The 72,089-nt window shown below is 38.1% G+C and overlaps 2 protein-coding genes across 2 annotated transcripts in view; both read left to right on the top strand.

The window, feature by feature from the left end:
* Nucleotides 1-20,915, top strand: part of LOC107584726 (protein-methionine sulfoxide oxidase MICAL2-like) — a 74,868-nt gene extending 53,953 nt beyond the window's left edge. Inside the window, exons 17-29 of the mRNA XM_016271440.1 lie at nt 8,523-8,771; nt 9,869-9,976; nt 12,403-12,477; nt 13,445-13,570; nt 13,663-13,740; nt 13,942-14,034; nt 14,461-14,576; nt 14,683-14,752; nt 15,498-15,587; nt 17,253-17,357; nt 18,041-18,221; nt 19,466-19,542; nt 19,631-20,915. Of these exons, the coding sequence (XP_016126926.1) occupies nt 8,523-8,771; nt 9,869-9,976; nt 12,403-12,477; nt 13,445-13,570; nt 13,663-13,740; nt 13,942-14,034; nt 14,461-14,576; nt 14,683-14,752; nt 15,498-15,587; nt 17,253-17,357; nt 18,041-18,221; nt 19,466-19,542; nt 19,631-19,996 (1,734 nt within the window). The 3' untranslated portion in view covers nt 19,997-20,915. The remainder of the gene's footprint in view (nt 1-8,522; nt 8,772-9,868; nt 9,977-12,402; nt 12,478-13,444; nt 13,571-13,662; nt 13,741-13,941; nt 14,035-14,460; nt 14,577-14,682; nt 14,753-15,497; nt 15,588-17,252; nt 17,358-18,040; nt 18,222-19,465; nt 19,543-19,630) is intronic.
* An 18,772-nt stretch (nt 20,916-39,687) lies between these two features.
* LOC107584750 (alpha-parvin-like) lies at nt 39,688-53,486 on the top strand. The gene is made up of 13 exons (XM_016271469.1): nt 39,688-39,977; nt 44,753-44,842; nt 44,939-45,009; nt 45,948-46,050; nt 46,136-46,276; nt 47,368-47,483; nt 47,848-47,906; nt 50,168-50,187; nt 50,631-50,692; nt 50,783-50,851; nt 50,937-51,038; nt 51,807-51,879; nt 53,350-53,486. The coding sequence occupies exons 1-13, from the start codon at nt 39,842-39,844 to the stop codon at nt 53,424-53,426; spliced, it is 1,119 nt and encodes a 372-aa protein (XP_016126955.1). The 5' UTR covers nt 39,688-39,841; the 3' UTR covers nt 53,427-53,486.
* Nucleotides 53,487-72,089: the final 18,603 nt, after the last annotated feature.

Raw genomic sequence — 72,089 nt, 5'->3', positions numbered from 1 at the left:
GTTTCTGTTTGGTGGACTTTCTTATTTTGTTGAAGTTTGGACATCACCTTCTAAAGCAAAATTTAACTTATTGTTCCTTAGAATGACAAAAAGACTGAAGACAATGACGCCATATACAAGAGAAGACGGAAAATTAGTTACTTAGAAGAGGTCAGTATTATAGTATATAATAACATACCAGTAAAAGCAAGTGAAACTAGAACTACTCTCTGATTGGTCCACTTCTCTTCCAGCCAATCAGATCCATCAATCAGAGTTCTTCTGCATCCAATGAGGTGCGGGAACTGAAAGAAAACAAGGTCAAGTTTATGGCCACTCAGCTTCTAGCAAAATTTGAAGACAGCACCGCAAGCTGCTCTATTCGCAGACAGGTAAATACTATTTTGTCTGAACTCACGGCTGAAGATTTACATTACATTTTCTTAAAGAAATAGTTCACCTGACAGTGAATATTCTGTCATTGTTTACTCTCTCTTATATCATCACATTTCCATTTTTTCTTCACTGGAACACAAAAAGAGCAATTTTGCAGAATGTTCTTGCTGCTCTTTTTCGTATCATAAAGGTGAAGGCTGTAGAGCTCCAATATACACTGTAAAAGCGCTCTATATGTTTTGTGCGCAAAACTCTCTGAAGCCATACAATAGATTTTTGTAACAGATTGAATTTTTTATTGTCATTCACTGAAAATCTCTGCTGGTGCTCTAAAGTATCTTTCACAAACATTGAAATATGATACGTCATGATGTGTTGTACAAGGTTTGACATCAAGATATGGATCTTGATGGTTTAAGGCATATTGGTTTCAAATAATATAAAAATAATTACAAAATTAAGGGGTTAACATTTCTTTTACATTTTGACTTTCTGAGTATTTCTGTGCTTAGTTAATCTCTTCTTTCTCTTTTCTTCCCTCTGTCCCTCTGACCCTGGCTTCCTTTTCTCTGAAACTGTTCCTGGTATAATGATTTCAGTCTGACTCTAATGATGAGAGGCCTCCAAGACCTCCATCGCTCGATATGACCGATAGCCCTCTCTTTAACATTATCAAGAAGAAAGTTCCACCACCCCCACCCCCTAAAAAACAGGTAGAACCTCCAAAGTCAGTGTACACCCACAAACAATACTTATAAAAAGTACCATTTATCACCTGGTATTAGCTTTCACATAATCTAAATAAATTATTTTTTGGTAATATTCATCTTTTTAAAACTCTACACTCTTTAAAATAAAGGTTCTTTATTGGCATCTGTGGTTCCATAAAGAACCTTTGAAGTTTTCCATTCAAGGTTCTTTATAGTCAAAAAAGGTTCTAAAGATTTTTTAAAAAAAATGTTCTTCAAAAGTGTTTTCTAAGAACTGTTCTTTAAAAAAGTTATTTAGTGAACGTCTCTGTTATGTGTGTAACCCTCGTTCCCTGAATCCAATGAACCAATCCACTTTGAGTGTAACTAAACGAGCCAATGGACATTGGCATGCGGAATTCGCATCTGGCTGCCACACCCTGCAGCGCGGGTATAAGAGGCAGCAGGTGCACCGCATTCATTCATGTTTTCGCTGAGGAGCCGAGCAGGTGACCCGGCAGCTCAGTGGTGGTACAGCAACTGTGGCAAACTGTGACACATGTAACCGAGCTCAGTGGTGGTACAGCAACTGTGGCAAACTGTGACACATGTAACCGAGACGTGTGGTGGTACAGCAACTGTGGCAAACTGTGACACATGTAACCGAGCTCAGTGGTGGTACAGCAACTGTGGCAAACTGTGTAGTCAAAAAAGGTTCTAAAGATTTTTAAAAAAAAATGTTCTTCAAAAGTGTTTTCTAAGAACTGTTCTTTAAAAAAAGTTATTTAGTGAACGTCTCTGTTATGTGTGTAACCCTCGTTCCCTGAACGAGGGAACGGAGACATCACGTCGGTGACCAAGGAATTGGGAATCTCGCCAGAGAGACCAATCCACTTTGAGTGTAACTAAACGAGCCAATGGACATTGGCATGCGGAATTCGCATCTGGCTGCCACACCCTGCAGCGCGGGTATAAGAGGCAGCAGGTGCACCGCATTCATTCATGTTTTCGCTGAGGAGCCGAGCAGGTGACCCGGCAGCTCAGTGGTGGTACAGCAACTGTGGCAAACTGTGACACATGTAACCGAGCTCAGTGGTGGTACAGCAACTGTGCCAAACTGTGACCCATGTAACCGAGACGTTCCCTTTCAGTCGGTCACTCTCGACATCACGTCGGTGACTGACGAATTGGGAATCCCTACCAATGCGCCACAGGTGCTGCCCCCTCCAGTGCCCTGTGTAGGCCTCCCGAACCTTCCTATAAGGCAGACGATAGGACCCGGGCTCTACACAGAGAAGGTCGACTACTGCTGTTCCTCGAGCAACCCAAACTGTAGGACTTGGATAACATTGGGAAAGCATGCCCTTCCTAATTGGAAGATGCACGCTGCGGAGTCACCTCCTCCCAGAGGGGGTTGAGTGACATTTACTCATGTGGAGTAAGCCAAAAGGGTCCTATCCCATGCAGCCTGAGCAGGCCGGGCACACCTTGTGCCTCATAGGCCAAGGTGATGGCATCCACTATCCAGTGGGCCATCCTCTGCTTGGAGACAGCTTTCCCCTTTTGCTGTCCTCCATAATCAACTATCAACGTACTGTCGCAGTGCGCGTACAGGACAGAGCAAAGCCAGGGCTGGGTCTGCCTCCTCCAGGGGCAGTGCTTGCAGGTTCACCACCTGGTCCCTGAAGGGAGTGGTAGGAACCTTGGGCACATAGCCGGGCCAGGGTCTCAGTGTTGCACTGAAGTCAGCTGGCCCAAACTCAAAGCACGATTCGTCGACCGAAAATGCCTGCAGGTCCCCCACCCTCTTGATCGAGGCCAATGCTGTCAGGAGTATGGTTTTCATGGAGAGAAACTTCAACTCAACTGACTCCAAAGGCTCGAAGGGAGCAGTTTGTAGGGCTCTTAGCACCAATGCTAAATCCCAAGAGGGTAAGGAGGGGCGGCTTGGATGATTTAACCTTCTGGCCCCCCTAAGGAACCTGATGACCAGGTTGTGATTCCCCACTGTCCTCCCCTCTATGGGGTCGTGGTGTGCGAAGATAGCAGCAACGTAAACCTTAAGGGTGGAGGGGGACAGCCTACGCTCCAACCCTTGCTGCAAGAATGAAAAGCACGGCTCTGATCGAACATTTCTGGGGGTCCTCTCGGTGAGAGGAACACCATTCGATGAACAGGTTCCACTTCAAAGCATAGGCCCGCCTTGTGGACGGTGCACGTGCTGAAGCGATAGTGAGTGCTACCTCCTGGGGTAGGTCACCTAGAACCTTCGCGTCCCATCGAGGGACCACACATGAAGTTTCCACAGGTCCGGATGTGGGTGCCCCATCTCTGAGAAAGCAGATCCTTCCTCAGAGGAATCGGCTGGGGTGGGGGGTTGGGCTATCGCAAGGAGCATGAGTTCCAGGAACCAGGTCCTGTTGGGCCAATATGGAGCCACTAACAAGACCTGCTCTTCATCCTCCCTGATCTTGCACAGCGTCTGTGTGAGTAGGCTCACTGGGGGGAACACATATTTGTGCAGGCCCCGGGGCCAGCTGTGTGCCAGTGCATCCGTGCCTCGGTTAGGGAGTAGAACCACTCGCACCAGTGGGCCATCCTCTGCTTGGAGACAGCTTTCCCCTTTTGCTGTCCTCCATAATCAACTATCAACGTACTGTCGCAGTGCGCGTACAGGACAGAGCAAAGCCAGGGCTGGGTCTGCCTCCTCCAGGGGCAGTGCTTGCAGGTTCACCACCTGGTCCCTGAAGGGAGTGGTAGGAACCTTGGGCACATAGCCGGGCCAGGGTCTCAGTGTTGCACTGAAGTCAGCTGGCCCAAACTCAAAGCACGATTCGTCGACCGAAAATGCCTGCAGGTCCCCCACCCTCTTGATCGAGGCCAATGCTGTCAGGAGTATGGTTTTCATGGAGAGAAACTTCAACTCAACTGACTCCAAAGGCTCGAAGGGAGCAGTTTGTAGGGCTCTTAGCACCAATGCTAAATCCCAAGAGGGCAAGGAGGGGCGGCTTGGATGATTTAACCTTCTGGCCCCCCTAAGGAACCTGACGACCAGGTTGTGATTCCCCACTGTCCTCCCCTCTATGGGGTCGTGGTGTGCGAAGATAGCAGCAACGTAAACCTTAAGGGTGGAGGGGGACAGCCTACGCTCCAACCCTTGCTGCAAGAATGAAAAGCACGGCTCTGATCGAACATTTCTGGGGGTCCTCTCGGTGAGAGGAACACCATTCGATGAACAGGTTCCACTTCAAAGCATAGGCCCGCCTTGTGGACGGTGCACGTGCTGAAGCGATAGTGAGTGCTACCTCCTGGGGTAGGTCACCTAGAACCTTCGCGTCCCATCGAGGGACCACACATGAAGTTTCCACAGGTCCGGATGTGGGTGCCCCATCTCTGAGAAAGCAGATCCTTCCTCAGAGGAATCGGCTGGGGTGGGGGGTTGGGCTATCGCAAGGAGCATGAGTTCCAGGAACCAGGTCCTGTTGGGCCAATATGGAGCCACTAACAAGACCTGCTCTTCATCCTCCCTGATCTTGCACAGCGTCTGTGTGAGTAGGCTCACTGGGGGGAACACATATTTGTGCAGGCCCCGGGGCCAGCTGTGTGCCAGTGCATCCGTGCCTCGGTTAGGGAGTAGAACCACTCGCAGCGGGTGGTTTCTGGAGATGCAAACAGGTCTACCTGAGCAACTCCAAACCGTCTCCAAATCAGCTGAACCGCCTGGGGGGTGGAGTCTCCATTCCCCTGGAAGTGCTGCTCGAGACAGCTCGTCGGCTGCCCGGTTGAACACTCCTGTGATGTGAATGGCACGAAGGGACCTCAGATGCTTCTGACTCCAGAGGAGGAGGTGGTGGGCGAGTTGCGACATGCGACGGGAGCGTAAACCACCTTGCTGGTTGATATATGCAATGGTCACAGTATTGTCCGTGCGGATCAGTACGTCCCTGCCCTGAAGGCACCCTCTGAGGCGGCTCAGGGCAAGGCGCACTGCCAGCAAATCGAGGCAATAGATATGCCAATGCAGTTGACCTAGCCAGCAGGACTGCGATTTCTGCCCGCAAGACAGGGGCATCGACAGCTTTTACTGATGTGAACCGGATGCCCCTGAACTTGGGGGGATGACGGGCGAATTGAATCGCATAGCTGAGTCTGATGGTCCGCAGGAGCCACCAAGACGGACTTTGGAGCGCTAACCAGGCTCAGAGAGACCGTGCCAGTGGAACCAGTGGGGCCACCAATGTACCCGCAGTGAGACTGTGTGGTGGAACACAGGGACCCGGCCCGGGGCCTGTAACGGCCACACCTGTGACGGCAGAGGGCGGGGTCTGGGTATGAAGTGTAACACTCACCTGATCCCTCCTCGTGAGAGGGAGAACGCAGGCCCCCGGCTTGAAGCCTATAACAGCCTGGCGTGTGACAGCATGAAGTGGGGTCTTGAGCATCACAGCACCAACCTGGTTCCACAAATGGGCAGAGGGAGTGCTCCTGGGCAACCCACTGCTGCCCGCTGGTGAAAGAGGAGGATGGAAGTGATCCTGTGATGCACAGTCCACCACTCTCCACCACTCTCCTCCTCTTGAGACCCAGAGACTGAGGAAACTTTTTCTGAAGTTTTGGGTACTGCTGGCTGCTGGGCCAGCGGCGGAACAAAAAAATAAAATGAAACGGAAGATTCTCCACCCGGCCCTCCTCTGGGAGAGGGAGTGGTGAGCAGTCGCCTCCATCTCCAGGTCACCAATCTCAGGGCCTCTTGCACTTGTCACCAGGTTTGTCACCACTCTCCTCCTCTTGAGACCCAGAGACTGAGGAAACTGCTCTTTTTCTGAAGTTTTGGGTACTGCTGGCTGCTGGGCCAGCGGCGGAACAAAAAAATAAAATGAAACAGAAGATTCTCCACCCGGCCCTCCTCTGGGAGAGGGAGTGGTGAGCAGTCGCCTCCATCTCCAGGTCACCAATCTCAGGGCCTCTTGCACTTGTCACCAGGTTTGGCGGGGGCCTGGAAGGACTGGGCGTCCTGCCTACTCCTGGCTCCACGATGCTGCCTGGTGGAAGGCTGCAGCTGCTGCGTGGGAGTGGGGGCGGATGCAGGGGGGCACCCTCGGCAACGAGCAGGCTGAGGGGCTGCGACCGGAGTGGAAGCAGCAGCATGTTTCCTCCGGCACATGATGTCCTTGATCGCCTCAGTCTGCTTCTGTGCCGCCGAGAACTGCTGGGCAAAGCTCTCGACCGCATCGCCGAAAAGGCCGGTCTGTGATACGGGAGCATTCAGGAATTGCATTCTTGACACAGCCAGAGATGGCGCTCCTGGATCATCAAGGTGTACACCACACGACCCAGAGAATGTGCGGTTAGCTTTATCGCTTGGAGCGCAAGGTCCGTCGCAGTATGCAGTTCATCTAGAACCGCCAGGTCATGACCACCCTCGTGCAGGTCCCTCACGGCTTTGGCCTGATGAACCTGCAACAACGCCATGGCGTGAAGGGCAGAGGCCGCCTCCCCACAAGCTCTGTAAGCACTGCCAGATAGACCTGACGAATACTTACAGGCCCGCGAGGGGAGACACGGATCACCCCGCAGAGTGGTAGCGGCCGTAGGACACAGTTGCATGGCCACCGACCGCAGGGAATGCCCGTGTACCCCAAAGTGGCCCCACCATCGAGGGTGGTGAGGGAGGAGGAGCTGCATGATTTGTTTCTGGCAGTAAAAGATGCCTTCCACGAACTTGTGAACTCCTCATGCACTTCCGGGAAGAATGGCACCGGAGGGGGGCGCTGAGAACCAGTGCGAGCCCCACCGACGAACCACTTATCCAGCCTCGAAGGACCGGGATGCAGTGAAGGATTCCACATGAGCCCGACATTCTCGGCGGCCCGGGAAAGCATAACCGTCATCTCTGGGTCTGACTCAGGCAACGCCACTCTCCCCGAAGGGGCCAACGCAGCCGAGTCGTCATCCCCGAAGAGAGAGAGCTCGCCCGCGTGAAGGGCAGAGGCCGCCTCCCCACAAGCTCTGTAAGCACTGCCAGATAGACCTGACGAATACTTACAGGCCCGCAAGGGGAGACACGGATCACCCCGCAGAGTGGTAGCGGCCGTAGGACACAGTTGCATGGCCACCGACCGCAGGGAATGCCCGTGTACCCCAAAGTGGCCCCACCATCGAGGGTGGTGAGGGAGGAGGAGCTGCATGATTTGTTTCTGGCAGTAAAAGGTGCCTTCCACGAACTTGTGAACTCCTCATGCACTTCCGGGAAGAATGGCACCGGAGGGGGGCGCTGAGAACCAGTGCGAGCCCCACCGACGAACCACTTATCCAGCCTCGAAGGACCGGGATGCAGTGAAGGATTCCACACGAGCCCGACATTCTCGGCGGCCCGGGAAAGCATAACCGTCATCTCTGGGTCTGACTCAGGCAACGCCACTCTCCCCGAAGGGGCCAACGCAGCCGAGTCGTCATCCCCGAAGAGAGAGAGCTCGCCCTCCGATGCAGCAATCGACATCTGGTCGTCAGGGGGAGCACCGAAGGATACGGGCGGTACACTCTGTCCTGCAGAGGGCCCAGTGTGCACCTCCGGCAGCTTCACCGGCCTTGGAGCGCTTGAGGGGTGAGGAACTTCCTTTGAAGAAGACGTCACCACAATCCTCAAATCACCTCTGACTCCACCAGAAGCAGCGACGCCCCGGGTGCCGGGACGAACACTGGATCGCTGCAGAGGTAGAGGGACCATCCACGAAAGCTTCCTCAGCGTGCTTAATGCCCAGACACATGAGGCAGCGATCGTGACCATTCTGAGGTGCCAGGTAACAACCACATCCAGAAACGCAGGGGTGATAAGACATCTTTAAAAAGACACGATCACCCATGTTGCTCTTTCAGAGATTGCTCTTTTAGTGCTGAATCATGCAGGGGAGCTGGCCATCGCACGCTGCTGGTGTGGCTGTCTCCATGAAGGATGATCTTTTTTCCCATGAGACTGTGACCACTCGCTTGCAATCACTCAAAGGAAGGGAGAGCAGTAGTGATGCACCACCACTCGGCTCCAAAGCGAAAAGATGAATGATTGCGTTGCGCCTGCTGCCTCTTATACCCGCGCTACGGGGTGTGGCAGCCAGATGCGAATTCTGCATGCCAATCTCCATTGGCTCGTTTAGTTACACTCAAAGTGGATTGGTCTCTCTGGCGAGATTCCTAATTCGTCATTCACCGACGTGACGTCGAGAGTGACCGACTGAAAGGAAACAAAAAATTGTTCTCCTATGGCATTCCTGCAAAACCTCGTTTTTGGAACATTTATTTTTAAGAGTGAAATTAATAATTTAGCATACAATAAATGTCAATAAATTTCACAGTGTGAATCTCTGGCTCTCTGTAGATTCACTACAAATTTTCCCCAAGTTTGTGTATTATCAGTATGACAACTCATATCCAGCGCTGCCCACATGTGCTGTGTGTTCACAGTTTCCGTCCACTGCCTGTGTACGACACTCTGAGGAGCCCTCGGCTCCTCTCTTCCCCTCGCTTCATTCCAGTCCTCTGAATCCACAGAGGAAACCACTTCAGCCGACTCACACACACACTCACACACAATCAGAGGCAGAGAACACAGCTGACTCAGACTCAGGAAATACAGCCACCTGCCACTCAGCAGTGCTGGCCATGAGAGCAATGCTCCAGCGCCTCCAGAGGGTGGAAGAGGAGATTAGCCAGGTGAACAACCACCATCTTCCTTCTGGTCTTGTATGTGTATTATAAGTAGGGCTCCTCAAGTTTTGAGATATGCTCAAATATGTATTTAACTACATCATTAAATTTATTGAATGCAAGTGGAACATTCTTTATAAAGGGTGCCGCATTTGTCCTTCATTAACATGGACATAAAAGCTAGTATTTTGTCTTTATTCTTTCTGTCAATATTTAGTAAACAAATATATTATTTAAAAAGTATTTTTCCCAGGATTAGTGTCAACCCTGTTATCATCATAATAATATCTTATTAAAGTAACATACTGTCCACAATTACATTATTGTACCTTAAAGTAGTAATTGTCCCTTTTTATCACTACATTTTGCTTGTCAGGAAACAGATCTTAAAATATCAACCCTGTTACCATGAGTTTTTTAGTCAAGAATTTATTATTAAAAACAGGATCATTAAATTCTATTTTTAATGTCAATAATAATATATGAATAGTAAAACCAGTCTACCCTGTAACTATTACATTTTCTAAAGGAATAGTAACATCCCAACCTATATTGGGTTTTTACTTTGCCTGAAATGGCGCAGTGCTATTTATTATTACTTAAAATATATTATTTTTCTAGACAGAATGTCTACAAGCTAACAGAAAGGCATTTAATTTCTCTTTTCAAAGTGGAAAATGCACCCATTTCATAGAATGTCCCATTTAATGCATTTACCTCTTTTGACATTAAAACTATTTCATTCTGTTCTGTCTTCTTTCTAAAGACTGAGCTATTAATAGCTGTTCAATAGAATATTTATTTATAAATAAATTCCAGATGAGATCTTTAGCAAAAATACATTCCTGAATTATGAAAAATAATGTTACTTATTGTTTGAGAATATGTATGTTTAGAGGCAATTTCAACCAATTTAAAATTAAAATAATCAAGTTAACAGCATTAAAAAGCATGACATTAATCGCAATTCTATTTACAAGTAATAAATGTCAAGCACATTAGTGGACAGGGATCTAACCACAGATTTTCCTGTTCACCACAGACTCAGTCTTTATTCTCTTCCACTTTTTTCTTGCTGTTTTCTTTCTACCGGCTTCACTCAGAGGAAAGCCCAGACTCAAAAGGCCAGGGAGTTTCATAAAAAAAGCATAAAGGAGAAGGCTGTGCATTTGTGCGCTCTGTTCTCTGGCGAGGCCTGCTCTCCACATCAGGTGACTATGTTACTGCGTGTGTTGGCTTTCCTCACTCAGCCGCTGTTGCATGCCCTGCGGTTTTGGCCTGTGATCACTGAGTGACTGAGCATCGTTTCATGCACCTGCAGTCTTTGCAGATATCATCACATACTGAGTAATTAATTCCCTGAACCCCCACTCAGCCATAATTGGTTAATAATCTGTCTAGCAGAACAGATGTGGGTCAGCTGAGGACATACTCCAGTGCTCGGTACATTCAAATGACCTGTTTTACTTGAAAAGAGTTAATAAAGTCAAAGAATGCCAGTGGACATCATAACATATTAGATGCTATTTGGTTGTTCTTTGAAGACATTTTTGGAATAAAGTTTTCTCTCAATTCTAAGAGGGCTGGTGACATTCACATGGCTCTCTTAGTCTTATAAAGGGGTCTTGGCTGCTCAGGGGTCCTGTAAGCGTTTAAATTGATCTCTCAGACTGGAAAAGCAGCTTCTTTGCTTTTTTACTGAGTCAGCTGAGGACATACTCCAGTGCTCGGTACATTCAAATGACCTGTTTTACTTGAAAAGAGTTAATAAAGTCAAAGAATGCCAGTGGACATCATAACATATTAGATACTATTTGGTTGTTCTTTGAAGACATTTTTGGAATAAAGTTTTTCTAAGAGGGCTGGTGACATTCACATGGCTCTCTTAGTCTTATAAAGGGGTCTTGGCTGCTCAGGGGTCCTGTAAGCGTTTAAATTGATCTCTCAGACTGGAAAAGCAGCTTCTTTGCTTTTTTACTGCACGCATAAGGAGAAACCATCAGTCCAGGTGTCCACAGATGATTCAAACATCCTCATTCTCTGTGCATTTATTATATTTCCTAGCAGTACGATGTGCTTCTGTGAGAAAATGCAGTGGGCGAAAAAAAACAAACAAGTTCATTAGATAACAAAAAAATCATCTATCTGCAAAAACTGATGCTAGTTCTTCTCTCAGTATGTGTAAATTGCTCTCTCTGGCTTCATACTGTAACACGCATGTTCTGGGTTTTGTCATCCATCATTAAAGTGCGGGCCAGACACTCCTCCTTGTAATTTCTATGAACCAGTTGAGTATATTTAGCTTTTGAAAACATTCCAAAGAGTGAGTAACATATGTTGAACAGTCCTTTAGAGCCTTCAAACAACTGCTAAATCTGAATGAATAATTTGAACATTTTCCACAAGGAACTTAAGTTACATAAATAACATCATTTATGTTGCAGGTTTCCTGATTTTGCACAAAGCAGTATATTTTTATATGTAGCCATAGGAAATAAAAAAACACAAATGAGGTCTCTTTCATATCTAAGTTGTGTCAGGCAGAAATAAGGGCAAATAAAGAGCAAATAGAGCAAGAATTAAAGGGATAGTTCAATCAATTACTGTCATCAGTTACCCTCATGTAGTTCCATAAGCCCTGTGAGACTTTTGTTCATCTTTGAAACACAAATGAACATACAGTACTAATATATTTTTTATGAAACCTGAGATATTTCTGTCCCTCCATTGAAATTCCATGCAACCAAAACTTTAATGCTTAAAAATTAATAAAGTAATTATACTCCATAATTCATCCATAGTTTAATCAAAGTTTTCTGAAAAGAAGCAATCACTTTATGATGAATGTTTGAGCTTCCTCAATGTGATTTGTTCTCATGTATCAATGAAGTGCTGTTGAGTATCAATTTACCATATTTGATGTGCTCTGTATAAAAAGCATTAAACATTTAATGGAATGGACTTTCAGTGGAGGGACAGAAAGTTTCAGAAGAGATCACAACATCTCAAACTTTGCTTAAAGCAAAGTCTGCAATTAAAATTCAATATTAAAAGACCTTAATATATACTCAAACATGTCTTATCAAATACTCTAAAACCACATTTTCTGCAGCTATCCATAATTCACTGCTCATCTCATTTATGTCTATTTTTGTGTTTATTTTTACCATGGATTTTCTGGAGAAACATCAGAGATAAAGTTCTTTACTATCAGTTAAACATAACTAAATCCTAAGAACTCAGGCCTCCTGAGATTTAAAAGAGCAACATTTGAGCAATACATTTTACTTTGAGTAATGAGTATCCTATAATCCAATTTTCTCAGTTCTGAATGTTCGTGCTATCTCTGTTCTGGACAGACTGACTCCTCTGCTGTCTAACCTTCCAATCCATCTCCACATTAACCCCACCACACCCAATCCCAGAATGCATTGCTGCTCCCTACAGTACGTCCTCCCATGTCCTCTCCTAATCTTGACTCCTGTCCTCTGACAGTGCCTGCCATTACTTACACATGCACTTCTTTCCATCTCTAATACCACTTAACACTCCTAATACTGCTTGCCCATTTAACAGCCTTTAATGAACCATCATCAATTCATGTCCTCCTCATGCTCTTTCCTCTGCTCCTAATAAGACGGATATACCTCAGACTGGGAAGCTAGACATGCAGCTTTGTGAAGAGAAGAGAGAATCAGTGCAAAGCTCAAAGGTGCTTTTTTTCTGAGACATTTACAAATATGATATAGATTTCATTAGTGCCTGTCCACTTTTTCAGCAGCATTGTTCCAGAAGTATTTCTACCATTCATTTTCCAATAAGGATTTTAAAGTCTTTGTTATAAGCCATGAACCAAGCCAACCAGCTACAAGGTGAATCACAACATCACAAACTTTTATTTGAAGTAAAAAAGAATTTGAAAATTAGCAAGATCTACTCCACAGAGTTCTTTTGGTGCAATTTGCTCACCACAGCTCTCTGATTGGTGGAATCTTCTGTACAGAATCATGGGTAATGTAGTTTTTCATCATGAATTCCACTGATAAACTTGATTATTTTAAAAATCAATTGAAATAATGCGAACAGATGGCTTGTCAGATGTACTGTCAATTAGCAACCTCAGAGCTCACAAATGGTCTGTATTTAAAGGTTTATAAGTAGTTAAAAATACATTTTCCTATAGAGAAAATGAATTAGTTTTTATTTCTGGAACCCGACTGTTGCACTTGATTAGCGTTACACAGAAAATTTAAGCAAAAGTCAATGTTATTTATTTTCATATGTGTTTCCACAGATATGTAGGCAAGACAGAATACAATAGCCAGTATTGCTATGTATAAAAAATATGCATAATATGCAGAGATATCAATAATAAAAAATAATAAAATTAAAATTAAAATAACAAAACAATAAAACGACAGAGCCATTGATTAGCTTAAAGTAACTTGTACAAGATCAAATTGTGTTGAGTGACACTGGGATCACAGATTTTTTTAAAAATTATTTATTATTTTAATCCAGTCAAATCAGATCCTCGGCACGTCTCTACCAAAGAAAATCAGCATTTTGAAAGCTCAGATAAAAGAATCTGATCATCACCTTGAAGGTCTTCTTCAACCCTTCCATTTTGCTATTAAACTTGCTCCAATTCTCTCTCTTCATGACTTGTGTCTGTGCAGCCTCATTCTTCATCTCTCCATTTCCTTCATTCCATCCCATTGACCACCCCTTCATGCCCTCTCCCACAATGCACTTCCTGTCCTCCTCCACTCATTTCATCCTATCCCTCTCTGCTGTTGCAGCAGGTAAGGGCACGTGCAAATTTTACACTCTGTCCCAGTCTGCTGAATCTAATTCTTACTTTTTCTCCTCTTCCACTGGCATCCATTTGGTTAAGGTGTCTAAAACCAAACCATTACATGTGAAGCACTTTATTAAGGAGATACAGGGAGAAACAGTGAGTTCTTCCCATCTGGTGAGTGTTCCCTCGTCGCTCAGCTAAGTTAGGAAATATAATTACAGTGGAGAGGGATTTAGCGTAAGTGTTTTGGCATCTGGCATGCTGGAGGTCACCGGCTTAGGCAATCTTCTAAATAATTGTAGGTTAGTTATCATTACTGTATACTCAGAGTGCGGCTTTATGACATATTGAATGGGATTTAATATGTGGTTGCAGTTAAGCAGTCGCAGAACGTCTCATTTTAGGCATCAGAGCGAAACCCAGATCCCCCAGTCAGAGGAAAACAGAAACTTTAACGTACCTGATAAGGTATCATGGCACCATCTAAACTTGCTGTTATGCGTTTTCTGTGACTAAACATATTTGGAAAGTGAAACCAACATGTTTGCATGTCATATAGACAGTGTTTCTGTTATTTCAAGGTATGAAAAAATATATTTTTCCACTGTATAGAGTTAAACACCTAATGAAATGATTACTTTTGAAAAAATAGGCAGTTTAAGATACTTAATTGGTGGTGTAAAGAAGTTGTTCCACACATAAGAGCATTCTAAAAAATTAATTAATCTCAAGTTCCAAATGTGTCTGTGGATATAGGGTATTTTCTTAGAGTGGTTAGAGCGTTTGAGCAATCTCCAGATTTAAATAGCAATTTAATGTTATTCTATGTAACATATAATCAAAATCTTTATTTCCCTGTTGTCTAATCTGTCTCTCCATCTCTGCTCTGAACAGACCAGTTCTTCCACTATCCATCCTCATCAATCTAACTCCATAACATTTCACCCCGTCCCAGAATGCACTGCTCCACTCCATCTTTCCTTTACATTCTGCTCTGCTTCCTCTTTAAGGTATAGCAGTGGTTTTAACTTTAACACTCTTCCTGCCTTTCAGAGTCATTTCTTGTTAACATACAGTATCATATATATCATCACTCTGCTCATGTCTCTTTTAAAGCAGTAAATTAAAGCCAGAAATACTTTATGGCATAAACATGCAAGAAGAAGCAAAGTGTAACTCAGAAATGGTGAGTGGTTGTCAAGAAAATTGTTTGATTCATTGATTGAAAGTGAAATATGCACCCACTAATTAAACTGCTTTTGTTTTTTAATCACCCTCACGTTGTTCCAAACCTGTCCATGGAAGAAATATCTCACTTGTCTCATAGTTGAATGCTACAGGGCTAGTTTGAATATGTGGATGTGCAAATGAGATTTGAGAGTTTCAATGACTTCTGATTTGGTCTGTAACTCACACAAAGCTATCGTATCAGCTTCAAAATATTTGAAATACACTGAAAAATCATTGGTGTAAGAATGACCTTAAAACAATATTCGCTTGCTAGTAAATGTCACAAATAATTACAAAGAAACAGCAAGTGATATATTGAATAAACATAAAATGTTGAATTTTGACATTTAAAATAGTATTTTCTTGTGAAACGTACTCCATTAATCTGTTTTAAATATTTTACAGTGTATGGTACAAGTCATATAGACAGCTTTTTATGGTATTTTGTGATTTTTTTTTTTTATAGTATAATTTTTTTTTTAGCTTGAAAGACCAAATAAAACAAGAATGCTTTTTTTTTTTTTTTTTTAAAGAAATTGCTTGGGAATTTCTCCTTTTGAGTTCCATGGAAAAATAAGTCATACAGGTTTGGAAGAATATGGGGATAAATACATTTTCATTTTTGGGTAAGCATTTCATTTAACTTAACCAAAGATGATCATAACATTTGCTGCAATAAACTCTCAAATCTACATTTTCAGTCTGCAACCAGCAGTAGCACAACATCCTTTACTGTAAGAAAACAAACAGATGTTCCTCAGTCAAATGGAGACTCATATGCTCCCAAACAGGTATATGACCATATCTGTGGAATGACTCTTATCCACAATCTCCCAGGACTCGCATGATGTGCAGTCTGTCTGGAATGAGTCTTCTGTGATATTGTTGGCATGTTGTAGGCAGGACTTGAGAGCACTGATCAGGGCGGCAGCTTTCGTTGATGGACTGTCTGTCTTCACATGGTTGGTTTTCTAATGAGAACGTGCCAGTCTCTCTCTCTCTCTCTCTCTCTCACACACACACTCACACTTGGCTGTAAGCATCCTTACATTCTAGCTAACCACAGGGAGAGAGAGAGCATTCCAAAAGTCCTCTCTTCCATTGCCAGATGCCTGAAACTCTAGCTCCACCCACTGAACAGTTCAAAGTGACTGGATCATTACATAATCGTCTGGACATAGGAGTTTTTCAAGTTTTACTCAATGCCTTTAGAAGTATCTCCAGAATGACCGACAACCCTTATTGTAAGCTAAAAAAGTGAGCTCTGTTCTAAAACCTAGTGAGATGCCTACATTCTATAAACGTACATGAAAAATATCTGACGCTTGCTACATTTCTGCAAAAGCATACCTGTACAGGCATTTCACTGCAGTTTCCAGCTGAAATTTACTTTAGAGGCAGTAAAAGACCAACAAACTGTGTTCCTTTTTATACAAATTATGATTACAGAGGCAGATTATTGATTAACACAATAATATTTTATAACTTTTATAATTTTGGTATACTTTTACCACAGTGCATGATTTATTAATTGCAACATTTTGACATAAGCAGCACATAAGCAGCTCCATATATATGGATTTTCTAACATAGTAAACTTGCTTGGTAGCTCACCTAGTACAGCATCACATTTACCATGCAGAGAGCTCAGGTACGAGTCCTGTCGAACATGAGTCACGACACTCAACAAAAGAGCTGAAAACCTTGTAGAAGGAAGCTAGCGCAGCATCAAAAAATGGGTTTTTACTTTTATTTTTCAAGACACTGCTATTTAATAAACCTGCATCAGCAATGGAGAAAAAAAGTGTTGTAGTGCCTCTAGTGGACGTATCTCCTGAACAGTGTAGCAAAACGTACCTGAAGCTACTTATTTCAGGTTTTGTAGAAATGTATCCAGAGTTATATATTTCTAATGAGCCTGAGTTACGTGAACGCCTGCCTTCTGAGTCGGCACATGTCACATATCAATGTTGCTAAGCTAACAACATGAAAAATAAGCAATCAAATACACATCACATAATTATTGTGCTACAAAATATTACAATTTATTTTTTTTAAACAATACTTTACAATATATTCATAAAGTACTGTATACATGTGTAATGCTTTTCAGAATTGCCATCTTTGTTAAGGATGAGTGCAGTGCTACCTTAAATTTTCCCTAAATCAAGGAGGGATGTTTGATACATCTTGCCTATCTTACACCATGTTCCTGTGATGCTTTAAGATGGTGCATATTTATTCAGCTCAGTGAGTTATGGAATAGAGCAATGCAGTCTGGTTCAAAAGAATCTATCGAATCAATCAAACTCGCTGTTTGACAGAAAGGTTTTCTGAATTCTTTTCTCTCAGATTTTCCCTAGCATGTCCTCTCATGCTCTGCCTTATATTGCTTTATCCTTCAGTTTCATTCTCTTTTCTCCACTTTCTGTCCCTGCTCTCCCATTGGCTGGTAGCGCATAGTGGGCAAAGTGTCTCTGATAGCGTCTGCTAGAGCTGACTCTCTGGTTACCCTCTATGAAAATGATCATAGGCCCCAGGCAAGCAGCTCTGACACTCCGGTAAGCCACAGATCAGCTGGTCAATTGTTTTTAATCTGAAAACAAATATGAATTAATCTAGGAATTTTATGAACTCATCCTGTGTAGTTCGGTGCATTTCATCATTTACTGACCTTAATGTTGTTACAAACCTGTATGACTATCTTACTTCCCTGAAAGACAGCAAAATGTCCAAGCTTCTTCTTCTTTAATCAAAAGCGTATTGGGATTGGGACTATCAAGCTCCAAAAAATGTTACCGTGGTTGCTCATGTAAATTGAGAAAATTAGATTAAATCTCTCATAGAGGTTTATATACTGTTCAGTAATGCTTTCAAAAAATGGTGAGGAACTATATGAAAAATGCAACACCATTTCAAATGACCTGCATTTTGCATGTTTAATTAAGTCATTATGGGACATCCATATTATCTCAAAAATAAATATGATTTAAAAATGTAGCATTTTTCATACAGTTTTGTATAAAAACTGAAATTGCTTGTGTGTTTTTACTTCTGAAATGACTTCTGGCTCATTTATAATAGTGAAAAGTCAAGCACACTGCATTGTGGGATACAGTACCCAGTACTGTTTGAATATATACTGCATAATTTTGGCAATTGCAGTAGATCATACAGATATTGCAGTAGGTTTCAGCATGCTTAATCGACACAATCTTGACCAGTTTTTTTTTCTTCCTTAAAGCCTTCCTTAAAAAGAGAATTTCCTCAGAGTCTGGGAGATGTGTGTCATGCGTGTAAGAAACGAGTGTTTGTAGTGGAGAGGCTCAGCGCGGAGGGATTCCACTTCCACAGGGAGTGTTTCCGCTGTCATACCTGCAGAGCTCCACTGCGCCAGGGAGGACATTCCTTCGATTCAGAGGAAGGTACTGTGAAAGGCCTGTAATGCATTCTCACTGTTTCTCATTTAATAGTTCACCTTAAAACGAGTGTTAAAGGCAGGGTATGTGATTTTTCAAAAACACTTTAGAAAACTTCATTTACTCGCCCTCATATTGCTCAAAACCGGAATGGAGAATGGCGGGAATGGAGCTGTCAAGCTCTAAAAAAAATCACCATGAAAGTAGTCCTACAGGTACTCCTATGACTATATCTAAGTGTTCTAAAACCATATGATAACTTTGTATAACCAACAGACCAAAATAAGCAGTTTTTAAATTGAAAATCTTTAAAATTTTTGTGTAAACTGCTGTATCCCATTAAAGGGATAGTTCACCAAATATGAAAATTCTGTCAGTAATTACTCACCCTCATGTTGTTCCAAATCTGTAAGACCTTCATCTTCGGAACACAAGTTAAGATATTTTTGATGATACCACAACGCAGGAGCACCTCGCGCATACATGGTACTGTTGTAAATTTGTGTCGAAGACTGACAGAGAAGAGAAGAAATTGTTGAATAAAGTCATTATTTTTGGGGGGGAGGGAGGCTTGCGCACAAAAGTATTGTCATAGCTTCATAAAATTAAGGTTGAACCCCTGATGTCACGTGGACTATTTTAACAATGTCTTGAACATGTCAGTTGCGTTGCTGTGTATGCAGGGTCAGAAAGCTCTCAGATTTCATCAAAAATATCTTAATTTGTGTTCTGAAGATGAACAAAGGTCTTACAGGTTTGGAACGACACGAGGGCGAGCAATTAATAACAGAATTTTCATTTTTGTGTGAACTGTCCCTTTAAATTTCAGGCTATTTCTTACAATGCAAAAAGAGGTCAGCTTTTTGTGATAGCGACCCAAGCGATCACAAGGAGAATCATACCAAGACTGACAGTAGTTTATATTTTTAGTTTTCATTACACGGCAAATATAATCATATACACATAAGATTACAGTTTGAAAGATGCAGGCATTGTTTCTAAATGTCCGAATTCAAGATGAGGTGTCAATTTAATAAACGCTGCTCACACTAAAGTCACTTTCAAACCAAGCAGCTTTCTGTTGGTTAAGATTCCAGATATAATCTGCATGGAGAACTTTTCCGTCCTCAAGCCAAACTCCAGAATGCTTGGATTCCTATTGAAATGACTTGAGTTCGCCCACAATATTTCACAGAGGAGCAGTAAATGTGACCACACCTTTATACTAATGCTTTCTTTTGCTCCTGTAGGAAAGTTGTACTGCAAACTCCACTTTGCTCAACGGAAACCCTTAGTCAAGAATGGGAGGACACCAATTCTACGCACGGTAAAAACTCCTTTATGCTTCATTTCTTTTTTTAATAATTCATCAGTAATTGTCTTACAGCACACCCATCTTAATATTGATTCTTCAGACGTGTAATGATGAATCCCATGACGGCTCCAGCTGGAGTCCAGAGGGACGTGAGCATCGTCTCCAGGATGAGTCTCCAGGTATCCTGTCCTCACTGAAGAGAAGCCTGCGCTGGCCGCTGCACGTGTGTGCTGTGCCTCGCCGTGTGTTTAACTGGCTGCATGGTAAAGCATGGGCCACAGGAGTCCACCTGCGGGATAATGCAGAGGATTACGCCTTCCTGTACGAACTTCTCAGTGTGAGTCTGCCTCTGCTCGCCGTTCTCCATGAACAGCTCGTCCAAATGTACGCAGAGGCCGAGCCGCTCAATCTACAGCCTCTACAGCGCTGGCTGGAAGAGCACATGGGCCACTGGGTCTTAATGTGAGAGAAACATTGCCAGGACCCTTTAAAAGGGTTAATATGAATGGAACGATCTGAAATGTCCTACGTTTTCAGAGAGTAGAAATGAAATGGCCTGGTTTGGTTGCGCACAAATTACCAAAGCCTTTCTCAGTTACGAAGGTTTGCGTAAAGAGAAAAAAGTGTCAAACACGGAGTGAACTTTAAGCACTTTAATGAGTGAGCTGCCTTCATATGCACGAGTAAGAGTGACGTTCTGCTTTTAGTTATTAATGAACGTTCTTTATTGAGACTGCAAGTTTACAAAACCTGACCGATCAAGCTGCAAACATGTCTGGTCTGCTCTGTTAACCGTTCACGAACATGGAAGTCACATTCTTCTCGCACGTTTACATTTCTTATGAAAAACATACAGCGCGGCTGTTAAAAGGAATGTTCCGGGTTCAACGCAAGCTAATCTATTGACAGCATCTGTGAAAATGTTGTCGACTATCACAGAAAATAACAGCATCTTATCCTTCATACTGTTAAAACAAACAAGAATTACAATGGAAGTCTGTGCATGGGACAAGGCATTCCAGAGGGTTTATCTGTTATCTGAGCTGTAACATTGTCAAACATGACATTTTTAGTGGTGTAACACACTAGTGACTATGTGTTGTCTTGTGGCTGGACTTTCAAAACAGTGTGAGCATTTTGTATTTTAACATTTAATCCTGTGTATTGTCTTGTCTCATTCCTCCAAATGCCTCATTCATTCAATCATTGTCCTGTATACTTCCATTGAAAGAGCATTACTGTAAATGTGATTTGAGCAGTTTTTTCAGTTATTTCCTTTGTTAACAGATGCTGTCCATAGAGTTCATCTTAAAGTTTAACTTTAAAGGTGCTGTATGTTGGATTGACACCGAGAGGTTGAACTAGGTATTGCAGTCCAAATTCAAAATATTGGAGTGAGTTTTTTTTCACCCGGCCCCTCCTCCTCAGACCTGACAAACACAGGTTGCCAGATTGACACCACCAAGACGACACCAACAGGAACGAGCGCGCTTGATGATGAATGAAATTAAATAGCTGTATTTTCCGTCAACTGGCTACCCGGGGTGCCGAAATACAATTGGGTAAACTGGCAGTGGGCGGGTTTCACAAACCAAAACAGAGACCGACATTCCGGCCCGGAACGCACATTTTCAAAAGAGAATAACTTACTGTAGCATTGTTTTTCAGATAAACAAGTATGTTAACTTAACATGTTTCTTAAATATCTGCAAACATATGATGGTATTTTTATGCTTTAGTGGAGTCAAAAGCTTACATACAGCACCTTTAAGCTATAAAGACTATGTTCTTACATGTGTGCTTTATATGTGACTAGGGATGCACAGATTTGGACACTTTAATGTTTCAGATCATCAAGCAAATTTAAATATTAGTAAAAGATAACACAAGTGAACACAACATGCCGTTTTTAAATTAAGGTTTTTATTATTATGGGAAAACAAAATCCCAAACTACATGGCCCTGTGTGAAAAAGTGGTTGCCCCCTAAACCTAATAACTGGTTGGGCCACCCTTAGCAGCAACAACTGCAATCAAGCGTTTGCGTTAACTTGCAATGAGTCTGTTACAGCGCTGTGGAGGAATTTTGGTCCATCCCTCTATGTAACAAAAGTTCTCAGGCTTATTTGTAGAGTTCTCATGAACAGTCCCAAATGCACATTCATTTAATCTGTTTACTCCTGTACACTCTAAAAAACAACCCAACCGCTGGGTCAAAACAAGCCAATAGCTGGGTTTGTCCCTTTTTAACCCAGCATTTTTTAGAGTGTAGTCTCAATCATACACCAGTTTTGTGTCACACTTACAAATCGTGACAGAAACACTACTTTGGCAGTCTTGTGAACGTCCTCTCATTTGATTCACTGGACTATTACTGCGGTTTCTTTTGATGTCATTTGCATCTGTGAGTGACTATGCATCATTTTTATAATCTCTAATAACAGCCTAATTATCAAATCCATAGTTTAAGGAAAGATGCCACGGGTGAATATGGTCCACTTGATTAATCACAGTACATTGACATCTTTTTTTGTATGAAGTTTTCTGAAATGCTGTTCAAATATGCAAATAATGCATTATCTAATTAATATGCACTAATTTGTACAAACATCCAAAGCATAAATCTGGACATTGATATTGAAGCCAGGTTCGAAATACTTTTTTCTCCCCATTTTAATTATTTTATTTTATTCAAGGTCAAGGTTTTTTACAGAGAAAAAAAAATCACCATGTTTTAGGATTAAAATGTTGTATACTGTAAAAAATTGTATATATTGTACCTCTCTGTAAAAACCTGAGAAATGATGAAATGCATGAGAAAAAAAATTATTTTAAGAAAAATGGTCTTTAAAGATATGTATTGTAATTAAAATTCACAAATGCAAATAGATGTGTAATTAAAAAATAAATAAATAAATAAACTTAAAAGTGTGTTTTGATGCTTTCAAGAAGTCAATGGTTTTACCTGTGGTGTCTTAATAATATGATATGGTCACTGGTCATGCATTCATATTTCTTTAAGATCATTATTAAATTCACATACTTTTTTAATATATTCACAGATCGCTTTCTTACTATGGTAAAAAATAATGTAAACATCACAATCCTGCATCCCTAAATCCAACTCCAGAGTGAACTCTAAAATTCTTTCCATTACCAGACTCAAGTGGGTGAGAGAAAAAAAAGCTTTCAAGACCTGTAAGTGCTGATAAGTGTTCAGAGTGACCCTTGACGAGACTTTCTTTCTGGCTGGACATTAGACAGATAGGGGTTTGAGGTCAAGGCCTACACACTGCATCACTTTCATGTGTGACAGTGTTCCTGCTTTCCAAAGCCTTCAGCACTGTGTAGTCTTCATCAGTGCATTATTATCTCACTCCATAGTTACAGTGTTGTGCTTCGGTGTGGATACTATCACAAAAAACACCAGTATGCTTCATATTTACATGAGTGCGTTTGTTCTTAAAAGGCAGAGCCAAAATACATTCTGACATCTGTTTTAATGTATTCAAACAACACTACACTTCACATCCCTGAAGCTTGTTAGTCACTAACTGCTGAAATATCACAGATTCGTATCCTGTTTAAGCAAATGCAAGTTTTCATTCAGTGATATCAAGATACACAAGGAAAGGTGGCTTGCATATTGCAAGTTCAGTTTAGTTTAATAATCTAATTAGATTATTCTGTTTAGAGTTTGGGATGATGGATCAGGGTATTTTCCATGGGTTATATTTGACTGATTTGCCAGGGAAGGAACAATATTTCCTGTTGTCATAAACACATGAATGAATAAATAAATGGATGAAAACATTCATACAGAAGCCTCATGAGCCATGAACGGGAGAGAGTAAATATGGCCTATTAACGCCCCCACATGGTTTAACAAGAGCAGAACAATTGCAGAGCCTAGAGTCACAGCATCTCAGACCGGAAGTTATGATGGGGATTTCTTTTTTATTTTAGTTTTTTACTACTGTCAGATTTTTTCTTTACATGAATGGCAGGACATTCACAATTGCAATCAAAATTAGCCCCCTTGACCTTCAAGACATTTTGCTGCCAAGAAAGTAGCACCTTTTATCGGACATGTTGTAAAACTGTTTGAAGTTTTTTGCTGTGTATTTTCCATTTGAAACATTTGTTGTTGCCTTATTTATGTTAAGCCATACTCTTGCAATAAAAGAAAGAGCAAAACCTCGTCATTTTTGCCTGTTTTTACATGCACATCTAGTCATTGTCTGTTACATACAGTACATGCATATGATATCCTTAAACACTTTTAAATAAGATTCATATTAGCGGTTGATCGATATGGGTATTTAATTCACTTAAAGTCCCCTTCAATACCACCTACTGTTTGGGTTTATCTGACAATTGTGAACTTTGAGTTCGCCTTGTTTTGATTTTTATTGGTGGAGCAGTCTGTAACTGGACTATTGTGTCTAAAACGTATGTTACTAAATATGAACTCTTTCTTTAACTTTTGTATAAGAGTAATCAAACTTGTGTTATCACCCATACAGTTTGAGATGGGCAATATTATAAATCTATTATCTGTGAGTGACTATGCATCATTTTTATAATCTCTAATAACAGCCTAATTATCAAATCCATAGTTTAAGGAAAGATGCCACGGGTGAATATGGTCCACTTGATTAATCACAGTACATTGACATCTTTTTTTGTATGAAGTTTTCTGAAATGCTGTTCAAATATGCAAATAATGCATTATCTAATTAATATGCACTAATTTGTACAAACATCCAAAGCATAAATCTGGACATTGATATTGAAGCCAGGTTCGAAATACTTTTTTCTCCCCATTTTAATTATTTTATTTTATTCAAGGTCAAGGTTTTTTACAGAGAAAAAAAAATCACCATGTTTTAGGATTAAAATGTTGTATACTGTAAAAAATTGTATATATTGTACCTCTCTGTAAAAACCTGAGAAATGATGCTCAATACCACCTACTGTTTGGGTTTAGCTGACAATTGTGAACTTTGAGTTCGCCTTGTTTTGATTTTTATTGGTGGAGCAGTCTGTAACTGGACTATTGTGTCTAAAACGTGTTACTAAATATGAACTCTTTCTTTAACTTTTGTATAAGAGTAATCAAACTTGTGTTATTAGGTTATCACCCATACAGTTTGAGATGGGCAATATTATAAATCTATTATCTGTGAGTGACTATGCATCATTTTTATAATCTCTAATAACAGCCTAATTATCAAATCCATAGTTTAAGGAAAGATGCCACGGGTGAATATGGTCCACTTGATTAATCACAGTACATTGACATCTTTTTTTGTATGAAGTTTTCTGAAATGCTGTTCAAATATGCAAATAATGCATTATCTAATTAATATGCACTAATTTGTACAAACATCCAAAGCATAAATCTGGACATTGATATTGAAGCCAGGTTCGAAATACTTTTTTCTCCCCATTTTAATTATTTTATTTTATTCAAGGTCAAGGTTTTTTACAGAGAAAAAAAAATCATTCAAGACATTTTGCTGCCAAGAACAAAAATTTATGAAAACAATTCAACAAAGGCATCAGTAAACTATTATAAAAAGTTTCTTAAAACACAGTTCAGATTCTGAGAATGTAAAGTTTATGACAAGTAAAGACAAAAAAACCTGAATTGGCTCTAGACATTCATGTACAAAATCATTCAACCCCTCAATTTTGTACATGCATTGGCTAAATGTACTGTAAGTGTAACTGCTCAAGCTAAGACATACATATAGGTGACTAATGGATACGATTAAAAAAATCAAATCCAACATTTGTAAATGATTATTCTGGGAGTGTAGGTCTATTCTGTTGCACATCATATTTTTATTACTTTTTTTTCTATTTCTGACTTTTGCGAACTTTACTTTAGTAGCTTGTAGTAGTAGCACTAGTAGTAGTAGTACACTCTAAAAAATGCTGGGTTAAATACAACCCAGTGCTGGGTAAAATAGGGACAAACCTGTTTTGACCCAGCGGTTGAGTTAAATGTTTAACCCAACCTTCTGGGTAGTAACCCAACCGCTGGGTCAAAACAGCCCAATTGCTGGGTTTGTCCCTATTTTACCCAGCACTGGGTTGTATTTAACCCAGCATTTTTAAGAGTGTAGTAGTAATAATAATAATAATAATTGTGTACCCAATGTTTTTCTTTTACATTTTAATTTGATCTTTCTCATTATATTTCCAAACTCTGGAATGGCCTTCCTGATAACGTTCAGGGTTCAAACACACTCTCTCTGTTTAAATCTAGATTAAAGACACATCTCTTTAGCCAAGCATCTTACCAATGTATCTCATAACCTTGTACTCCAGTTAAATCTGATCAAATGCACATTATCTTTTTTTTTTACTTGGATTGAACACATCATTTTTTGCATGGTCTGAACAGCAGCTATGCAAATGTTTCTCTATTTGTTTCTCTATTTCTGCCATGGGATGGGTATCCCGAGGTGAATTACACAAGCTTCAGTCTGGATCCAACCCTTACAAAGACCTGAGATGACCGAACACCTGAGAGACCCTTACGAAAAAATACGTTTATTCAAGTGTGCTATTAGTATACTTCTTTTAAACTAAAAAAATAGGAAAGTATACTTTTAGTCTACTTTTTATGTACTTCTCATGTGTACTTTTCAGAAATATACTTAAAGTGACATTTAAGTATACTTGACTTATACTTAAAAAGTCTAAATATATTTTAGCTATAATTGTGCTCCTAGAATCCGTGTTTTCACACCTGAGAGACCCTTATGAAAAAATACGTTTATTCAAGTGTGCTATTAGTATACTTCTTTTAAACTAAAAAAATAGGAAAGTATACTTTTAGTCTACTTTTTATGTACTTCTCATGTGTACTTTTCAGAAATATACTTAAAGTGACATTTAAGTATACTTGACTTATACTTAAAAAGTCTAAATATATTTTAGCTATAATTGTGCTCCTAGAATCCGTGTTTTCATTGTTATACTGTAGGGAGCGCTAGTACACATCTTCTGTACAGAATTTCCAAAAAACACAAGTGAAGAAGAAACCGAAACAACAGATGTTTCCACATGTATTCTAATAAGGTCATCAGACATAAAACAGCATCAAAACTGTGTAACATTATGACTTTATCTACATTTTGATTATCATTCTGAATCAAATTCATAGTCTTTATTCAGCTTTTTGTTCAAAATGTTGTTTATTTCTTTATTTTTTATTTATTTTTCTTCATTCAAGTGTTTAAAAAAAGAATGCATGAAGCTAGAATAAAATGTTTTTGTTTACAAGCAGATACCCTGTTCTTTTGATGTTTTGTATGTTCAGATATTCATGTAACAAAATGTATACAAATTAATTTATACTTTTATCGCATCATATGACCCCTTTAAGAAGTTCAAAGTTGCTACTATTACCCATAAAGTAGAACAAAACTAATCCTTAAACTTTCACTTGACGCACAGTTTCATACATATTATCTAGTCTTTAGTAACTTTGTTGTTTGGTATTGTCACAACACCAATAAGAATGGCTCATACAGTTGTTCAGGGAAGTTATTCTGAGTCCAAGTAGCTGAATTATTTCTGAAGGAGAAAACCAAAGTGAGACATCAGATGAGTCTTTGATCTGTAAGTGATGACTCATCAGATGAGTCTTTGATCTGTAAGTGATGACTCATCAGATGAGTCTTTGATCTGTAAGTGATGACTCATCAGATGAGTCTTCGGATTTCAAGATACATGGGGTCCGCGTAGACAGAGTGAAGGGCTGCTGAAATAAATAACAGTCAAAAGTAAATAGAGGAAATATGCTGCTGTTCTTTGTAGTATGTGGGTTGAACAGTCAAAGGGAATTTTAGTAGATCGTAATGACAGAGTTATCAGTTTGGACGCCACTGCCAAAGCTACAAACGAGACAACTAGCGAATCAAAAGTTGCTAGCGAATCAAAGCCCGAGGACAGAGTGCAAACAGTTGAGGATGTTTCGCCAAAATATACATCAACACTTAAAGCTGCCATAGTAAACTCAGGCAGAGATGTTCATGATAAACCCACTGAGGTTTCTAAGTGTGATGGAAGGAGCTGTGAGAAGGACAAGAAAAATGCTTCTTTTGCACCTGTGGTTCTTGTTTTTCCAGAAGCTACAGGTCAAATCGGTTTTTCCAGAGCGATGCATGTGAAAGATATGAGTAGCATAATGTCGTCTCTCCTGACCATGAAATCAAATGATCCAGATTGTGATTTTTGGGATCGTTTATGGATATCTGCAAAAGCAAATTGATTGACTATCAAAGAGCTTTACGCTATCTGCGAACAGATCGCACCACCTAACTTTTCTGGACAGAGGGTCAATTTAGTTCAACTAACCAATGCAGCCTCGAATGCAAATGATTACGCCTGTCAATACATTGAGCTGTGTAAAGCAGTTCAGCGTATTGTGGGGTCTGGTGTGCAAACCAATGTCACAACTATAAAACAGTGCCCGAATTAATCTTTTGTTGCTTATACTGAGCATTTGGCAAAAGCACTTAAAGAATTTGTGGCTGCCCATGGTGGTCCAGATTTGGACTCAGAAATTATATTACACACTGCACAAATTAATCTGAATGCAAAATTCTCTCAGTTGTTCAGATCATCTCTCTCCACCATTCCCAATTGGGCTGCGTTTATCCAGTGGGGATCCCACGCACAAGATGTTATTGACTCGTAAAAGAGTCAGAAATCTAAAGGAAAACAACAATTGCCACAGTGGTGGTAGGATGGGGCATTGGGCTGACCAGAGGTGTAATGAGTACCTAAAAACTTAACTTGAGTAAAAATACAGATACCTTACAGTGAAAATTACTCCACTACACGTTACAAGTCACCAATTCCAAAACAACTTGAGTAAAAGTCTTAGAGTATCTGATTTTAACAGTCTAAGGGCAAAATGCACAAGATGCAGTACTTTCAGTGACCTGTAAAAGGCAGTATAAAGTCTTTTGTAGCAGAAATAAACTGCTGCAGAAAAAGGTAGGTCCATGCAAAATGTAATGTGTAGCTGCAACACTCATTTCAAATGTAGTGGAGTAAAGAGAACAGATACTCATTCAAAAATGTAATGAAGTAAAGAGTAAAAGTTGCTAATATCTTTGATACTCAGTACAACTACAAAGTACCCGAAAAGATACTCAAGTACAGTAACTAATTACATTTACTCCAATACTTTACACCTCTGGCTGACAAATGCCCTGAAAGGAAGAACCCTTGTTTCCCTCAATCAAATAGACTTGCAAGTGCTCGAGCTCAGAGCAGAGCTACTACAGCTAAGACATCTGTTGATAATAATGTGAATGAACTATAGTGTGAAAAGCTGAAGTTCTGTCACAGTGAAAAGTCCTGTCATACAACAGCAACACTCAGCTGTGTTGCTCTGGACATTTTTTGTTGTTCAGCTGGACAAAACTGAACCATTAAATGTTTCAGGTCCACATCACCCTTGATTCTTTTCAGTACCCTCTTAGATGAGGGATTGAGAAAGCTGCACAGTAAATTGTTTGCCAATTAAACAAAGATGCCATTGCTGTGAAGTGTTTTTTTTGCTAACTAATCCACTGATGTGTCTAGTGGTAAAACCTGATGTCAGTTAATGGATTAATGGTTGACTGTACATCTTTGACTAAGCTGAGAAAGCTGCAAAGTAAATTGTTTGCCAATTAAACAAAGATGCCATTGCTGTGAAGTGTTTTTTTGCTAACTAATCCACTGATGTGTCTAGTGGTAAAACCTGATGTCAGTTAATGGATTAATGGTTGACTGTACATCTTTGACTGTGACTACAAAAACTACCTCCATTTCTGTAAATCCACTAATGGGTTCTGGTCATATTTAGTTAGACCTGATGAGCACTACAGGCTTGATTTCATGTACAATGAACAACAATACACTTATACGAGATTCCCTCAAGGGTATTGTGATAGTCCTTTGTGTGATAGTTTTTATTGAACAAAAGGAAAGCACTACCCGATGTAGTCTTTCTAAGGCAAATGATTGGTCTTAACAGAAGAAACTCTTTGATGCTGCTCCCTTTGAGTGGACCGTGGAGATGGATGCATCTTTCTCCATCCTCAAATCTGTCCTGTCCTGCTTAGCATCACCCTAACATGTCCTAACCCTTCCATCTCTGGACTCATGTGGGACCACACACTACAACTGCATGTTGGCGACCAAAGTTTTGGTATCATTGGATGTTATTCTTCTCCGATTCCCTCCTTCAATGAAAGGACAATTGCCTTATCTAATGATTCTGTGCAGAATGGACTCTGAACCTGTTGTGGGATATAATCAAGGAATTTCTCACACTCTCCAAAGTTTTTTGCATCTGCTAGAAGAAATCAAGAACCTATGGACATAACATGACTGCACTGACATTGTCATTTGAGACACGGGATACTTTGTGCATGATGGACCACTAAGAGACTTGTTTGATGGAAGCCGCTTCTGTGAGGGTGCCACGTTATACTGGATGGGCAGGAGTAGAGGGGGAGTTGGGCAATATTCTCTCTTCAGGGTCACTTAAGGGTGGCAGTAGCAGAACTTTAAAAGCATCACCTCCTATGAAATAGTCCATCTGTATTTTCACAGAGAGAGCCTATTATAATCACATTGTTCACATTGCTCTATTTTGAAAAATGTGGGTTACCATCATGGGCACTCCAATTAGTCACCAACAGCTGATCAAAGAAATTTTTGAAATCTATGGTGAAATTCAGAAATTAACATTTCAACTGAGTCACGGTTTTTGTAAAGTCATAAGCCACAGCACATTCAGTGATTGGTTTTCGAAGAGACATTCCTTTACTGATAATGCTGCTAAAGGAACTGTGACAGGATTAGGAGGCTGTGATTTGTCCAGTCACACACTGTGCAGACTCAGATTCCCTGTCTAAGATGTACACAAGATTATACTGTAGTATGTCAAAATTTGACCACTACATGTGATTTGTCTTTACAATATGATGGCCATTATCCAGTGTTGTTGACAACCCCTACCTCGGCTTGACTCGTTGGACACATCTCACACAAACTAAACTTATCCCCGCTGGCTTTACAAACTCACCGCCAAGATAAATCTCACGATAAGCTAAAATGACATAAAATGTTGCTTTATTAACTAACAATCTCATTTACTTTACAGGATGGCTTCACAAAAGTCTGCTCTCTTACAGGTTGCCTTCTGCTGCTGATGTAATGCTGACCTGATAAGGAGATGATGTTATTGTGTTGTTTGCTCTCTTGGTCTTGTTTTTCCCGTATTATTTTTCCTCTTTTATCTAATCTAAATAGGAAGGAGTAGATGCTCTTCGGTCAGCACACAATGCATATACACTCAAGCACTGAATTGACTGACTGTGTCCATTGGAAGTGCTCTGAATGTAAAATCCTTCCAGGCGACCCTGGCATCCTCGCAGTACTTTGTGCTAAATCGAATGACACTCTACCTCTGCATGTCTTCCAAGTTGATGTGATTGGAGCTTGGGGCCTCAGACATTGCTGCTCTACTCCGGAGCTAGGATATCCCATTCTCTTCAGCATCAACTCCTCAATCTACATCTACATCTGATTTGTTTGTTTGTATTTGTGAGGAACAAGACATCTGATACTCCTATCAGCTATATCTCATTTACATATGACATATGAAATGAAGGTTAAATTCTTATTTAGGTCCATTTCTGTTTAGAAGAAGCTGAGCTCTTATTGCTTGTTTCTGCGAAGATCATTTTAACTTGTTTAGTGGTGTTCATCATGTTTGTCCTGTGTTTGACAGAACACCATGATCTGCTCAACATTCACAATACCTCTAAATAGCTGCAATATACAGCAGCATATTATTTTCAGTACATATTTGTCTATAGATTATCACTGACTTTATGCAAAATATACCTATTGCTTTCTGCAAAGACTTTCCTATAATGTAAAAAATATTAATGTTAACAGAAAAAATATAAACTATATATATATTAAAAGTTTAAAAATAGATTTTGCCCTCCATATGTAATGTTTCAGTCCAAGAAAATCCATTCACATGTAACATTTGGGAAAAACAAACAAACAAACAAACAAAAAATATTACAATATACATAAATTAAATATTATTAAATTAATATAAATATAGTTTTGATCTCTAGTATACATTTGTACTAGGTGTGTGTGTGTGTGTGTGTGTGTGTGTGTGTTTTGGTCCTATGGGCTTCCATGCCTTTACTTTTAACATCTCTTTGTAAGTTCTTAATTGCATAGTAGAATTAGTACAGATATATGTTAACTCACATCTTTATTTTCTTTTGCGAATCTTGTTGTTTGAATCATTACAAAACATTTCTATTTCTAAAATAAGCCTTTATAAACATTAATAAGCAGTTATGTTCACGCGAGAGTCTGCGAACAGTTTATGACCACCAGAGGGCGATATTGACCACCATAAACTACAAAATGTTGTTTAATATTGTATTTGAGGTCTTTACTTATTTGCCTGCATTATTTGTTTTTGCTGCTGTTCAGCTTGAAATCTGCAGTACATGCCATGAAAAGCTTTTTTGAGATGGTTTCTGCATTATTAAACAAAAACAACAATCTGTAGGGCTAGGCTATTACAAAAATAAAATGGCAAATGGTGATACACTGAAAAAAATGTTTCATTCATCCAATTAAAAAAATGTAGGGTAATGATTCACATCTATATTTTTTAACTTGAGCCAATGAAAAATAAATAACTTGCCCTAAGGGATGAAACATTTTTTTCAGTGTACAATGCACAAGACTAGGCCTAATACTTTACGTTTTTCAAATAGCCTATACATTTGTGTCACTTTAATCTGTCTGTGAAGCATTTATCCATAGCACAAAATAAATATTACTTGGACTACGTGTTCTTATATCTGTCACACCCCTTTGGACTTTTGTTGTGTTTTTATTCCTCATGTGTTCTGTGACCGAGTTTTCCCTCATGTTTGATTGTGTCATTTATTTCAGGTGTGTCTGGTTAATTATCCTCATTTGCTTCACTGTATTAGTTGTGTTCTGTTCTCGTTTGTCGTCCGGCCTACTACATCCCTACTGGTTCTCCTGCCTGTTCTGTCCTGGATTTACCCTTGTGTGGATTTATTAAAGACTATTTGCGTTAAAGGGGTTCCGATTATGCTCTTTTACAAAGTCTTGATTTAGTTTTGGGGGTGTACTAGAACATGCTCTCATGCTTGGTGGTTCGAAAAACGCATTATTTTTCACATAATTTACATTATTAAAATACCTTTCTCCCCAGCCTGGCACAAACGGCTCGATTAGTTCCGGCTTTGTTAAACAAAATGTGTTGGGATTGGTTAGCTGTCCCAGTGCTTTGTGATTGGCGAACAGCTTAGACAGTGTTTCATTACTGCCACGCCCCTTGCTCTGTCTTTCAAGAAAAGCTTTTGGGCGAATCCGGCACTGTACTCCTTTGTGTTGTGGAAGCTGTCCTCAGTAAAATGAGCAGCACACAATAGCAAATTGGGGTTATAATGCTCAGGAACAGAGTTAAAAAAAGAAATTGCAACCACTGTTTCCTGACATCATCCACTTTCGGAAGCCCAAACAAAGACGTTTGGACACGGAGGGGAAAAAAACAGCGTTTCAGGTGGTCGCACACCGGACGAGAAGCGCAGCGTTGCGTCGCGCCACGTCTTTAAAATTCAAATACTTTATTTTCTATGAGTGTAGGCACACTGGCGGTGCCCAGGTATGTCGTGTTGTACTTGTAAGAATTGTTCTAGACATGCCGAAAATTTGACGCTACAGCACAGCAGCTCTTCTTCTTTAACATTTTAACTAGTAAAAATGTAATTGTTGATATCAAGAATTCATATCCTGAGAATGAATAAAAGTCAAAACGGCTTGCCATACTCACTCAACCAAGCGTTCTAACCACAACCTCGCCCCTCCCCACCCCCCAACCATTCTAATTTCTGTAGGTGGGAATTATTTGTAATGATATTCCAATGAGCCGCTTTGTGATGTCACAAAGCCCGGAAAACAAACGCTGTAGTCCAAACGAGCCGTTCGTTGTAGTTCTTGAAAAGGGATTTTTAAAAAAAACAAAATATCTCCCTTTGGAGTGGACTTTGAGATTTGTAACTTTCTAGATCTTTTTTATGCCCAAACATACACACTACACACTGACTAAAATTAAAAAAGTGAAAAAGCATAATAGGACCCCTTTAATCTTCATCTTCTTCCTGCGTTTATCTCACTGTAGCTGTAACGATATCCCTTCAGAAAACTGACAAAACAAATAAAAGTGAAAAAAACTGAAAGAGTATGACAGCTGAATAGTCCTTTCTGGACTATCTCCTCTGAGCAGATAAGACAGAGAAGAAGCAGACGTTCAAAAGCAGAAGGTTATCTCTTTATGCCATCCACAGAATGAAAAGGTTAAGGTTGTTCATGAACATCTCACTTCTGATGTTCCTTGTCAACAAGTGAATATAGACATGTCAAAATGTCAAAACTAAAACGATTGTTTTGGTTCAGCATTCTTCTTTTCTTACTATTGCCTTTTCTGCTTCTTTGTTTTCTAGTCATCTAATTAATACTTTCTTTCTTTTCATTTTGACGCCTGCATTTCTTATGTCATCTTGCCCTGGCTCGGTTCTCCACAGCAGATTGCGAGCAGTGCGGATTGGTTTCATGTCTTTCCACCAACATGTGCTAGTCAATTCAATTATGTGATATAGGGGCATACGTTAAAAAACCATTTTAAACCGAACACTCTTTGCTTACGCAATTCCTGAAAATAGATATCCAGTTGAGATGCATTTAGCCCAGTAATGTTGGGCAGATGATCTCTTCAGTTTTGGATAAATGGTGTTTGAGTCGTGCAGCATTACATGCCTGGAGACTGGAGAGAAAAATGGTCAACAATATAGAATTATACAGGCTCTGTGAACTTTTATGACTATGTGTGTATTTGTGAATGGTGCTCGTGTATATTTGTGTGTGTGTGTTTCCAAGCAGAGACCATTCGCACGGCTGTCCTTCACATCCAGATCACCCATTTAAAGCAATTCACCCAAAAATGAAACATATTTTCTCATCCTTGTATAATTCCAAACGTGCATGATTTTCCTTTTTCAGTGAAACACAAAAAAGAGAAATTTTATTGATTGATTGATTATTAATATAAAATAGTTATTACTATAAAATAGGCCTATACGATTACTGAAATCTTAAAATAAGATTAGAAATAGACCAGTGCTGTTTTAGTATCATTGAGATATTAATTACAGCTTTTACATTTTTTAATCAGTTTTTCCATTTTATTTATAAATGTAGATTTTTTGTTGTGTATTTTTGTTATTTTTATTAGTTTTTTAATATGTCCATCTAGTTTTTAAATTTTTTATTCAGTTTTTAAATAAAAATTAAATAACATTTAATGTACTGTATATTATATTTAATACACTTTATATTAAAATATTTAATTTTATTTCAAGCTACTTTTCTTTTTTTTTTTGTTTAAGTTATCTATAATAACCCCGAAACAGACTGAAATTTAGGTTGTTATTCACTGAAAATATTGGCGTTGCATGACTTTCAAATCTCAATTACATCTTTGCATTTTCAACATGAACACAAATGAGGTTCGATAGATATGATGGAAGGGATTTAAGTGAAGTGAAGTTTGAAATTTTTTACAAAAGCTGTCATATGGCTTCAGAAGACTTGGAATATGGTGCATGGGTCTAAAAGACTATATTTATGCTACATTTCGGCATTTTTGGAGCTCAACAGCATCACATTTTTTTTAACTTCAATGCATGGAAAGAGCAGCATGAACATTCTGCCTAATATCTCAAGACATATGGGTTTGAAATTACCTATTTTTCATCCAAATTTTCACCTTTGGTTGTCAGATATCTGATCTGATCTGAACACTCTGTTCATACTCTGCACAGGAAGCCACTGTTAGCTCAGACTAACTCAGCTAGAGCGCAGCATTCAGGGACTTTGTCTGGAGCTGACCTTGAAGCCCAGCGGATATTTCCGTGTAGTGCTTTTCCACAGCAGGCATAGATGGCACAGACCCAAAGAGAAAGAGAGAGAGGCTGTAGTGTCAGGAGGTAAAGGAGGAGGGTATTTTTCTGTTCCTGACCTGGGCCAAAGTGACCTCAGCAGGGGTGCTGTGAGAGGCTCTGCGGCGGCCGGAAGCCATAAGCCAGGATGTGAGTGAAGGTAGATGAGAGGGGGGCGGCAAGAGAGCTAACCCTCCTCTCTCTGGTGTGCTGTTCTGACTGCGCGCCTCTGCAGGGTCCCACTGAAGTGGAGGGAGAAAATAACAGATCAAACACATCTACAAAGGCCTCTGGAGGAACAGAAATACAGTGTTTCAAACATACCAATCATATCCTACAGCACTCTCAAAGACTGGACTTTTCAATGGGCTAACCTCGTTCTGTAAGGTGCACTTCGTCTTATCGAACGATAAACGATAATTCTCCTGAAAGGTTTCGGCAAGAGAGCTAACCCTCCTCTCTCTGGTGTGCTGTTCTGACTGTGCGCCTCTGCAGGGTCCCACTGAAGTGGAGGGAGAAAATAACAGATCAAACACATCTACAAAGGCCTCTGGAGGAACAGAAATACAGTGTTTCAAACATACCAATCATATCCTACAGCACTCTCAAAGACTGGACTTTTCAATGGGCTAACCTCGTTCTGTAAGGTGCACTTCGTCTTATCGAACGATAAACGATAATTCTCCTGAAAGGTTTTGATGAAAAACTGGTTAGGTTATTTATAAATATATTACTCTAAAATATTTGATGCAATATCAACACTTGCATATGTGATTCAGAGTGGTTGCTAGGGTGTTGTTTTGTGGTTTCTAGGGTAAGTGGTTTCTAGGATAAGTCTATGGGATTTTCCCCTCTGATTTTATTGTCTGTCAGGTGAAACTTGTAGGTCTGATTACTTCATTCATTCAATAGTAACCTCTTAAAATAAGGTTAATTTTATTAACGTGCATTTATTCTTAAAGACACCAGGTATCATGAAATAAAATGAACAACATATTTGTACAGCATTTATTAATCTAGCTTAAAGTTGATTAACTAAAAAGCTATAAATATGATTAATAAACAAAATATTTTTTTAAATATAAATTAAAAACCAATTATTATTAATATTATAAATATACTATTTAAATATAAATATGTGGGCCTACTATTTTGTTTTACATAAATAATAATAATATACTAATAATATACTATTTCTTTGTGAAGTAATGTTAAGTTCACCTAAAAACTCTTTTCTATGTCATTTCATGGTGGCCCATAAGACTTCATGTTTAGATGTTACTATTTTAGAATTTGTTTCCAGTATACATAAAGCACATCAAATATGGTAAATGGAAGCTCAACTATATTGCTTGACGCACAATAACAAACCTCAATTGTTCTTGTTGAAACTCAAATGTTTTGTTTAAAATTGGTTGTCCCACATCAAACAAACTCGTTTAAGCGTATGTCTACCATATTTGATGGGCTCTATGAATGTGCATTTCAAGTTTCCTGATGAGTATTTGTTTAAGCCAATTAATTTTTAACGTGCATCAAAAAACAGTCTTGTATTTTGGTTTAAAAACCACAAGCAGTGTAGCTACGAATAAAAATGATTAAAGAACTAAATAATCCAGGTACCTATAGTCAATCAGTCATTTGTTTTCTGTATCATCTCTCCGCTTATTTCTGGATATCACAACTCCAGTTGGAGGATAAAGCAGCATTAAGACCTGCCTGGATGGAATTAATGTTAAATGAGAACGACGGGTTATAAACAACATCCTGACATCTGTGTTGTGTTTGTCCAGGTGTGGATTCCATATAGTTATGGCATCTTCCACGAGTCTGTTTGTGCAACGATATCTTCATCACATCCTCAGAGAGAAGTGTGACTCATAACATATGGAGTATGTATGATATGGAAGTGTTCATAAGGCTTCTTTCAGGCTCTTCCCTGTAGCAGAAAATGGCATGTGGAAGAGAGGAGTATTGACCTCACAGTGAAGGTGTCAAGAGCTCACAATCTGACCCCACGCTGTCATTCGGCGAATTGAAAATAGCGAGGGGGGCTTGTTGTGAAGCATAAACTAGAAGCTGTTCCAGAGGTCAATAGTCCTGGTTGTTTCCTTGCTTTTGTCCTCTCTTGTATAGTACATTACAGCTATAGATTGAACCTGGGAGATTTCATGTTTTCAGTTGAATAGTCTGTATATACCGACATGCACAACACAACTATTAACATTCAAAAATAAAATGAAGTGGAAATTGCATCGAACGATGAGGCGGACATAATGACTTGAAAAACACCAGAAAAAAAACGCACAATCATCATTTAATATGAAACGCTTTTTTATCCTCTGCTAGTCCTTAAAGAAGCACCACCGTTTATTTTAGCACTGAAAGACTGAATAAGAACACTATATTTGCTCATCCCAGAAATCCTTGGGAAACATAACACAAACTCTACAAATTATTTTATTGTGCAGTCATATCAGACTCTATCTATTCAAATTCATGGCTCTGTGATAAAAGCTAGGAAGAAAGGCTAAGGGCTATGTGTCAAGGCGGAGCGGTGGTCTTGTTTTGCAGTGAAACAGTTATACACAGGCTCCTCCCAGTCTCCAAAAGGACCGTGCATAAGATTTTAGAGCATGACTGCATGGAAAATCTGCTCTAATGACAGCCCAGGGCAAGGCTGTGTCCATTGTGCTGCTTGTTTACATGGCTTTGTGGAGATAATTGTATCAGAGGGAAGGAGAAAAGGCTTACGAACTGAATGGGGTCTTTGTCAGGCCAAGCTTCTCATTGTACTAAATGAGTTTTAGAGGCGTAAGTAGCAAGTCATGGCTAAATGATGAGTAAAAGTGTAATGATTGCTTCCTTTAAAGTGTTATAGAACCACGGTTATAAAGAAACAAATGCTCTAATACAAAGTAACAGCAACATGTATAGCACTCCAGTAAGATGGTAAATAAATAAACAACATGCCTGGAGGTTAATCAGTGTAAATTAATTATTAGGTGTCTTGAGGAAGCAGCACAGGCCACGGACAGTTGCTGAAAACAGCTTTTGCGTCTTGCTGAAGGTCCTGAATTTTATTTTTCTTTCTTTTTTGAAGTGTTTCATTTCAGCTTGCTGTCTTGGTTACCCTGGTACTCAAATAGAAGAGTAATATTTGCAATAGTAGTGATCAAGTCAAAGAAATAAAGTCAACCTAAATGAAAAACCTAAGATGTATAGTTCCTGTATAGTCACTAATGTTCTTCTTCTTCATGTATCTTGTTTTTTTCAATGCATAGACTTGAGTCATTGCTAGTTTTGCCCTGCTGTTGACAAATGTCACAGAAAGAAACAATAAAATAAGTCTAGTTGAAAAACGTATTAAACAGTTTAAAATATCCATAAAATATCTATAAGTAGCCTATATACACATAACATTTATAAAAATGATCTGGTGAGGCTTTAACTTTATTAATTATAACTTTATTTACACTCCGTGAGAGAATTAGCAGGATGACTATAATGGAAATTAAGTAGGCTTACCATTGCTCAGTGAAGAATTGACAATTTACATGCGGCTGTCAACTTGAAATTCATCTTTCAATCTTTTGAACTGTTAATATTGTTGTATTAATTTATTGCAATTGTATCAAACGGAATGGAGTGCTTTAAAGTGGTACAAACCAACTAAAAACACGCACATCACATGGAATGCATGGAATTCACTGCTTATATTTACGTTTTCCCACCAAAATGATGTCATTTCCCGCAGAACAATGTCAGTTCTTGTAGTTAAAGCCATTTTATTGATTAGAGAACGGTATTGATAAACTCTTAATAAATCAACTTTTTTTTTTAATTATAGAATTTAGTGTCCAACATCTACTCCATGTTCCCATTTCATATTGTGAGCTTGTGATCAAAGAAAACTAACTGCTATGACTTTAACCTTTACAGTATATTACGCCATATAATGGAGATAAGAGATTATAAAGAAAAACAGACTCTGATAAGAAAAGACAATAAAGCGAAAGTAGCATTCAGTTAGTCAGTCAGTCAGGGCGGGACTAGTCTGGGAAACGCTCGTGCAGAAGGGAAGCAAGAGAGAGTCATTACACGAATGTTTGGAATTCCACTTCCGTTTGGTGGAATTCAAGAAGTCTCCACAACTTTAAATCTGCTATTCGCTCTGCACGTCTAGATTAGAGGCACATTTATTGTGTTGCTTATCAAATGGCTTCTTCACCGCAGAAATCACCGTCCTCACCAAAATCTCCCACTCCGAAGTTGCCTTCCTCCAGGAAAAAAGATGAGACTTTTCTTGGAAAACTTGGAGGAACTTTAGCAAGAAGGAAAAAGGCAAAAGAAGGTGTGAATTCATCTTAAATCCATGGATAGCCGATCTCCCTCTGATACTAGGCTATCGTATATTTGATTCTATGCATGTCAAACAAATCTCTCTGCTCTTTTAAGCTCATTGAAGTTTAGGCATCTATCTGTCAGATTAGGCTACCATATAGTTCTGAACACTTGTACTGTATATTTGTGTCTCATTTTATTTTTACAGTGTAGTGCGTGATACAGAAATGCAGTTTTATTAAATACGTAGCTACAGAAAAATACAAATGTGACGTACTGTATAGTAATTACTGTAAGTTATGCTATGACATCTTGAAAAGTGCTTTTAATCTCAGAAAAAAAATTATTTCTTTCTTTTGTATGTTTTATAACAATTTAAAGTGTAAGTACAGTTGCACTGTTGTTGATATACAGTATACTCAACTATGTGAGTGTTTACAAAAGGCTGCACGTCTCTCCTGTGACCATATAAGGAAGAGAAGTGGCTGTCAAATACTCATTGTGAGAGGTTGGGTAAATGATAAGAACATTTAATTTCCTATATTTTCTATTTTCTACCAAATGTATACTGTGAGAAACGTTTCATCATTTTGTTATAACATCACCATTTAACTTGATTCAGAATCATTTCTTTTGGATATAATGATATTTCAGATTTCAATGCTTTCAGTTTGTCTTTATCAGTAATGAAATTCAAATATTTAAAGATTTAACCCTGCACTGTGCTAAAAATCCTTTACCTGATTTAAATTTTTTAAATTTGCTTGTAAATCTCAAATTAGATTCAATCTTTTTGTCAATTAGTTTTCTTTCAATTAGCACTTCAGTTCCTCAGTGCAAAAAACATAAATAATATATATATATATAATTTTATTTTTTTGCACTGAGAAACTGAAGTGCAAAAGCTCAGATCAGTCTGATCAGTCATTTACAACCTGTTTTTTTTTTTTTGTGAAGGGAACCTGTTATACCCTGTGTAAGCAAAGTCAATAAGTTTTAGTCCAATATAATAACAAATATTTTCGGAAAAAATAATATCCTGTCTGGGTCAACATAATCGGAATGCAACATGAGGGTTAAGATTTTTTCCTGTGTAAACAAACAAACAAACAAACAAATTGATTTATTTACTTAAAAATGGCAATCTAAACATAACGTTTTGAATTGTATTACGTTGCATATTTCATTTTTCAGAAAAATCAGTTTCTGAGTGAGGTGACATCCGGTCTTATTCTTCATTCTGAATGTCACTGCTGATCCTTTGCCACTCATATAGGCTAGTGTAGAAGTGATGCAATTGTTTGGCTTTGTTTTTTTTTGGTCCCATGTGACTAGAGACATATTTAGTTTGCTGCTGTGTTTATTTGTGGGTTTAGATATTCACTGACTAAAAGAAGAGAGAAAGAACCTCATGCCACAACAGGAAGTACAAACTGGCACCCCAAGAGAAATGAAAAATGTTAAAACTTCATTTACAAGCTAAATCAGCTGCCATGGATGTGTTCTAAACCTGCAAGTTTATTCAGAAGCCGGGAAGTTGCTTCCCTTGCCCTCAACTGACCGTATTTAAAGCATGTTAGAAGCAGCTACGGCAGGATTCAGTGTTGATTAAAAACAGGATGTCGATATCTCTAGGGATCTGTACCGATTCTTCTTCTGGACTGCCTCTCACAGAGATGTGCTGCAGCATTGCTTTACTGATTGGCCAGTATTGATGGGGCCACTGGGCAGATGGAGACAGAGAGGGTGTTTAGAAGATCACCTGCATGAGTACATGTACTGATTCACAGGATGGCAGACAGGGGCAATTAAATGAGAGATTCAATGGAACAGCAAGATTTAGAGGCTTAATCTATAAGTATTAACTATCACTAATCTGTTAACAGGTTTGAGAGTTGCAACTAGAGTTGCCAACTAATGACACATTTCCCACTGACAGCATATTCATGTCAATAAAGTGAATAACAATCCCTTGAGAAAAAGAAGTGCACTTAATTGTATTGAATGTGCATTTATAGTGTTCTTTAAATCTCAAAAATGTATTTCTAAAGATAGTACTTGCAGAAAATATATTGATTGAATAAAAGGTCACTTGAGTGTACTTAAAGAGAATACATTTTCATATGTTTCTTAGCATACATACACTTTTAAAAAAGTGTGTAATCACTTTTAATGTAAAATTAACCGTTTTACTTTAAAGCAGCATTGTGTTTTAATAATCGTTTGTCATGCTTTAAAAAAGTACATTTATTTTGATATTTTGATACACTTATTTTTGTGTTGACTAACATCATAAAGCACATATAAAGTAATTTAATGTAGGATGTTATTTGACATTACATACAGTTTAAAGTAAATATACGAAATTATTTCATTATTAGAAATATGCAATTACAAATACAAAGTTCTGTCATGAAACTCTAGACGGAGCAGGCCGATAACTCACTTTGATATAAACACGTCATTAATTGCATTGCACAGCTGATTATATGGGGTTATTTCATATACGTTATATTTTTGCGGCAGCAGTATTTCTTAAATGCTCACAGCAGCAGCAGCATAGCAGATCTATTCCGCCAGTACCAAACACATTAATATTGCTATGTATATTACCATGGTAAACTCTCTGAGAGTTGTCATGACAGAAATATATTTAAATACAATAGAATAGAAATTACAGTAAAGTAGGCTATATTTTAGTTTACCATAAATGCGTGTTAGTATATTTGGCAGCACTCCATATTTGTAAAGACAATAAAAATGATTATAAAATGATGATGTACTTATAAAAAACAACTTTAAGGTTGAGCTAAATGCATTTAATATAAATGTTAACTTAATGATAAATAACAGTTACTTTTCTGAATAAATTACATTGAGTTTGCACCTAAGTATATTCTTTTACATTTTTTTTTATAAGTACTCTTTTTAAAATTATGATAAAGTGTCTTTCTTTTTCACATGGGATTTGTAAAACGGCAAATGACTTACGTACATTATAGTTGTATAGTACATTATGCAATACTTAAAATGCTTATATTTTAATAATATAAAATAATAATAATAATAATACAAAGTAAAAAAAATTATATAAATTGTATAAAATATTTAGTATAAAAATACACTCTTCACCTTTGACAATGATAAAATGGTTTCTGAACATTCTCTATTTTGATGAATTTTGCACAATTTATTGATTGAAGGTCTGAGTTGTAGTTCTTTTGTTAAGCTGAACGTGTTCAGGGATGAATGCATAGCATTAAATGAGACACTTTGAGTAGCCCTCTCCCCACTGAGGCCAATACTGAATAACTGACCTTCAGCGATGAGAGGCACAGCTTAAAAAGACATTACACAATCTATCTATCTATCTATCTATCTATCTATCTATCTATCTATCTATCTATCTATCTATCTATCTATCTATCTATCTATCTATCCATCCATCTAATAGTCTGTCTGTCTGTCTATTTGATGTTTCCCCCCCTCCATTTTCAATCATCTTTTAGCTGTTTATTTAAATAGTCCTGCTGTGTGACAAATAAATTTTTCCCCTGTATAGTCTCTTAATTAATGTAAAACGACTTGCATATTAATTATACAAAAAAACCCCCACAAAAAAACAACGTAAAGCTTAAGTTCAAAATACTTGTATATGTCACTGCTGTCAGTTCTTCATGTCAGTTACCCATGTGTGTGTGTGTGTGTGCACTCACCCCATCGTAGTATTTGCTGGCGTACCGGTAGAGCTGATGAAGAGCCACTTGTGTGTTCAGTTTATCTGTGTGTTCCTGAAAAACAAACATAAATCAACACCAGTCTGTTCATTTTCCCTAAAACTCACAGAAAGCCCATCACACACTCACCCGTGACACTTCAGCCAGATGTGTGTTCATTTCCTGGTCACTGACTGACACTATCTGCCGGATTCCTTTATAGTACCTGTGGAGAAACACAACAGACGTCTGATCCAAACTGCAGCTAAAAACACCTACTCTAAACAGGGCTGGTTGCTTTACATATCAGTCTGAAGGGCTCTACCTGCCTCTTAAATTGCATTTAAATCTAAAAAAAAACAAAAAAACAGCACAATATACTGTTGTGTATCTAAATATAACTTATTTACTTACTAAAGTGTCTCAAACACAAAGATAATCAAGAATAACTTTAAAAGATTTGATGCCTTTAAACTTTAGCAGACTAGTTCTACCTCAGAATTGCTCAATGTATCCGCCTGGGAACATAAACACAACTTGGTTTCCCAGAGGGCTGATAAAAACCTGTCGCTCTGACTCCCAGATATTGCATAAACCCAGTCAATCAGATCATGCTGAGAAAGTTCTCGGCATTTCTGTGCACAACATGCATCAGACAGTCTGTAAACCATCTGTGGGCGTTCGGCTGGAGGCTGAGACTGCGCAATACTGGAGCACTTACTCGTCTACCATCCTTTTGTAGGTGGAGATCTCCTTTGCATAGAGTAATTTGTTGCTGGGAGAATCCTGCAGGCAACAGAGAGAGAGAGCAAGCCGATAAATGATGAGTTTCTGGTGTTCATTAATAGCTGATTCTCAAACACTTACCCGACTGAGTTTGTGCTCTGTTTTTGTGCAGGCGTCCATGAAGGTCTGAGCTATGACAGACAAAGAGGCGTCCACGACCTCGCTCACATGCACGTCAAAAATAAAGTGCGGGTTCTTCAGTATGTTTACCCAGAAACGCAGCGGCAAACTGCAGAGAGACAAGAGTAGTACTGATATAGTGATGCATTTCTTCTTTTTATAGTGTCTGAGCTCCAGGAGGAGGGAATGAATGCGATTAATCTGCCCCTTAGCCCTACTCCCTTTGAGCTGGACCCTGAAGACACCATGCTTGGTAAAAATGACTCAACTGATGATCATGATGATATATGATGATAGTAAGACTCTGTCATACTAAAAGCTGCTGTATTTCCCATTTCTCTCTCAAAAGATGAGAATGAAGTCCGTACCATGGTTGATCCCAACTCAAGGAATGATCCCAAACTCCAAGAGCTATTGAAGGTAAATCAGCTCCAACACGACTGTAATACAACTCCTTCTTCGATCTTCTTCACTAGTTTTGGTATTATGGTAAGAGGTTCACTCAGAGCTTCAACTTCCAACTCTGAAGTATTAGTCTAGCGTTACTGTTGTCATCTATCATGCAAAGGGACCCACGTTCAAATCCTGATCTAAGGTTAAATATACAGTGGTGTGAAAAAAGTTTTTGCCCCCTTCCTGTTTTTTTAATTGTTTGCATATTTGTCACACTTAAAAGATTCAGATCATCAAACTAATTTTAATATTACACAAAGATAATGCAAGTAAATACAAAATGCAGTTTTTAAATGATGATTTCATTTATTAAGGGAAAAAACCTACGTGGTTTTTAACATGGTTTTACTTTTTCACACCACTGTATAACGTAAAATACTGACTGAAAAGATCACTGTCTACCAAAATATAAAATATATGTAAAAGTGACTCAAAGTACACAGTGTAAAAAAAACACTTTCTATGAAGCCCATATTTATAATACATTATAAGGAGGCATTATAATGAATGCATAATGCATTATAAAAAAAAACGTATAATATGTTATATCATCTTATGAATATTCATAAGAACGGTTTTAATTTATTATAATATTTACTTATTTGTGTTATTAATATTTACTTATCACTTTCTAAGTGAAAGTATAAATCCTCGACCAACATTTTTCCAGTGCAGTACGTATATTTATAATTGTATATAGTGTATATAATACTTGGAATAACAGGAAACAATATTTGAATGTTGAGATTTCACTATCTAATAAGAAAACAACAAAAGGAAGCAATGATGGCTAACTTGTAATTCGTAAGTGTGGTTTTTCAGTACAATTGTTTTGTTCATGCATTTTCAATTAGTAATTTTTCAAAGAACCCAAGCATCACCACTTCTCTGGTCTTTAATGACAGGTGCTCATTGACTGGATCAATGACGTGTTGGTGGGAGAGAGAATCATTGTTAAGGACCTAGCTGAGGACCTCTATGATGGGCAGGTTCTTCAAAAACTCTTTGGTGAGGAATCTGTTCGGGAAAAGAGCCTATATTGTTGTTCCAGTAAGACCCAGTAGGCTATTTTAAATTGTGTTTGTATTCCCAGAGAACCTGGAGGGAGAGAAGCTGCATGTGGCTGAGGTGACTCAGTGTGAGATCGCTCAGAAACAGAAGCTGCAGACGGTTCTGGAAAAGATCAATGACACTCTCAAAGTTTCCTCCAGGAACATTAAATGGAATGTTGACTGTATGTAGCTTCGGCCTCGTTTTTCATTCGCATTATATATTTTAAAAACTGTATTACTGTTCATTGCCAGCCATCTCTCCCTTTTGCAACAGTTATTTAAAAAAAAAATATATTTTTAATGCTAATGCTAATCTTTTTAATACTAAAGAAAATGCTTGAAATTTCATTAAAGGAATAATTCACCCAAAAATGAAAATGTACTGAAAATGTACTCACCCTCAGGCCATCCGGTGTAGATGAGTTTGTGTCTTCTTCAGAACAGATTTGGAGAACTTTAGCATTAAATCACATGCTCACAATGGATCTTCTGCAGTGAATAGGTTCCATTGACAGCTGATAAAAACATCCCAATACAACATCACAAAAGTCTTGTGAAGCAAAAAGGTGCATGTTTGTAATAAATCCATCAAGACATTTTTAACCTCAAACCTCATTGTTCTATAATATTGCTTTCTCCTGTGAAAATGTAGTCTTGTCTTAATTTAGATCAAGCGCTGTTTACAAGTGAGAACAGTCCCAAAGAGTTCTAAACATATACAGTGGGTATGGAAAGTATTCAGACCCCCTTAAATTTTTCACTCTTTGTTATATTGCAGCCATTGTGTGGATTACTTGTGGATTATTGTGATGTTTTTATCAGCTGTTTGGATTCTCATAGTGACGGCACCCATTCACTACCTGGTGAGCAGGTGATGTAATGCAACATTTCTCCAAGTCTATTCAAATGAAGAAACAAACTCATCTACATTTTGGATGGCCTGAGAGTGAGAAAATTGTCAGCAAATTTTCATTTTTGGGTGAACTATTCCTTTAACAACAGGATCCACTTGTGAATGTGGCTTAAGCGTGCAGTTATTTTTTTTATTGATATTGTTTGTCTGTGTTATAAATTGCATTTATAAATACTCTTCCTTGCTGCCAGTAATAACTGGGTTGCAATCCACCAGTTGAAAATCACTGATGGAAATAACATTAGCATGTTTTATTGCTGACCTTTCTTTTGACTGAATGCAGAATATGTAACATTTGTATACATTCAGAAGGCATTTCAGCTTTTGCTCCTGCTATTTATTCCTTTGTGTATTTCTCAGCTGTTCATGCTAAGAACATTGTGGCAATTCTTCACCTGCTGGTGGCTCTTTCTCAGCATTTCCGGGCCCCTGTCAGACTGCCAGATCATGTGTCCATTCAAGTTGTAGTGGTTCAGGTGCTCTTATTTTCTGTTCATAATTTATAGCTTATTCATTTGCTTTATGCTTCTCAGTTACAATATTGCTTCATTCAATGGTTTTGTCACAGTGTGCTTGAATTGTGAAACTTGAGCAGAATGAATTTCTGTGTAAATGCTCATAAATCCATTCTAATGTAATTTGTCTCAATGTGGCAATTAACATAAGAACGATTTTACATTTACACCGATATCATTTTGATTGTGTATAATAGTAACAAATGCAGAAACTTTATCATGCAAATTTTCTGATATTAGATTATAAACATAACATTATAGAAGATCATAAACTGTTTCTTGCCATTTTCACATTATATAGAAAAATGTTTCTCTATCCCAACAGAAACGAGAGGGAATACTTCAGTCTCGGCAGATTCAGGAGGAAATTACAGGCAACATAGGGTATGTTTTTTTTTTGTTTATTATTGATTACAGTATTGCAAAGAAAAGAATAAACATTTACAATATGATTGCATACATTAAGACAATAGACAGCATTAGTTGATGCACTATTGTGAACTAACAATGACCAACAATGTAAATTATAAATAAACAGTACATTTGTATAAACCAAGATTAATAAATTCTGTAAAAAAAAAGGCTCTTCATTGTTAGTTCATGATGCAGAACCCTTGTAGTATATTTCAAACCTTAAAAGTATATATTTAAAAAAATGTATTTGCAGATAGTAGGATATTAATGAAAAGGTCACTTAAATTTACTTAAAGAGTGCACACTTTCATGATTATGTTTCATAACACCCATAAGTGTGCTTTTGAAAAGTGCGCTTTGTAATAACGTCAAATCAAATGTTTTACTTTAAAGTTCATTTTAAATCATTATTTATATTTTAAAACTTGTGTTGCACTTGAAAGAAGTACAATTATTGTGATGTGTTGATTAACATACTAAAGCACATATAAAGTACTAGTAAAATCATTATTAATTTGAGCTGTAGTGCCTTATTTGATATTAGATGTAAAGTTAACATAGTAATATACAGTATGTGTACTAAATTATAAATTCAATATATCATTACAAATGTTTAATTATATCTTTATTTTTAAATACCCTCCTAAGTTCAACTAATTGCATTTAATATAAATGTAAACCATAATACATTGCCATTTAAATGTAAATAACATGCAATTAGGTGTTTCGAAAATGTTACATTCAGATTGCACCTAAGTATATTCTTTTAAACTATATTATTTCCTTAATAATAATAATATATTATTTCCTCTTTTTAAAAGTTGGCTAAAGTTAACATTCTTTTTCACAAGGGAATGCACTAATGTCAGTCTATGCCATAAATGCATTTATAATGCTAATTCCTTTTGCAAAACACTTTTGAAGGAAATGTCTGATTAGGAACAATAAGCTTGATAGAGTACGGCAGTATAAAGCAGATGTCGTATTGTTTAATATTATAGTATACTGTGTGTTTGGTCTATGTGTTGAAGTATGAAGTAACCAGGGATCCAGTGGCTGGAACATGCAGTGACAGGCCAGTCATGGAGCTGTGGTGTACAGGGCGTGTGTGTGTGTCGGTTGTGAGCTGGATCCTCCTGCTTCTGAGCAGCTTTGCAGTGGTTCTAGAGGTTGAGCACCGGAGCTCTTGCTCTGCCAACTCTCCACTGCTGCTGCTGATTAACAGCGGTCCAGCGGGCTCAAATCAGCTTGGGAGATAAGGCAGAGAGCAGCTCCTTGGCTGCTGATGTGGACTCGAGCAGCAGCTGCTGAGACATGCCTCTGCCGGGGCAGAATTGACTGTCGTTACATTCAGATTGCACCTAAGTATATTCTTTTAAACTATATTATTTCCTTAATAATAATAATATATTATTTCCTCTTTTTAAAAGTTGGCTAAAGTTAACATTCTTTTTCACAAGGGAATGCACTAATGTCAGTCTATGCCATAAATGCATTTATAATGCTAAATCCTTTTGCAAAACACTTTTGAAGGAAATGTCTGATTAGGAACAATAAGCTTGATAGAGTACGGGAGTATAAAGCAGATGTCGTATTGTTTAATATTATAGTATACTGTGTGTTTGGTCTATGTGTTGAAGTATGAAGTAACCAGGGATCCAGTGGCTGGAACATGCAGTGACAGGCCAGTCATGGAGCTGTGGTGTACAGGGCGTGTGTGTGTGTCGGTTGTGAGCTGGATCCTCCTGCTTCTGAGCAGCTTTGCAGTGGTTCTAGAGGTTGAGCACCGGAGCTCTTGCTCTGCCAACTCTCCACTGCTGCTGCTGATTAACAGCGGTCCAGCGGGCTCAAATCAGCTTGGGAGATAAGGCAGAGAGCAGCTCCTTGGCTGCTGATGTGGACTCGAGCAGCAGCTGCTGAGACATGCCTCTGCCGGGGCAGAATTGACTGTGTGGAGACAAGCCGCTGCTGGGCAGGCGTCCACTAGGCCAATATCCTGGAACCCAGTTCTGTTTGATCGGCCCGCTCTTGGGACCGGAGCATTCCCTGCCCCCCTAATCTTTTTGTTTGCCTTTCATCCTGGCACTCTTGATATGCCCCTCTGAATTTGGTTATTATTTTGCCATTTAGACTGTTTGTAAGACCCTTTCATTCAGACATAAATAGATTGTTGATCTCTTTTGTTTCCCAAATTGATATTGAAATAATAATGCTCTTTTCCTTCCCCATAGGGCATTGTCTGGAAGATATGGTATGTGTTATATATCATTTGCACATCTTAAATTCAGTTACAGTGGCCTGAAAAACATTTTCACAATTAATCTGCACTAATGCCAATACACTAATGCCAATACATAAAGAACTATCTATCTATCTATCTATCTATCTATCTATCTATCTATCTATCTATCTATCTATCTATCTATCTATCTATCTATCTATCTATCTATCTATCTATCTATCTATCTATCTATCTATCTATATATTAGCATGAGCAATTTTACAATAGCAAAATTGGAAAAAATTCGGACAATTTTGTATTTTAGTGTCCAAATTTTAGCTTTAGTGTTCAAATCTGTTTTGCAGCCACTGTACATCTTAACACGCGTTGTGAAAGTGATACAAATAAAATTGGACTTGGTATACCTTCTCTAGTGCTGCCTTGCATATAAGAAATCATGTTTTATTTCACAGAGCGAGATGCCTTTGATACCCTTTTTGACCATGCGCCAGATAAACTGAATGTGGTGAAAAAGGCAAGTGCACATTTCACTCTATTTCTGAAGAGGTTTTACAAATGGAGAGCTTTGACTCTTTGACTCTGATCTCTTGGTCTTTTTTATCAGACTCTTATTGCATTTGTGAACAAGCACTTAAACAAGTTGAACCTGGAGGTGTCAGAGCTGGAAACTCAGGTAACATGACCATGACTCGAGTTGAATATCAGTATAGTGAGAGATGTCCAAAAACTGAGATGTCAGTGTTTGTGATCTCCTGTAGTTTGCTGATGGTGTGTACCTGGTCTTACTGATGGGACTCCTAGAAGGATACTTTGTGCCCCTCTATAACTTCTTCCTCATCCCTGAAAATTTTGATCATAAGGTACTGTAAATTATTGTGAAAGTGTGGTTAATAATTTAAACATGATAACCTTTCACAGGAAATGATATCTAGAATTGTATTCATCGATTATTAATTGGATGTGAAAAGTGAGGCTGGAATATAGTTCACCCAAAAATGAAAATTATCATCATATTCACCCTCATGCCATTCCAAGCCCATACGACTTTCATTCACCTTCCAAACACAAATTTGAAAGATATTTTTATTGAAACTTGTCAGATTTGCTTGCGTGACATCCTCAAGCACAAACCAATCTCAAGCACATTTGCGCTTTAATTTTCCATATTTTATGTTCTCTATGTATGTGTATTGATCACTGATGTTTATATGTGAATAATAGTTTAAATGTAATCTGTTCATCACACAAAGCAATCATGTCTCTCCCGAAGACTCAATTCATATGGATTACTTTTACAATGTCTTTAATGGAACTTTCTGAAACTTTTGGTGAAATTGACTTTTTGGAGGACAGAAATCAGAAAAGGTTTTTAAGGTGGATTAATCATTCACAGTAAGACCCGTAATATGCATATTTTTTTATTTTATACTTACTTTAATACATCGTTAATGTAAATATTTTGTAAAGAAACTCCTATGTTTTATTTATCTGTCCATGGACCTTCACAGCCTCCTAGGGGGTTCATGGACTGATATATTATACATTATATAAATTACATTTTAGCGCCACTATTTGTATTAAAATTGTTGTTAATTTCTCATATCAGTGTTCTGCATTGTATGCATTAGGTGCACAATGTTTCATTTTCCTTTGAGCTGATGCAAGATGGCAATATGGAGAAGCCAAAGCCCAGGCCAGAAGGTAAACTCTCTTGCTCTACTAAGACTGGAGATCAAGTGTGCTCGTGTTTTGTGTAGTAGGTTTCACAGTGCTTGATTTCGAAGGACCAGTCATGGCATGTTGCCTGATTGCTGTAGTTTATAGTAGTTAAGAGGAGTTGCCATGTGTATCAGTGTAATTGATCTCTTCTTTGCCTCCCGTCCTGTTGCTGTTGAACATAAATGAATGTGAATGTGCTGTAGTTGCTTTACCCAAAAGGCTTGGCGAATGTCCCGAATGCATGCTGCATTTACAATTGCATTTCATTTGTTGCAGCAGAGTTTCTCTGTGTAAGGCTTAAACAGCATCTGGTTAATTTGGTGCACATGATCTAACTGAGAATAAGCCTCATGGGCGGTTCTCACTAAATGAGGTTTAATGCAAAATACACTGGTACCATAACATTTTTGTTGTTAATTATTAGTGATGAATTTTTTGTAAGGCAAGCATCGTTATTATTACTCGTTACAGGGTGAAGGATTTTAATAGGGTTAGAGAGTAGAACATGATATTGATATGGGGGTGGTCACTTTTTACTTGGGCCTTCGTACATCACTACAGTATTGACATAAGACAAAGGACCTAATTATATCTATTGTGACTGCACCTTTAGAATACCTTAGTAACAACCACTCAGAACACCTTAGCAATGGCTTGGCGAATGAGATGTTGACACGTGGTGCTGCCATAGAGTTTACTTTTTTAATCAACAAAGATATTATTTTAATAATTCTATAGATGTATAAGTGTATATTTGAAAACTAGTTACCACAATTTTCAAACTTTTTGCTCTCCCTGGTTTATTTTAAATGGTCTTGCGGTGTGAAATTTTCTTTCGTCAAATTTTCTATTCCGTGTAGTGTGTCTAAAATAAAGAAAAACTGGTTGCACAACAGTTTCAGGGTAACGATTTATTTTAAGGACTAATTCTCACTATTAACTAGTTGCTTATTAGCATGCATATTAGTAACATATTGACTGTTTATTAGTACTTATAAAGCACATATTAATGAATGCCTTATTCTGCATGATCATAGTTTACATCCTTTAATCCTATCCCATACCTAAACTTAACCACTGCCTTACTAACTAAGTAATAAGCAGTAATTAGGAGTTCAATGAGGCAAAGTCATAGTTAATAGTTAGTTAATAGTGAGAATTGGTCCCAAAACTAAAGTGTGACCAGATCAAGTGTAACTTGTCACACTGCAGGACACTTTCAACTTTTTAAAAGTATTTAATGTCAACTATTGGAATACTAAAACACATTTTTCTTCAAAGAAAGTGGAAATCTAGTTGTTAATGTGTTTTAGAAGCAGCACTTGACATAAGCAGTTGTGATGCCAGGTATGTTGAGAGAGGGAAGATCATGTTTCATATTGAAATGAACAGTCAGAACAGTCACCTCGTTACATACATGATCATGATCATATCTTTTGTGTGTCTCATCAGACATTGTCAACTGTGACCTCAAGTCCACACTGAGGGTCCTCTACAACCTCTTCACCAAATACAGAAATGTGGAGTGACAGAGAAGCTCTACCAGACAGAAATATTTTGATTAAACAAAATTTAACTCAAGACAAAGACATCACATTCTTATCAGTATTATCTTGCTATAAATATACAGTATATATATACAGCGGGTAAAATAAGTATTGAACACGTCACCATTTTCCCCAGTAAATAATGGGCCTCTTCTATGAACTCTGATCTTTAGTTCTTATTTTCTATTGGATTCAAGTCAGGTGATTGGCTGGGCCATTCTCGCAGCTTTAATTTCTTTCGCTGAAACCCGTTGAGAGTTTCCTTGGCTGTGTTTGGGATCATTGTCTTGCTGAAATGTCCACCCTTGTTTCATCTTCATCATCCTGGTACTGTAGGTGTTGGGACTGAACCAGCTAATATTCATTTCCACTGACTAGGGGCAAGATTGCTTTCTAATTGCTGATAGATTTCAGCTGGTGTCTTGACTTTCCGTGCCTTTTTGCACCGCCCTTTCTTCATGTGTTCAATACTTTTTCCCTTTGTCATTCTATTTTATTACACATAACTTAATTTCTGAAATTATTTGTTTTGCTTTCTTTGTATGTATGGATTACTTGGATTGTTACTGACATCTGGTGAAAATTTCATGTCAACAGCACCTTTAGAAATATATTTACTGAGAAAAATGGTGACGTGTTCAATACTTATTTTACCCGCTGTATATGTTTTTTTTTATTTTGAAAGAAGTTTCTAACTTATTTGTTTTGTTTTATTTGTATGTATGGATTGCTTGGATTGTTACCGACATCTGGTGAAAATTTCAAGTCAACAGCACCTTTAGAAATATGCTTACTGAAAAAATGGTGACGTGTTCAATACTTATTTTACCCGCTGTATATATATATATATATATATATATATATATATATATATATATATATATATATATATGTATATGTTTTATTTTTTGGTATGTGGTATGTATATGATATGTCTTTCATGTTTGAAATTGAGTATGTATATTTATTAATTCCGCAAGATGATAAAAAAATATTATTATTTTATGATGAATATGGTTATGGAAAATATACAAATATATGGAATATATTGTAATATCAATGTATTGTGATATGAGTGTTCATGTACGATTTACATCCAAATCGCTTTATTCACTCGTTGCTATTTTTGCTACAATGGTGTTCACTCTGTCTTAGAACAGCTTTATCAATGGACTAGCAATGCTAAGCTCATGGGTTTGAGTCACAGGGAATGCATGAACTGATAAATTATCTGCCCAAATGCGATGTAAGTCACTTGGATTCTTTGTATTCGTCTACCAAATGCATACATTTATATATTTTGATGATAGTAGAAATGTTCATCTAATAAAAAATGTAATGCTGTTCTATCATTCTTAAAATGGATTGACAGCAATCAGGCTATTGGAGAATTAAATGGTTAGTTCACCCAAAAATTTAAATTAGCCCACAAATTACTCACCCTCAAGTCATCCTAGGTGTATATGACATTCTTCTTTCAGACGAGTTAAATAAAAAATTGTCTTTGATCTTTCAAGCTGTTTCATGGCACTCAGTGGGTGTTGCATGCATCAGTCCAAAAGAAGTGAAATAAAAAGCACCCATCCATTAAAAAAAAGATCCTTACATGGCTCTGGGGGGTGAACAAAGGCCTTCTGTAGCGAATCGATGCGTTTTGTAAGAAAAATATCCCTATTCAAAATGTAATAATCACTTTAATGTAGCTTGCGCCAACAGTTGTACACGGAAGCAGCTCCAGGCAGATGATGTATGAGTTAAGTGCTGCGCATGCGCTGGTGAGTCTCGTGAAAACCAACGTTTGTTAACAGGAGCAAAGGAAGCAAAGTTTCCTTACTTTAGCAAAGGAAAGTCTCCTCTTGGCTTATATCGAAATCCTCAGACAGTCTTCTTTACAAATCCTCGTTTTGTACTTCTATTAAGTGACCGGTGTTTTGTTTTGATCTCTCCCCTGCGTTTCTGAGTGCGTCACTTTTAAGCGGCGCATGCGCAAAGCCGACCTCCAAACGTCATCCGCCTGGACTGTTGGCGCAAGCTACATTAAAGTGATTGTTACGTTTTGAATATGGATATTTTTCAGAAGGCCTTTGTTCACCCCCCTTGAGCCGTGTGAGACACTTTTTTTTATGGATGGGCGTTTTTTATTTAACTTCTTTTGGACTGATGCATGCAACACCCGCTGAGTGGCATTAAACAGCTTGAAAGATCAAAGACAATTTTTAATATAACTCTGGATTCGTCTGAAAGAAGAAAGTCATATACACCTAGGATGACTTGAGGGTGAGTAATTTGTTGGCTAATTTTCACTTTTGGGTGAACTAACCCTTTAAAGCCTATCGATGCAGAAGATGGTTTCTGTATTAAGAAGTAACATGTACATTCAATTAAAATAGATTTTCTTAAATCTTTTAAGTTGAAGGTCGCTGAAATAGTTTTTTCACTGTAGCGGGTTGGGCCAGCATGATTAGAAAATGAACTCCTTGTGAAATCACCACTATTTCCTGTGTACCATAAATGAAAACCATCCCAAGAAGAGGAATATCACACTCACACAAAGCAAACAACTTTTCAGGTGATTGTCAATTACCGCTTATGGTGTTTGTAATCATGTTCTGCATATGGTGTTGCTTCATAAAACCATTTCTAAAAGTTGTATATAATAAACATATAAGTTATAAATATAGCCACAATTGGGATCATCAGGGTTCAAGCACCAATTGGCCATGTGGTTGATTGGTATTAAAGCCTTCATGTTTCACTTGAAATAGCAGTTTATAATTTATTGTTTGCCCTGTAAATATCACAGATTTGGCTGTGTGTATAATAGATCAAAAATCTTTTGATTCTAAAATTAATTAAATTTACCAGCCTGGTCTCGAGCTGACGTGTGCAAAGTTTGGTGAAGATCTGACAGATGGCCAAGGAGGAGTTAAAAAAGTAGTTTTTGGCTGTAATTGGCGAAAAAAATAAATAAATCATATATACATTTGTTAGCTTAAAGGGTTAGTTCACCCAAAAAAATGAAAATTCTGTCATTAATTACTCACCCTCTTGTCGTTCCAAACCTGTAAGAACTTTGTTCATCTTCGGAACACAAATTTTGATGAAATCCGTGAACGCATGGCGGTCACCTGACAAGGTGATTGTGGCATTGGGCCTCGTTCATAAATCACAAGCTCATCTTCATCAATACATTCCTACATATCAAACGGAATTATATGATTATGCAAGAATGGTTTTAGGGGTTACACAAATTCATTTAGCTGAATTTGCTCATGTTTCATAAATGCATGTTTGAAGCTTATTCTGTTTATTTAGACACATTTCACTCATTTCAAGGTTTTGGTGAATATTCAACTATAAACATTCAGTCTAAAGGTCACAATATTTCTATAGCAATATTTCTGAGAAATCTTGCAGGAAAAAAGGTCCGTTCTCAATACTGTAGCTCAGTGGTTCCCAACACTGGTCCAGGAGGCACCCCAAAACTGCACATTTTGCATGTCTCCTTTCTCAGACACACCAATTTCAGGTCTTGGATTTCTCATCTACTAATGAGCTGATGACCTGAATCAGGTGTGTTTGATTAAGGAGACATGCAAAATGTGCAGTGTTGGGGTGCCTCCAGGACCAGGGTTGGGAACCACTGTAGCTTATGTAAATCCTGTCTCACTCAGTAGTCATTTTCAAGCCCAGCAGCTTTCTGTTGATCAGCACAGCGAATTTGAACATGCACTAAATCTATATTAGTAACTATTTTGCCAAAACTAAATTTACTTTAAGAGTTGGTAGTTGTTTAAACTTACTACTTTTTGTGACACAAAAAGGAACAGTGTAGTCCAGTGTAGAAAGCTGTTTTCTTTAGTAATTCCACTGAAAATCTCATACTGAGAAGCACAGAAGTATTGGAGCAGTCCTAAAAAATTGTAGGTTGCCTGTCTCTTAGTCTTTTTTTTTCCCTCCCTTGAAGCTTCTAAATTGCAGACCCGCATTGCAGTCTGTCCGGCATATGAAGTGTTTTGAAAAATAATGTACTCCTATCATATACTTTGGCTGGTGTTAAGTGCCGGTGTTAAATACGAAGCATGTGTTTAGGAGAGTCTGCAACAATTGCCTTTCGATAAACCTTTGTTCTGACGCATTTTCTGCCGCCCCATTATCACTAGAGGTAGGGGATTAAGTGGCGAGTGTGTCTTCATCAGAGAAGCGCCTTTGAGAGCAGAAATAACAGAGAAGAACACCTGTGCAATCGAGCGTCCTGCGCGAAGGTGTCCTGAATAGTGGTGTCCCCACCATTAGCGGCCCGCTGCAATTACCTTCCCCTGAGTTTCCTTCTGATCCCTCCCTTCATAATATCAAACAAGACCACAAGCTCGTTTCAGCTTCACCGAGCCAGAACCGCTGTTTACTCACAAACACAAAAGGGTGAGGCGAGGAGCCACTGAAATAGCTGCTAAATGCTTGACTCTCACTGGCCAAGCATCTGATCTGAGCTTCTATTGATTTGTACTAAAGATCCTGGTCATTATGAGTAATTGATTCCAGCATCTAAGCAGTGTCTTTAGAGGATTATTAGAAGGCCTCTGGCATTTATTCCCACCAGAGAGTGCTTTTGAAGCTTTTCATGTTAAATTATGTTAGCAAGGGGCTTGTGTTGTTAGGACAGTAATTGCAATGGGCTAGTGTGTTTAAACCTTGTTTTAATGAAATGCATGCTGATTGGTTAATACAGCATTCAGCTATGCTAAAATCATGATGTAAAGGTAGCCTATAACAAGACCTTTGTCTGAAGAAGGTCTGTAGGCATGATGTACTGGAGAAACAATGCTTTTAATGCTTGAAACTTGGTATTATGAGCACTTCCTGTGTCTATTTGCCTCTTTAAGATGAATCACTTGATGTATTCCAACAATTGTAAGTCACTTTGTTCTCACCACAGGTGACGTTTCGAGCCTACAAACTCTCCAACAGACAATGAACACATCCATAGTTTAGCCCTTAAAGCACAAACCTAAATCACATGATCACCCACATGACAAAAAAAAAAAACATTCAAGGGCAATCAAGAAATTACCTCACGTAATGGCAATAAACATAAAAAATAAAAGTGAAAACAACAATTAACTACAAATACTAAACCTAAACATATATATAAAAATACCTGACTGCAAAAAAAGAAAAAGAATGAACAATATCTCTCACAAAAATATTATAAAAATACCTAATATCAAGAAAACAAACATAATCACCACAACCATCCAGAACATCCGAATATTGTGGCGGCGAGTTTTGCATGAGGACTGCCCACATTTACGTTCGAAAATGTAAAGCTCTAGAGGGGTTGCTTGCGAATAGATACAACAATACTTTCCCATACCGTAAAATTTATGTAAGGTGACGTTAAAGGAACACGGCACTATTTTTGAAAATAGGCTCATTTTCCAACTCCCCTAGAGTTAAACAGTTGAGTTTTACCGTTTTCGAATCCATTCAGCCGATCTCCGGTCTGGCGGTAGCACTTTTAGCTGCAGCTTAGCATAGATCATTGAATCTGATTAGACCGTTAGCATACTGCTCAAAAATGACCAAACAGTTTCGATATTTTTCTTATCACCTAGCTGGGGACTATTTTCAGGCACTGCGTAATATCATTGCGCCTGCTGCACCCATGGTACGGCAGCAAAGTTCCTTGATTATTACGCCGGAATGATAGTTCCTAGCCATATCGGCCTAGAAAATCGCAACTTTTCATTTTCAGTCAATCTTAGTACACGATGTAACTACAGAAGAGTCAAGTTTTAAATACGAAAAATATCGAAACTCTTTGGTCATTTTTGAGCGAGATGCTAACGGTCTAATCAGATTCAATGATCTATGCTAAGCTACAGCTAAAAGTGCTCCCGCCAGACCCAGAGATCGGCTGAATGGATTCGAAAACGGTAAAACTCAACTGTTTAACTCTAGGGGAGTTGGAAAATGAGCCTATTTTCAAAAGTAGTGGCGCGTTCCTTTAAGACGTTTTTTTTCCCCAAAACTGGGTTAACGAGTTTATGAAAAGCTAATAATTAATCAATTCTAAAAATGCTAAATTAAAATGAATTATTTTAAAATAAAAAGAAAGTAATTCACTATTTTAGAGAATAATAAACATAAAAGGGCAGAAGGAATGAAAGTATGTGAAATCACTGGGGGAATTTGTTTACCACTGGTCAACAAATAAAGTAATTAATCAGAGGGACAGGAAGCTGTGTAAACATGCCGTTACTTCAAGCAAAGAATTCAAATGTTGATTAAATGCCTGATATTGTTGATGTTGCTTTTCATCGGATTCCTCTGTTGAACGCAAGAGTAATAATTGACATGCAAAATTGCTGTGGAAATAATGTTATCAAAATTAATTAAAATAATTTTGATGACAAACAAAATAATCACTCCAAAAGAAACAAGTTTTATATTATAATAGAATATACTGTATATATATAAAAAAAAGCTTTTTAAATGACTGACATTAGAAAACCACGAATGTGTGTGTGTGTAAAAATGTTTTGTTATTGAAATATTAATTTCAAATCTCAGCCATCTCAGGTACTTCACTTAAATATTTTAGGCCACAGGAATTCATCTAACAAAAAAATTATGGAGTCCCTGTTTCAGAGTTAGTGCACAATATTGAGGACGTCTTGCTCACATTTAGTTTAGAAAATTAAAAATTCTGGTTTCTTTTAGAGTGATTATTTGTTTATGAATAGGTTATATCATTCTATGTAACACTAAACTCCCATGCCCTAAAATTTAAATAAGCTGTCAGGTGTCAAGATGTTTACTACTTTTGTTACCAGAGTTAATGAAAAGCCAATAATTAATAAATCATGAGAAATTTAAAATTAAAGAAATAATTTTAAAATAAAAACTAAATCAAAATACTACACGTTCTAAAAAGATATATTACAGTGTTTCAGTATATTCAAATATATTTATTTCAATTGTAAATGAATAATTTTAAATGTAATTTTTTTAAATTGCATGTCATTAACTGACATTATAAAAACTTGCACACATTAATGTGTGTGTGTGTGTGTGTGTGTGTGTGTGTGTGTGTGTGTACCTGGTATTCCCTATGTTACAGGGATAGTAATATCAGTACATTTTGATCTTGTGGGGGCATTGTTATGGTCCTGTTTCAGTATATTCAAATATATTTATTTCAATTGTAAATGAATAATTTTAAATGTAATTTTTTTAAATTGCATGTCATTAACTGACATTATAAAAACTTGCATATATTAATGTGTGTGTGTGTGTGTGTGTGTGTGTACCTGGTATTCCCTATGTTACAGGGATAGTAATATCAGTACATTTTGATCTTGTGGGGGCATTGTTATGGTCCCCATGAGGAAACAAGCTTATAAATCATACAGAATGAAATTTTTTGAAAATCTAAAAATGTCTGTTGTTTTGTGTGAGCGGTAGGTTTAGGGTAAGAGGATAGAAAATACAGTTTGTACAGTAAGAATCTAAAATTGCAGAAAGTTTCCTGTGAGGGTTAGGTTTAGGTGTAGGGTTGGTTTAGGGCGATAGACAACAAAAGTTAGGGAATCCCTGTTTCAGAGCAAATTAACATCTTGAGGTCGACTTGCTCATATTTACTTCAGTAAATATAAAAATCTGGTTTCTTTTAAAGTGACTATTTGTTTATGAATAGGTTCTATTATTCCTTGTAACACTGAATTCCCATACCGCAATATTTAAATAAGCTGTCAGGCATCAAGATATTTGCTTCTTTTGTTTGTCATCAAAATGATTTTAATTAAATTTTGATAACATTATTTCCACAGCAATTTTGCATGTCAATTATTACTCTGGCGTTCAACAGAGGAATCCGATGAAAAGCAACATCAACAATATCAGGCATTTAATCAACATTTCTCAGTAATGAATTCTTTGTTTAAAATAACGGCATGCGCACAGAGCTTCCTGTCCCTCTGATTAATTATTTTATGTGTTGACCAGTGCCAAACACATTCCCCCAGTGATTTCGAATACTTTCGCTTCTTCTGCCTTTTTATTTCTTAGTTTATTATTCTACAAAATAGTGTTAAAATGCATGCTTTAAAAAAATGTTTTTGAGTAGGGCCTACAGTGTGACCTGTGAGGCCCCAGCACTGACCACAAGGTGGCGACTCCATATATACAGTATTCAATCTCAAATTTGAACCACAAATGGAATGCGTCCAGCGTAATACTGAAGCTCTTTTGTCCACGCAGACATGTTATCAAAACGCATTTTAATGTAGCGTGCAATTCGTTCCCAGCTGGACGCAGTTTCAAACGAATTTTCCACGCTGGCATCTTCTTTAAGTTGCTGCTGTGTTTTCATTTAATTGAAAGTGCTTAATTTCAAAGTCATTACCATTAAAGGCACATAGCAAAATCTGATGAAAAGGCCCTATGTGGTGGCTTTGATTTAACCAGGACCTCTTTCCCCCCGTCGCTCCATGCTTTGATTGAAATGAAGCTCTGTGTTGTTATCAGTGAATGGTTCTGGCTGACGCGGCCCTTATCTCTTGGTATAGAGAGGCTCTGAATAGGCAGGGTAGAGCTCTGTGGCCGGGTCTGCTCTGCACCTGGCCTCGCTGGGGCCCCTGATTACGTGAGGTCACAGGGCAACAGCGAAGTAAACTAAACCAGAGCCATGCCACCTTGCTCCACCTCTAGCCCCACCTCTAGGCTGAAACACTCCAGTCTTCAAAGTGCGCACATACACACAAACGAGGCCTTTGGGGCTTTATCTGCCCACATCAGATTACACTGCCGATAATGGACATGGAAAAGACGCTCAATCAAGCAAAGGAGCTACAGCTTGTTTCACGTGTTTGTTAATGTCCGTTTAAGCCCCTGCAACTGAATTGTTTTCATTTTGCCTTATGTCTAATTAACTAAAAAGTATCTTTGTTAATATGCTTGCTATGAACAAACCCCTTAACTTTAAAGTTATAGTTTGTCTAAAAATTATAATTCAATCGTTTACTCACCTTTATGTTGTTCCAAACCCATATGATTCTTTCTTCTGCGGAACACAAAACATTCTCATGAATTCATCTAACAAAAAAATTATGGAGTCCCTGTTTCAGAGTTAGTGCACAATATTGAGGACGTCTTGCTCACATTTAGTTTAGAAAATTAAAAATTCTGGTTTCTTTTAGAGTGATTATTTGTTTATGAATAGGTTATATCATTCTATGTAACACTAAACTCCCATGCCCTAAAATTTAAATAAGCTGTCAGGTGTCAAGATGTTTACTACTTTTGTTACCAGAGTTAATGAAAAGCCAATAATTAATAAATCATGAGAAATTTAAAATTAAAGAAATAATTTTAAAATAAAAACTAAATCAAAATACTACACGTTCTAAAAAGATATATTACAGTGTTTCAGTATATTCAAATATATTTATTTCAATTGTAAATGAATAATTTTAAATGTAATTTTTTTAAATTGCATGTCATTAACTGACATTATAAAAACTTGCATATATTAATGTGTGTGTGTGTGTGTGTGTGTGTGTACCTGGTATTCCCTATGTTACAGGGATAGTAATATCAGTACATTTTGATCTTGTGGGGGCATTGTTATGGTCCCCATGAGGAAACAAGCTTATAAATCATACAGAATGAAATTTTTTGAAAATCTAAAAATGTCTGTTGTTTTGTGTGAGCGGTAGGTTTAGGGTAAGAGGATAGAAAATACAGTTTGTACAGTAAGAATCTAAAATTGCAGAAAATTTCCTGTGAGGATTAGGTTTAGGTGTAGGGTTGGTTTAGGGCGATAGACAACAAAAGTTAGGGAATCCCTGTTTCAGAGCAAATTAACATCTTGAGGTCGACTTGCTCATATTTACTTCAGTAAATATAAAAATCTGGTTTCTTTTAAAGTGACTATTTGTTTATGAATAGGTTCTATTATTCCTTGTAACACTGAATTCCCATACCGCAATATTTAAATAAGCTGTCAGGCATCAAGATATTTGCTTCTTTTGTCTGTCATCAAAATGATTTTAATTAAATTTTGATAACATTATTTCCACAGCAATTTCGCATGTCAATTATTACTCTGGCGTTCAACAGAGGAATCCGATGAAAAGCAACATCAACAATATCAGGCATTTAATCAACATTTCTCAGTAATGAATTCTTTGTTTAAAATAACGGCATGCGCACAGAGCTTCCTGTCCCTCTGATTAATTATTTTATGTGTTGACCAGTGCCAAACACATTCCCCCAGTGATTTCGAATACTTTCGCTTCTTCTGCCTTTTTATTTCTTAGTTTATTATTCTACAAAATAGTGTTAAAATGCATGCTTTAAAAAAATGTTTTTGAGTAGGGCCTACAGTGTGACCTGTGAGGCCCCAGCACTGACCACAAGGTGGCGACTCCATATATACAGTATTCAATCTCAAATTTGAACCACAAATGGAATGCGTCCAGCGTAATACTGAAGCTCTTTTGTCCACGCAGACATGTTATCAAAACGCATTTTAATGTAGCGTGCAATTCGTTCCCAGCTGGACGCAGTTTCAAACGAATTTTCCACGCTGGCATCTTCTTTAAGTTGCTGCTGTGTTTTCATTTAATTGAAAGTGCTTAATTTCAAAGTCATTACCATTAAAGGCACATAGCAAAATCTGATGAAAAGGCCCTATGTGGTGGCTTTGATTTAACCAGGACCTCTTTCCCCCCGTCGCTCCATGCTTTGATTGAAATGAAGCTCTGTGTTGTTATCAGTGAATGGTTCTGGCTGACGCGGCCCTTATCTCTTGGTATAGAGAGGCTCTGAATAGGCAGGGTAGAGCTCTGTGGCCGGGTCTGCTCTGCACCTGGCCTCGCTGGGGCCCCTGATTACGTGAGGTCACAGGGCAACAGCGAAGTAAACTAAACCAGAGCCATGCCACCTTGCTCCACCTCTAGCCCCACCTCTAGGCTGAAACACTCCAGTCTTCAAAGTGCGCACATACACACAAACGAGGCCTTTGGGGCTTTATCTGCCCACATCAGATTACACTGCCGATAATGGACATGGAAAAGACGCTCAATCAAGCAAAGGAGCTACAGCTTGTTTCACGTGTTTGTTAATGTCCGTTTAAGCCCCTGCAACTGAACATTGTATCTGATTAACTAAAGCGTATCTTTGTAAATAAGATTGCTTTTTTATTTGAACAAACCCCTTAACCTTAAAGTTATGGTTTGTCTAAAAATTTAAATTCATTTGTTTAGTCACCCTCATGTTGTTCCAACCCGTATGACTTTCTTTCTTCTGCGGAACACAAAACATTCTCATTCTTATTTAGAAACAGGTTCGGAATTTTGTTGGTTTGTAAATGATGACAGAATTTTCATGTTTAAGCGGACTATCACTTTTGGCAGGTAATTCTTCCCGCATCGTTTGTGTTTCCTGCCGATTACTGAGGAAATGTGTGTTAATATTTTCTACGCAACCTGTCCTTTTGCCTGGTGGAAAGGTCCTGTAAAGTTACATTGAAGAAGGGACCAAGAAGTATATCTGGGGAGCAGAATATCATAAAGTTATAGAGACTGAGCTGCAGTCTTTATTCCTCAGTAAGTCCAAGTATTCATGATGCATAATCAAATATTTGAAGGATTAAATGCAAGCTGTCTTTCAGAGCAGGTTTTTCCTAACTAGGGTTTGTGAGGTGACCAAAAACTAAAAATGAATAAATCAATCATAAAAGTGTCAAATTAAAATAAAATATTTAACAATAAAAGCAATTAAAATAATAAACATACTAACATATATTTTAGTTGAATGAATTATAATTAATTAGAAAATGATTTGTTGTTTTAATTCCATGTTGTGACCATAAACTGATATAAGAAAACCATGAATATGTGAAATATAAACTTCAAATCATAAACAGTCATCGCATGTACTTCAAGTAAATATATTAAGCCAAAGGGAAGTGTTCCAGAGCAAGTGCACAAATTAATATCAACACCCAACTTCAGGAAAACTGAACTGGTGGGATTTTATTCATACTTGAGCACTTGCATTACATTTTAAAAACTAATTACAGACTGAAATTATTAATGTGCATGTAAACTCAACCTACACTGACAAAATGAATGAATGAATGATGCATTTATATAGCGCTTTATTGTACACTTCAGTGGGCAACCAGTCTTGGTGTTGTGAGATGACAATGTCATTTATTCGAAGTGCTTTTTTAAAAGTGTGGTTTTATTCATTTTCCTGTTTTATTGATCTGTTTTGTTTTTGTAAATAACTGAAAATATGATGCATGTTTTCAAAAGACATCATAATAAACATTAAAGTCTTCCAAGGTTGTCTTTTTTGTGTGTAGTAAGTAAACTAAACGAAACACTGATTAACAAAATCTTTAAGTGAAAATTCTACTTTCACATTTTAGTTTATTTAGCTTTTGTGTATGGTGAAATCAAGTTGTAAAAATCCCCAAAATTGTTATATTGACTTATGTTGAGTAACATTTTGGTGTATGTCTGAAGAAAATATATATCATGCCTTAAGAAAGGTACAGTATGTTAACCTTTTTTACTTTGTAGTAATGTTTTTATTTTCTTTGGGAAAAGTTTTTATCAATATTAAATAAAAAATTATGTTTAGAATAATTAGAGTTTTGATTTTTTTTTTCAGTGTAGAGACTAAGCAACTATCCCAAACATCCTGTCGAAACTGCATAGCAACATTCTAAAAAAGACACCCTAGAATTATGGTGCAGAGCTTTGTACAGGAAAGCGCAGTTCATGTTTACTTCAGAAATCGTAAAAATCTAATTTAGGTACTTCTTCCAAAATGCGTCCATGTTTAAACAGAGAAGCAATTTAACTGCTTTATTTGAACAGCTTCATCCATTTTTATGAACAGCAGAATCTGCATTGAATGTCCTGAGTTTAGCATGTTATTTACTCCTGCTTTACCAGCAGCTCCTCTCTGACACAGGCACTCTCAGGTTTCCGTTGTGCATCAGGCGCTTTGTTCTCTAGCCACACCCAGTGTTAATTCAGGTGAGCTCTGTTTGTGTGCACTGGCTGTTTGAGCATATGGAGAGGCCTGCGTGTGTGTGTGTGTGTGTGTCTGTGTGTGTTAAGTGTATGTGACACATGAAGGTAGACACCTGAGAGTGTGTTTTAGGGTAAACATCATCCAGCCTCTGATTTGTCCACGGCTCCCTCTTTTTTTGCCTGAGGGTCTCTGCCGGTGTGATCCACTACCAAAATATTAGACGACAGTATTAGATAATTGTTTATCTAATAATATTCTTAGGTTGAGCCACTGAATAATCGTGTCTTTTTATTACAAACGTCAGGTGTACGTTTACAGACTCAGTGTTATAGTGAGTCATCACATGCATAACGTAGTTTCTTAAAGAGGGCAAGGCTCCGCCGAATTGTGTAAGTTCTCATATTGTTTGTAATACATCAAACTACGGTTGAATGATCAGCCTCGGGCATTGGTAGGGATTGCGAGAATATTGCTCAATTGTACCTTGTATGAAATTGATTGAATCAGAGTGCAGAATGCTGCATGAAGCTGGAGTGCTTATTGGTTTCTCAAATGAGCCACTTTATCATTTTATCTGTGTGCACCTCAACCGTACCATCGTGAAAAATGTAAGCTCATCCATACGTTTACAGGCCGTGTGTGATTCTTAAATTGTCTGTGACATCCGCAGATCCACGTTCTGCACTACGGCAAGACGATTTAAAGCTACTTTAGCCAACAGCGGCATTGATTTACTTGGATTTTGTGTTGCCAAAAATCTGTAAATGCATTATTGACTGATGTACTTGTTCCTCAAAGAGCCAAATGCGGCCTTTAATGTTGCTAGCTGAGCGCGGCGCCTCAAAAACCTACAGTACGCCTTCTGTGTTTAACGGTAGCCATTTGCTTTGGCATTGTTTTTCCCCAACGACATTTCCACCTGGGTTCACAGACATGGAGGGATTTTCATATGGCTGCTTTCCACCAATCCAATCTGTTAGGGCAGCTCAGCTCTTAGATAAGGCAATGAAAACAGGCTCTGATGTAAGGCTATGAAGCCATTTACAGTCCTCTATTATGCCGGGATGCTTCGCTGAGACTTCCTGGATACACGGAGCTAATGTTTAACAAGGAGCTTGTGAAACCCTTCTGGCAGATGACCCATGACGGTGAATGAATCACTGCTGTGACTGCACTCAGGTGCTGGAGCTCTGCGCCGAGCCGAAGGGGCAGGCTGGCTCCTCCAGGGCTAGCTGGATTTGCATAGATAAGCTTTCCCTTTTGATGCTTGATAGTTTGGTATTGAAGGAACAGACACCATTCGCGAGGATGAGAAGCAGCAGATAAGATAAGACAGCCTTGGAAAGCAGACGTGGTGCTGATATTGCAGATATAGCAGGGGAAAGGGAAGCGCTGCACTTAAGCAAAAGTCATTATTCACTAGTAATTAAACTTTAGGGGCTTCAAGGAGGCTGTTTTATGTACGTTGTACGTTTATGGTGTTACTTTGGCGTGAAGCCTGCGAATCTCAGAGAGGATCTAATGGATTGCTGACAACATCCACAGTGACACTTAAAAAGGTGTGAATCACATGAACAGTATAAACAGTAAATGCATATACATTGTGAAGGGCAATTATTACTTTTCATCTCCCAATCCCAAAAATACACTACAGGTCAAATTTTTTTTTTTAATGTTTTTGAAAAAAAAAAAAAAATACAGAAAAAAACAGTAATATTGTGAAATATTATTAAAATTATTAAAATAGCTATTACCTATTTTGATATATTTTAAAATGTATTTCAAAAACCCATTTTTTATCTCCAGTCTTTCTGAAATCATTCTAATATGCTGATTTGGTGCTCAACACAAATTTCTTATTATTATCAATGTTGACAACAATAGTGCTGCTAAATATTTTAGTGGACGCTGCAATACACTACCATTCAAAAGTTTGGGGTACATAAGATTTAAAAGAAGACGCATAAGAAATTTATACTTTCATTTAGAAAGGATGCTTTAAATTGTTCAAAAGTGAAAGTAAAGGCGTTTATAAGGATACAAAAGAGTTCTATTTCAAATAAATGCTTTTCTTTTGAGCTTTCTGTTCATCAGAGAATTCTGGGAAAAAAAAGTATCACAGTTTCCAACTAAATATTCAGCAGCAAAAACATTTTTTAACATTGACGATGATAATAATAAGAAACATTATTAATAATTTAGCACCAAAAACAATTGAACACAATTGAGCATCACGTGACACTGAAGAATGACTACTGTACTACGACTACTAAAATTCAACGTTGCTATCACAGAAATAAATGATAACATCATATATTTGAATGTGCTTATATTTATATGTATTTTAATATATATGAATACATTAAAAAATAATGAATAAAATAAATATATATCACTTTAAATAAAAAAAAACATTTTAAATTGTAATATTTCACAATATTGCTGTTTTTATTGTATTTGTATAAATAAATCATATGCATGTGCCACACTTTATTACAGCTTGTGTTGTTATGCTGATAACTCACAGGCGTTTCAATATTTTAATCGAATCTATTGTCTGTGGTCTTCCAAACATGCTGTACACTCTTAAAAATAAAGGTGCTTCACGATGCCATAGAAGAACCTTTTTTGTCTAAATGGTTCCATAAAGAACCTTTAACATCTGAAGAACCTTTCTGTTTCACAAAAGGTGCTTTGTGGCGAAAGAAGGTTCTTCAGATTATAAAAAGGTAAGAAAGAGATGGTTATTTAAATAATTTTTGATTGAATGGTTCTTTGTGAGTGACGTGACATGTGGCCAAGTATGGTGACCCATCCTCAGAATTAGTGCTCTGCATTTACCCATCCAAAGTGCACACACACAGCAGTGAACACCCACAAACCGTGAACACACACCCGGAGCAGTGGGCAGCCATTTTTGCTGCGGCGCCCGGGGAGCAGTTGGGGGGTCGGTGCCTTGCTCAAGGGCACCTCAGTCGTGGGATTGAAGGTGGGAGAGAGCGCTGTACATTCACTCCTCCCACCTACAATTCCTGCCACGAGACTCAAACCCACAACCTTTGGGTTATGAGTCCGACTCTCTAACCATTAGGCCACGACTTCCCCCAAAATTGGAACCAAAAATGGTTCTTCAATGGCATCGCTGTGAAGAACCTTTTGAAGCACCTTAATTTTTAAGAGCGTATAAGTAGATGGCACCAGTGCCCATAAGCATCTGCCTCTCCAAATTGGAGAATGGGCCACAGGCCATTGATGCCAAGTCTAATAAAAGTACTGTGATAATAAATGTCATATAGGCTATTTATACAATGATTGTACATTTTTAGAATTATGTTATTAATTAGTTTAATATGATGAACTATTTTCTTATATTCATTTAACCTAAACAAAGGCATATACAGTAAAACCTCGCAAGTGCTATTATTACATCCATCCGAATCAATAGGTTGCAAACAAGTGGGTTAGAAGAAAGTATAAACAAGCCAGCGCTGTCTCCCATTGGAGGACGGCTTGGACGCGTCCTGTGAGGTCATCCCCATGGATGTGGGAGAAGCTGCGGGATGACGCCACCCTCTGGCTCCGCCCTGCTGCAAACTCGACGCGGCTCGCGTTCATTTCATTCCTGCTCTCATTCCGAGCATTCTTCGCATCTCTATCGGTGCGGCGGAGATTCCCTTCACATTCCCGGCCGGCCCCAAAACACAAGAATAACTTTACACAGTTTGCAAAAAACTATACAAACCCACACTAGAACAAAACAAAGGGGCCGAACTTAATTTTTTGATATAAATAAAGCGGACGTTAAGGTAAGTTTTAAGGTAATTAGCCCTTGACGGCTTAAGAGCAAACGATTTTATGGATTAAGTTAAAGCAGACGAGCAAATGCAAAACTGTTTTGCGCGATTATGGCTATGTAACAAGAGGGGTCGGGCTCAAAGTAGGCTATATTTCTTCAATGGGATTTAGTTCGACGCTGCTGCAGCAACAGGGTGCTTTCACTTTGTCCACTGACTCAGTCTGACATAGCACGAAAATCTTTGACATTTTTCACATTTTTGCTAAAGAAGCTGACCTCGCGCGCTCGTGCTCTGCAGTAAGTCCTGTGCATTTACACACCCAGAAACAATACGCGTCGTTTTGGGGGAACGGTTTTTTTTTTTTTTTTTTTTTTTTTTTTGTTTTTTTTTTTTTTTTGAAAAAAATTTTGGACAAGATGACGGATCCAAATGTTGCTGTTTTCTCCTCCATAGTTGGCTACGCCGCACATTTCGGAGCGGAGCTCAAATATAGCGCGGAGAGACTTGTTGCTCGCGTATCTTTGGCGTTTATTCACCAGCTTCTGTTCACATCTCACCCGTAAGTACGCATTTGACTTTTCTTCTCTGTATTTAACCGACTTACGTAAACTCTTGGCATCTTTATTGAGTTATATCGCAGTGGTCGCTTCGTTATTTACTGTAACACACAGAGAACGACACGGAAAATAGCCTACATCGCATCCGTGAGCTTTAATATTTGTGGCTTTTATTTTAAAAACAACAACAACAACAACAACAGCAACCCTGCGTGCTTCCCACTGAACTTCCCAGACTCGGTTACTCTGGAGAAACTTTACTTCACGGTTGCTGTGCAATTGTAAAAGTATGCCTTTTATTTGTCCAAAGCTGCTAGATACAATTCTAGCCGTTGTTGACATTGTTTTAATGTGTCAGCTTGTTTCAGAAAGAGAATCTGGATGCTATTCCTCTGTCATTTCCTTTGTTGGGATTTGCCCGCCCTGTCTCTTCTGGAGTAACGTCGTGCTTCTGGATCCGTATCTGGACTTTATAAACGACAATGCAGGTTAAAACACAGTTAGTCAGTTACCGTGTGTGTTTTAACGCCACTTATTTAGAAACAAGGAACGAAACTATGAACGTAACGATAGTAACAGCGGGACGGCGTAGCTTAGCTTAGCACTTCATCGGTGACTAGCTTTACCAACTCCACTAACTATCCAGGCTTTTAGCTAATGGCGTAAAGATTATTATTCTACAATGTTTTTAACCGTTTCACTGTCCTTTTGTGAATTAATTCATTAGGAAATCACATATGCCTCTGTTCCTCACTCACACCTCCAGCTGCAAAAACCGCTGCGAGTTTCACTTTTAGCTTATGAATTCTGTATAATCGAGCTAATTATGATTCATCCATTATACAACCTTACTGTTATTACTGTTGTAATTCAACGGCAACTTAGTATCAGTCATCAGAAAGCTTGTGAAAGCTTCTTTAAATTAGAGCCCTAATGCTTTATTGCAGTTTTAACTGTAGAAACTTATTTTGGTGGGAACAGTTAAGCACATTTTATAGCACTAAGTAAATCAGCGATGCCAAAGTCTGCCATCCATTTGACATTTTTGACCAATTTAAATGTCATCTTTAATGAAATGTGAGTTTGCAACATACTTTGTAGACATGACAAAAATGATTGCGAATGGATGGAAACAAACTGATACAGTGCAGGTTAGCGTAAGGTATCAACTGTAGTTTTTCACTTTTTACAGTGTACTGTAAGAACAGTAGCTGTGTTATTATGTATTTCTTGTC

The sequence above is a fragment of the Sinocyclocheilus grahami genome, unplaced genomic scaffold, assembly GCF_001515645.1.
Source record: "Sinocyclocheilus grahami isolate Dianchi unplaced genomic scaffold, SAMN03320097.WGS_v1.1 scaffold62.1, whole genome shotgun sequence".
NCBI lineage: Eukaryota > Metazoa > Chordata > Actinopteri > Cypriniformes > Cyprinidae > Sinocyclocheilus > Sinocyclocheilus grahami.
Note: the sequence above shows the minus strand (reverse complement) of the source record. Positions and strands in the feature narration are given on the sequence as shown.

Excerpts from the sequence above, each read along its gene's own strand:
- LOC107584750 (XM_016271469.1), top strand. The coding sequence starts at position 39,842 with ATGGCTTCTTCACCGCAGAAATCACCGTCCTCACCAAAATCTCCCACT. Across the intron at positions 50,188-50,630 it reads GGCATTGTCTGGAAGATATG|AGCGAGATGCCTTTGATACC; the intron begins GTATGTGTTATA and ends TTTATTTCACAG. Across the intron at positions 51,039-51,806 it reads CTGAAAATTTTGATCATAAG|GTGCACAATGTTTCATTTTC; the intron begins GTACTGTAAATT and ends TGTATGCATTAG.